Source organism: Apodemus sylvaticus, chromosome 3, assembly GCF_947179515.1.
Source record: "Apodemus sylvaticus chromosome 3, mApoSyl1.1, whole genome shotgun sequence".
Classification (NCBI taxonomy): Eukaryota; Metazoa; Chordata; class Mammalia; order Rodentia; family Muridae; genus Apodemus; species Apodemus sylvaticus.
The window spans coordinates 39,713,814-39,785,902 of NC_067474.1; the positions used below are offsets into that span (position 1 = coordinate 39,713,814).

The 72,089-nt window shown below is 37.5% G+C and overlaps 1 protein-coding gene across 5 annotated transcripts; it reads right to left on the reverse strand.

The window, feature by feature from the left end:
- Positions 1 to 33,781: 33,781 nt before the first annotated feature.
- Manea (mannosidase endo-alpha) lies at positions 33,782 to 57,638 on the reverse strand. 5 transcript variants are annotated; one of them, XM_052176169.1, is made up of 6 exons: positions 57,341 to 57,638; positions 55,056 to 55,287; positions 50,162 to 50,743; positions 46,354 to 46,463; positions 38,902 to 38,978; positions 33,789 to 38,131 (listed from the first exon to the last, which is right to left on the reverse strand). In XM_052176169.1, exons 3-6 carry the CDS (start codon positions 50,703 to 50,705, stop codon positions 37,474 to 37,476), a joined length of 1,389 nt encoding a protein of 462 aa, XP_052032129.1. In that variant the 5' UTR covers positions 50,706 to 50,743; positions 55,056 to 55,287; positions 57,341 to 57,638; the 3' UTR covers positions 33,789 to 37,473. The 5 variants fall into 5 exon arrangements, with proteins under 5 accessions (XP_052032132.1, XP_052032129.1, XP_052032131.1 ...); XM_052176171.1 differs by lacking the exon at positions 55,056 to 55,287 and having other exon boundaries at positions 57,526 to 57,638; XM_052176170.1 differs by lacking the exons at positions 55,056 to 55,287; positions 57,341 to 57,638 and adding an exon at positions 57,170 to 57,318.
- Positions 57,639 to 72,089: the final 14,451 nt, after the last annotated feature.

Genomic DNA, 72,089 nt, shown 5'->3' on the forward strand with positions numbered 1-72,089 from the left:
AGGAAACCAAAAGGTAAATGAACACATTCAACTAACCTTGACCATTGGGGCTTCTCAGAGACTGAACCACCAAACAAGGGGCATAAGTGGGCTGGACCTGTACATAAGTAGTAGGCTCCCTGTACATATGTAGCAGTTGTGTAGCTCAGTCTTCGTATGGGTCCCCAAATATGGAGCAGGGGCTGTCATTAATGCTGCTATCTTTCAGTGGGTCCTGTTCCTCTTACTGGGCTGCCTTGTCTGTCCTCAGTGGCAGAGGATACACCCTGCAGAGACTTGATGTGCCAGGGTGGGTGATACCCAGATGAGCTCTCCACCCTCTCAGAGGAGAAGGGGAGGGGAAAAGGGAGGAGAGACTGGGTATGTGAGTGGGAAGGGGGAATCTGGATGCATGGTCAGCAATCAGGACATAAAGTGAATACATTAATAAATCAAAAAATGATTAATATGAGAAAGTAATTTATTTTATTCATCACAAAAGCCAAATTCAAATTAAATATTTCTGTGCTTAAAGATAAAAAAATAAGTTAAAGAAAAACTTTATTTTGTAAAGATAGAGACCATTACAAAAAAAAACACAGAGAATCAAAATGCATTGTAGTGGAGCCAAAAATCAATAAATATGTCCACAATGCTACTAAGCCTCAGGGACCATTATAGATGAGAAAGCAGAAATACTGTAAAAACTGAAGGAGCAGGGAGTATTATATAAGGTTGTTTCTTCTGGTAATGTCAGAAGCCACGCATAAAGTCTTACCAACATGACTTCCTGAACCTCAGGAAAACACTGTATCTATCTACTAATATGGATAAGGGAAAACAAATTAGACCTCAATAATACACACAAACACAAATACACACATACACACACACATACACACACACACACACACACACACACACACAACTGTAGGCAACCATGGAATGCTGAGATTGTGGAAGAAATAGTCATCCCTAGGAATAAGCACACCAATTGGCTATCTAATACCAAATTGTTAGCCCTGAAAATATAGATATTTGTTACATTATATAGATACCAAAATAAATATCTGAAATTCCAGAAGACAATTTCTAAGGTTCATTTTTTAAAAGTATCAGTCACAATATGGAGTCACAATTAAATATACAAATGAAATAAAAAATAATTCAAGACTTAGAAATTAAAGTTAGAAAATAATGATGAAATAATTAAATCCTCAGCAATTTGAAAGAACAATGCAAAGTATATATCAAAAAATCAGCAAAGAAACCGAGATGATATAAAAGAACCAAAGAGAAATGCTAGAAACAATAGAATAAATTTATTGACTTGTTCATAGAATGTATTAACCAACATACAAAAATAGCTACAGAATAAATCGGTGGTTAAAGTGTCTCGTTAGGTTGTACAACTGCCCTGGTTCAACCAATAGAAACCCACATACATAGAGGGGCAAGGAGAGCACAAACTTTGGAGATTATCCAGTGTGATGAGCCCCTGGAATTGACTCTCAGCATCATGAAAATGGTGCTACAAATCTTGTCAAGGACCAGCTTGATACCACAAAGTAAACCAAGGCAGGCAGTGAAGGGTTATGGTGTCAGCAATATGGGCTAAAAGCTAATGACTTCTGGCAATTTAACTCTTCCTTGATATTCAGGGCCAAAGTGACTACAAGATTTCAAAATAATAAGACACAAGGCAAATGATATGCCTCTTGAAAATACTTTACTAACTTATGGCTAAAAATTACTGCTTTAAACTTATAATGTACTTATGGAACTATTAAGAGTCAACGTTAAAGTCTTGTATAGATAAAGTAGTCCATCAATTATTTTCTGCCCTTCAATCTACCATAAACTGCCCAGTCCCAGTTTATGACCTTTAGTTACCAGATAGTGACTTCATTTCTAACCTAAATGGTATGTTTTCCTTGATTATAAATTGTTCTAAGCCTGCTTTCTTGTTCCAGTGCATTTAGCCCATGACACATGAAGGTTTACAGAACACTATTAACATAAACCAGACTCAGAAAAACAAATACAACTGTTTTCTCTAATGCAGATTCTAGATGTACTTTAAAATGTGCTGTGTGTATTTGTGTATGCTGAATGTCATAGAACAAAAAAGGGTGCTCTGTGGGGCAAATAAGAGTTCTCAAAATGAGTAGAAAAAAAACAGGAGGTTAATGAGGTACATGAAAGTACAAAGACACCTATTCCATAGAAAAGCGGGTCAGCCTCTTGAAAGGAATAATGAATCATGTAAGGGAAAAGCATTGATGAAACCCATTGTTTCAACTCTGGTCTCTCTGCAAAGACCATTGCTATCTATCTCTGGATTTTTTTTAAGAGGGTGCCAGTTCCAGGGCTTGCTGCAGGGGCCCTTTGCAGGGAATTTAACTGGTTTCCTGTTGCTAAGGCTGTGAAACCATCATTCAAATAAACAGGAGGAAACTCTCACATTGTTATCTAATACTGCTAACCAGAAAGATAATGTAGTTTGAAGATTGATCTCCATTTGAAAATTAGAAGTGATTTCTGATATTTATCAATATTATATTTACATGTCCGAGGAGTTACTATTGGTGATAGAGATTTTCAAATATCTATATCAGCCAGCTAGAATCCTTTCACCATTGCAAATTTTAAGCAAACATCTGTTGCTTCAATGTCTACAGTACAGAAGATAATCATCTTGGGCCACCATGAAGCTACAGTAATATAATTATATTTTCTTAATATGTTTTCACTAATGATGTAGATTTTTAGTACTGCAAATTAGTTTGACATTTATATTATAATAGTATATTTGCATATGCTTTACATGTTAATTGTTAATCTTACTCTCTTTGCTATAATTAAAGGTGGCACTTCATTATAAATATTTCATTTCCTAAGTTTCATAGCATGACAAAAAATATTCCCTGAAGTCACATTAAGCTACCTAGTCATTCAAATTTTTGTATTAAAAAGTACATTTGGTTCTTCCACACATATGTCTGCATCATCTAAACATGATTAAGACATTTAGAAAGTTTTACATATCTTGCTTTGTTTTTATTGTGTAGCATCATGTAGAACTTTATTCCAGCTCTACAATTTCTGACTATGGCAATTAGCAAACACAGTAAGAAATAACTTAAAAGAAATTGATTCCAGGTGAGAAAAATTCCTTCAAAATGGCAAGATTTAACTTTGTCAAAAGGACAAGAAATTACTCAAAAGTTGTTAAACAACACTTGGATACCGTGAAACTAGAAGGTTCAAAGACAAAGGGATTTCTAAAAAAATTAAAAGGCATATAGAACAAGTTATATTTTCTTCTCTTTTCTTTTTTTTAAATTTTTTAATTAGGTATATTTTTTTATTTACATTTCAAGTGTTGTCCCCTTTCCTGGTTCCCCCCTCCCTCAAAAAATCCCATAAGCCATTTCCCCTTCCCCAATCAACCCTCCCCCTATATTTTCAAAGGAAGCATTACTAGGTGTATTTTAAAACTTATATTAATTTACAGAATAAAAGAGCCAAGAGATATCAACCAGAAAAGAGATATAAAAATTATACAGGCCAACAGTTCCAATATTTAATAATAGAATATCTAGGGAGACACAAACTATTTTTCAAAAAGCATAAAATTAATGAAATTAAGAAGGAAGTAAACAATTATCTAACTAAGGATATGTAATTTTATTTTGAACTGGATCACAGAACATGATGTCCAATGTGGAAAGAGTAACTAATATCAAGATACGGATCTGTGAAGCTTCAAAATCTGGGACAATCATTTCAATTGAGATCTCTATGCCAAGTCAAAATTTTAGTCAATGGGTAGCATGCATGAATGGGTCAAAGTATAAAGAGCTAATACACTCAATTAGCAGCATTTACAACTGATAAGACTGACAATAGCCATATAAGGATACATAGGGAATATAGAAAGAATCTTCTAGAAGCATTAAAAGGAGTTGACTATAAACCACTGTATAGAACTAGTTAATTCATTGAATAATGTACCTGCCTAATATCTTTCCCCCTCACTGTATCTATGTGTATGAAAGTTGCATGTAAAAATCTAAATGGGACTAAAGAGATAACAAGCAAGTGCTTGCTGTGCAGACATGAGACTTGAGTTCAAATAAACACTATATATGTAAAAAACAGAAATCTGGTGTTTGAAGTCAGAGAGATAGCTGGTGCTGATCTAGCTTAAGGTTTAGTGAGAGACCATGTCAAAAGAGTATAAGGCTTCTGAAGAGTAACAGAACAAAACATCCAAGTCCTTCTGTGGCCCCTGGGTATATATGCAGCTTATACAGAGAGAGAGAGAGAGAGAGAGAGAGAGAGAGAGAGAGAGAGAGAGAGAGAGAGAGAGAGAGAGAGAGAGAGAGAAAGAGAGAGAGAGGAGGGAGGAATGGAGGAAGGGACAGAGGGATGGACGGGGAGAGATGGGGAAGGAGAGAGAGTTAAAATATGAGGGAAGAAATGGAGAGATGCATGAGTGTGGAGAGGGAAGGGAGACAGGGAATGAAGGAGCACAGCAGGGGAAGGGAGGCTTATGTCTACTCTTCAGGTAAATAATGAATAAACTAGACTCAATTTCCAGCAATTAATGGCCCCAAAAGAAAATTGTACTATATTTTCTTGAAACCTGGAGGCCATTTCATGTGTTTAATATGGGAAAATCAATTGAGCCATGTAATGGAAGTAGTAAATTTCAGACGAAAGGGATGTGCTGTGGAATCCAAACAAGACTTTGCAATCAGTATTTACTTAGAGGAATCTTCTCCGTTCATGTGTTTGATTTCATGGCCTCATTTTGTTTCTGGATTGTATGAGCAAATTTTCCATTACAGTGGCTCAAGCATCCTGAAACCACCCATCTTTGTTTGGTGCCTCATACCAATATCATTTACTTTTAAAATGTTATTAGTGCATTCCTCTTCCTTTTTCATTTTTATTTTACACATGTGAGGGTTCTGTATGCATGTATGTCTGTGAACATGGTTGTGCCAAAAGAGGCAGTTGAATCCAAGACCAGAGTTTCAGGTGTTCATCAAATGACTTGTGGGTGCTAGGAGTGAACCAAGTTCTTTGGAAAAATAGCTAGTACTCTCACAGCTGACCTGCCACCCTAGCACCTGATAAAAATTTTAAACAATCTTGTATCAAGAATGTTTCAGAAGGTTTTGCAGGCTCTTTCCTAAGGGAAGAGCTACACCTATATTTAGGAGACACTTTATTTATTCCTTGTTACTCTTTGTTGAGGGAATGCATGAATGTCAAAATTGTGAAACCAGTAGTATTTACACTATATGGGAGGTGACACTGTAGCTACCAGTTGGCAATGGTGAGAACAGACACATTCCAGGTCCTGAAGCACAAGCAGCAAGCATCTAGCTGAGTTCATCAAAGTTTGTTTTGTTTTGTTTTGTTTTGTTTTCAGATTTTACAGAACAGCACTACGCCTGAGTTTTTGCCTCATGGAATGGAGGCACCTTGAGAATAAAACCCAAGTCAAGTTTATTACTTTCCATTCTGCCTACAACAGGGCAGCCAATAATTTTATTTATTTACATAATGCTATTTCCCCATCTTCACCTATGGTCTTATAGGTGTGTCAACATATCCCTTTCTGGCCAGAGGCAGGGAAGCTAGCAGAAGGTGACAAATATTAAAATACTCTAAAGAATATTTGTGGAAAGGAAATTAGTCTGCATTCTCCCTGAAACTGCATTCTTATTTATATGCAGGCAAGTCATAATTCTGTTTTAATCAATGGGCCTCTTATTTTATAGTTTTGAGGGGAGAAATGTGATTTAACCATACAGTCCTAATGACGTCCCTTCGTGCTCCAAGATTTTCTGCTTTACTGCGGTTGAGATGACTGTCACAGATCAGTGAAGGATCCTTCATAAATTGCAAGTGTTAGTTCGAGGAAGGTAACATTTGAGGATCCATGCTGTGTTCCTATGGAAACCACTTGCACTTATAGGAACAACTCTGAGTGCCAGATTTTAATCTAGGAGGCAGGAAGCAAAGAATTGCACTTTCTAAATGAAGATTAGGAAGAAGTTAGTAAAGGACATGCTAAGAGGAAAGAGGAGTGTGTATTTCTACAAGTTTACAACTTCTTTTGAAAGTTTTGTGCATTTTTATCTACAAGAAAACATCGTAGACATATCCATTCTGCTTGATTTTTAAGATGTCCAGGTGTAATGGAAAAGCATTTTAAATGAGTTATCACTTTCATTTTTAGGGGAAATTGAAGAAAGCCAGTTGCAAGCAGAGCCATTTCATGTTCACATTAGGAATTACAACGTTGTGATAGATTGGAATAGATTCATTCTTTTGACAAGGTGACAGCATTCTGGGAATTAAATGGAGCACTGGCTGTGTTTACACTTATGTGCAAACTGCAGGTATGTTAAAGACTCAGAGTAAGTGCACAGGAATCTTCTGTAACATGTTAAATGTTAAAAACCAATGAAAGAATAAAGGAAATGTTTGTAATAGTTGCAAAATCATTTATTCATAAAGTTGAAGGAAGTAGCAGACTCTGCCAGCTAGGAAAAAGCCATGTGATTTTAAAACAATTTTGAATTTTGTTTTCATTTTTTTAACTGTCTGGTAATGACTAAGCTGAACAAAAGGGTTCTTGACTAGGTAATAAATTTTACAAAATTTTCCAATTGTTTTTTCTTTATTGAAAATAGTGGAGTATGAAAGGATCAATTGATGATTTGAGACAGAAACAGAGAGATAGGAAAGAAGGGAGAAAAGGAGGAAGGGGGATGGAGGAAGGTGAGGTTGAAAGGAGAGGGGAGAAAGAGAGTGAGACAGAGAGACACACAGAGAGAGAGAGATCGAGTAGGACAGAGGAGAGTAGACAGAGATAGCATAGCGCCATATGCTGCTGTGATTGATCCCAGCATTATATGATGACTTATTTTAAGCAAATCGTGGCTCTTAGAAATAAGCAGAATAGAAAATAGCCCTGACATTCTATTTTTAAATTGAATAAAATTTTGTGCTACAGCTGCTCTAGCATTGACCCATAACAACTATCTTCCTTATCTGCTTTTCTTCGTGGGGTATCCAGGCGCCACTGTGATACCTGGCATGGTTTGGGCTGGACCTGGAGGAATGAGCTTAACCAGCTGGTAAGTTAAGGAAGATTTCCCCTGGTGTGAACACAGGAGATAGACCTTTCTCCTGATAAGGTTTTTAGTAAAACAGCTCTCTTTAGTGGGGATAAACAAGGCCTATATAAACCTTGGGGAGTGGGTAGAGGTTTTCAGGGTGAGTGTGCATCATTGGCTGGGACTAAAGTATTAAGAATACTTCATTTGTGTAAGGGGCTTGCTGGACATGTCCTCATAAGGACATGTATTTTGCCTACCAGGCATTTTGACTACATCAAGGTTTGTGGAGATGGGGATCTTTTTCTTTTATACTTAATAGTCTGATGTTATTTTGGATTGCTGTTTATTTACTTTACATGGCAGTTTCAGCTCCCAATCTCCTCCAAGTACCCCTTCACACAGAATCTCCTCCCCTTCCCCTTTAGAACAGGAAACACTCTAGGTATCAACCCTCACTACTCCACACCACCCCCAGTACATCAGGTTGCTCCAGGTCTAGGAATCCTCCCCTATTGTGGCCAGAAAAGGCAGTCCATTTTAGGGTAATGGGATCTTCAGGCAGGCAGGCAGGCAACAGATTCAAGGAAAGCCCTGGATCCTTTTGTTGTGGACCTAGCTGCTCATCTGCTACACATATGCAGGGGGCCAAGGTCCAGCTTGTATTCACTTTTTAGTTGGTGATCCTGTCTCTGGGAGCCCCCAAGGATCCAGGTTAATTGAATCTGTAGGTATTCCTGTATTCTTCTGGTCCCACATCTCTTATCTTTTCCATAAGACTCTCTGAGCTCTATCCAATGTTTGGCTGTGGGTCTCTGCATCTCTTTCTATTGGGTACTGGGTCAAGCCTCTCAGAGGACAGTTATGCTAGACTACTGTCTGAAAACGTAACCAAGTATCATTAGTAGTATCAGGGGTTGTTTCTTGCCTGTGGGGTGGTTGGTGATTTGGGACAGTCATTGGTTGGCCATTCCCTCATTTCTGATCTATCCTTGCACATCTTTTAGTCAGGACACATTTTGAGTCCAAGGGTTTGTGGGTGGGTTGCTGTCCTTATCCCTCCACTGAGTCCTGCCTGGCTACAGGAAGTGGCCACTTCAGATCCCTATCCCTTACTGCTAGGAGTCTCAGATAGAGTAGCATAGACATGCCTTGGGCCTCCCACCATCCAAGGTCTCTGGAACTTCCTAGAGACATCCCCCTTCCACTGCCAATTTCCCTTCTCTTAACCTGTTCTACCTACATCTGATTATCCCCTGTTCCTGAGAGTCTAACTTTTCGGGTGAAGAATCCATCTTAGAAAACCTGACCTACGGTTGAGCTCAGGTTAACTAACAGGCTGATACCAAACACCTGTTTCTAGGCTACTCCCCAACAAGACCTGTATCTACCACCAGTTGTCAGGTTACCTTCCCCACCCCAACAAAACTTGTGTCTCGCACTAGTTTCCAGGTTATTCCCCAGCAAATCTGCACCTCCGGGTTGCAAACCTTCTCCTGCCTAACAACCAGCAATTGGGAGGAAAGCAGAAGTTAAGTTTATGGTTTGACTCCTAGCACCAGCCAATTATGTTTAAGGCCACAGTAGCTCCCCATTTTGATGTTTGCCAGGCTAGAAATATTCATCCCTCAATCCTTGTCCAGTGGATGAGTGTTTAGAGTTATTTCCCCACTGAAACTGACCTGTGAGTCAGCGATGAGTTAAAGCAAGCTTGAACTTGTGAATAAAGACCCCAGTGTAATTGCATCAGATTGGCTCCTGATTGATCTTTTTGGGTTCATGACTATTTCCTGGTACTACACTCTCCTCTCCATACCCTCTCTTACCCAGTTCCTTCCTTCCATCCACCTCTGATATTTATTTTGTTTTTGCCCTTCTAAGAAAGATTCAACTATATTTCTTGGACACTCTTTATTATTTGGATATTTGGGTCTAATGACATGGTTATCATATAGATTATGGCTAATATTCAATTATAAGTAACTTCATACCTTACATGCTGTTTTGGGTTTGGGTTACCTAACTCAGGATGATATGCTCTAGATTCATCCATTTGCATGTGAAATTCATGATGTCATTGTTTTTAATGGCTGAGTTGTATTCCATTGTGTACATGAACCACATTTTCTTTATTTGTCATTTGAAGGATATCTAAATAATTATAGTTTCTGGCTATTACTAAAGCTGTTACGAACATAGTTGAGCAAGCATTACTTTGAGATGGTGAAGCATCTTTTGGGTGTATGCCCAGGAGTGGTATAACTTGGTCTTAAGGTACAACTATTCCCAATTTTCTAAGAAATTGCCACATTGATTTCCAGAGTGGTTGTACAAGTTTGTACTCCCCCTAAAAGTGGAGTGTTCTCCATGCTCCACACTTTCACCATCCTGTGAAGTGGAAACATAAGGTTCTTTGAAAGTCAGTTTCAGTTGTGTCAGATGGCATTTTGATGGGGCAAACACATGAAGGAGTGTTTCCTGAAGTGGACACAGGTGAAAGAATGTTTTGCTAAGGCAGACACATGAAGGAAAGTTTCACTGAAGCAGACATGGGTGAAAGGATGCTTTGCTAAAAGAAGTATGTGAAAGGACACATGATGACTCCACCCATGTATTTGTTGACCTTGCAATGGATAGTTGAGCTCTGTTTGTTGTGACTCCATAGAGAAAAACACACCAAAACCAACCAAACAAAAAAAAAATGCTGGTAGTGCTCTGGCAGCTTTTTGCCACTTCCTCAAACTCTGGTTGATTGGCAGAGAGTCTGATACAGACTCACAAGGATTTTTGCTCAGACAAACTCACAGGCTGAAGCAAGACATAGAGTGAGGCAAAATCCAGGGAGGACATGTGATGTTTGGGGGGAGTATAAAGGGACCCTACATACAGTGATAGATGCTTGGCTTACTTGCATAGCTAGCTTGCTCTCCTGTCTTCACTGCTTTTTGCTTCACTGAAAGAGGCATGACAAAGAACTTCTCTTGGAGTCCCTGGTGATCCTGGTCTCTCCTGCTGACTCTTGCTAATTCAGCTGAAACTTGGCTGTCTGGGCTAGGTAATACCACCACTGCTGATTTGTTATTCCTATCCCTACACTACTGAACTGGACTGCTGGTATAGTCATGAAGTGATTCTGAGTGGTTTGAGCTTCCCCTGATGATTCCCGTGATCTGAAACTGCCAATTTCCTATCAGTGCAGATGGGATTTGCTCCAAAGAACAATTTCTAAACAGGCCCAAATCCCCTGTATCCTAATAGCCTTTCTTTTCCACTACCTCTCATGGTGGGCTAGAAGGGAGGTTAGAGCATATAAGAACACATTTTAAAAGATGGGTTGAAAAAAATCTAAGCCTATAATCATGTGTTCTCCCTTGAGTTTTTTTCTTAGCCAAGCTGATGAATGCAAGGTAGAATCTCAGAGTCACTTTGATTTTCACTTCCCTGATAGCAAATGATATTAAATATTTCTTTAGGTGCTTCTTGGCCATTTGAGATTCCTCTGTTGAGAATTCTCTGTTAATCTCTGTACTCCATTTTTAATTGGGTTATTTGGTTTGCTGGTATGTACTTCTTGAGTTCTTTATATATTTTGGATATTAGCCTTTGATCAGATGTAGGGTTCTGCTCTATTTCCAATATGCAGGCTGCCATTTTGTCCTAATGACAGTGTCCTTTGAAATACAGAAGCTTTTAAGTTTCATGAGGTCCAATTTATTAATTGTTCACCTCAGTGCCTGAACCATTGGTATTCTGTTCAGGAAGTTGTCTCCTGTTCCAATGAGTTCAAGGATATTAACCACTTTCTGTTCTTTTAATTTTAGTGTGTCTAGGTTTATGTTGAGGTTTTTGATCCATTTGGACTTGAGTTTTGTGAAAAGTATGAGTCTATTTGCATTGCTCTACATGTAGACACTCAGACCAGCATAATTTGTTAAAGATGCTCTCCCTTTTCCATTGTATGTTTTTGGCATCTTTATAAAAATCAAGTATCCATAGTATGTGGGCTTAATTTTGAATCTTCAGTTCAATTCCATTAAACAACCTGTCTGTTTCTATTCCAAAAATATGCAGTTTCTATTACTATTGTTATTTTGTATAGCTTGAAATCAGGGATAGTGATAATTCCAGAAATCCTTTAATTGTTCAGGATTGTTTTAGCTATGCTGTTTTGTTTTTTTTTTTTTTTTCATATGAAGTTGCGAACTATTCTTCCAAGATTTGTACAGAATTGATTTCTTTGAGTTAATTTTGTATACTGCTTCTTTGCTGAAGGTGTTTATTAGCTTCTATGACTAGAAGTACCCTGGTAGAATTTGGGGGTCACTCATGTATCATATCGTTTGCAAATATTTTGACTCTTTCCTTTTCAATTTGTATCCTCTTGATCTCCTTTAGTTTTCTTAGTGCTTTAGCTAGAACTGGGTGCTGGTTCAATTGGAGGTCAGCATGCAGAAGAATGCAAATCAATACATTCTTCTTGTACTAAGCTCAACTCCAAGTGGATGAAGGACCTCCACATAAAGCCAGACACACTGAAACTAATAGAAAAGAAACTGGGGAAGACCCTTGAGGACATGGGCAAAGGCAGAAAGTTTCTGAACAGATGCTCTATGATCAAGAATTGACAAATGGGACCTCATAAAATTACAAAGTTTCTATAAGGCAAAGGACACTGTCAAAAGGACAAAACAACAACCAGCAAATTGGGAAAAGATCTTCACCAACCCTACATCCAACAGAAGGCTAATATCCAATATATACAAAGAATTCAAGAAGTTAGACCCCCAGAAAACCAAATAGTTCTATTAAAAAATGGGGTACAGAGCTAAACAAAGAACTTCGGTTGGCTGAGAAGCATCTTAAGAAATGTTCAACATAATTAATCATTAGGGAGATACAAATCAAAACAACCCTGAGATTTCACCTCACACCAGTCAGAATGGCTAAGATTAAAAATTCAGGAGACAGCAGGTGTTGGCAAGGATATGGAGAAAGAGGAACACTCCTCCACTGCTGGTGGGATTGCAAGCTGGTACAACCACTCTGGAAATCAGTCTGGTGGTTCCTCAGAAAACTGAGCACAACATTTCCGGAGGACCCTGCTATACCACTCCTGGGTCATATACCCAGAGGATTCCCCAGTATGTAATAAGGATACATGCTCCACTATGTTCATAGCAGCCCTATTTATAATAGCCAGAAGCTGGAAAGAACCCAGATGCTCCTCAATGGAAGAATGAATACAAAAAAAATGTGGTATATCTACACAATGGAGTACTATTCAGCCATTAGAAACAATGAATTTATGAAATTCTCAGACAAATGGATGGAGCTGGAGAACATCATCCTAAGTGAGATAACCCAATCTCTAAAGAACACTCATGGCATGCACTCACTGATAAGCGGATATTAGCCTAGAAGCTTGGAATACCCAAGAGACAATCCAGATATCAAATGATGTCCAAGAAGAAGGAAGGAGTGGCCCCTGATTCTGGAAAGGTTCAGTGCAACAGTGTAGGGGAATACCAGAACATGGAAGTGGGATGGGGTGGATGGGAGAACAGGGGAATGGAAGAGGACTTATGGGACTTTCGGGGAGGGGGGGGATCCAGAAAAGGAGAAATCATTTGAAATGTAAATAAAGAATATATTGAATAAAAAAAAGTAATATCAAGAAAAGATATGGAGAGAGTGGATAGCCTTTCCTTGGCCCAGATTTTAATGGAACTGCTTTAAGTTTCTCTCCATTTAACTAGATGTTAGCTACTCACTTAGTGTATATTGCTTTTGTTTTGTCCAAGTATGCACCCTGCATTTCTAATTTCTCTAAGACTTTTAACATGAATGGTTGTTGGATTTTTTCAATGCTTTTCAGCCTCAAATGAATTGAGTATATTGGCTTTATTTTTCCTTCAGTTGTTTTTATATGGTGTATTACCTTGATGGATTTTGCATATTGAACTACACTTCATCCCTGAGATGAAACCTAATTGATCATGGTTGATGATGTCTTTGATATGTTCTTGGATTTTAGTTTGCAAGTATTGTATTGAGTATTTTATAAGGAAAATTCTCTCTTAGGATCTTCATTCCTGTTGATTAGTGTTCATAATGCTGCAAAGTGTTATACCCAATACATAAGGATAAAAGTAATCATTAGTTTTACCCAGCCGTGAACCCTGTGAGGTACAATAATAGCTACCCTGCCAAGACAGTCCCATCAGTGTAAAACTGGCATTTAATGGGGGTAACAAATAACTTTCTGATTGGACTTAATGTATTCTTCAAAAAATGAAGCCTATATCTGCCACTGTCACAGGGCCCATAGCCTGTAGCAAAGCAGGCCATCAGCTAGGGACAACCTACTACTTGTAATTTCCTAAATGGATATAGTAATAATTTTATTTCTAAGGATGTATCCTAATACCTGTAGCCGCCAGCAGCTACATGTAAACCGGGTTACCTGTTGAGAGAATTTTGGGGTCATAGGGAAGAGCGGCGAAAAGAACGTACGGCCAAGTCAATGTTCACTGATCAAAGCCGTAAACTTTAATGGCGCCGGACCTTTTAACAGTTTGGGAAAACCCTCCCCCCAGACTCCAGGCTGAGTTCCGGTGGAAGTTGTCTAGCTTCTCTTGGAGGTCTTCGTCTTGACTGCTCCGGCAGCTGGGTGGGTCACCTGTTTAATTCAGGAATCCCTATACCTGGAAGAACAATGAACTTAACCTTTACTACGAGCGCTCCACCCTAGGTGGAGCAGGATCCTGGCTAACTGGGAGAAGTTAACCTTGACCAAAGTCAAACTCTGACCAAGTGCAAGACTGCCCCAATATGGCTCTGTACATGTCCTCCCTTTTTTTATTAATTTGAACACGAGGAGGTAGAAAACAAGTGGATAAATATCCTTCATAAGAAGGCGGGCCTTAACCAGGAGGGGAAGCATTGACCGTAATTCCTCTTAAATATTGTATAACGTCTTTTTCAGAGGAGGGGTAATAGGCTCCCTTATTATTTTAAGGACAGCCTCTCGACGTTAACCCCTATGCAATTAGGTGTACTTCCTGGGGACTCAGAAGCAGAAATTCACCTCCCCATGCAGTGCTTTGCCTCGCACGTCTCGCTGGTACCCATGTTTGTTCATAAACAAACACACATAGATCTGAGTTCTATGTGGCTCCCTCTTTGGAGATCCACTTGTGTAAGTTTTGAAGCCAGGAGGGTCTGCAAGTGTCTTTAACAGACATGTAATCTCTCCATCCAGGTGAGCCTGGGTGGAGACAGCCAGTCTGCTTAACAGACAAGGTCAAGAGTTAAAGGTGGAATAGGATTAACTTGTCCCAGAAGTATCCAATTCAGTTGTAAATTAACAACTTTAAGGATCCAAAGCTTGGCCTCTGAGGTGGGAGAGGTAGCCTTGTGAATCAAGAAATATGCTGTTACTTCTCAGGAAAAGTGGAGACTATATGTTAAATTAACACAGCTGGCTGAAGATTGTTAGCCATCTTCAAAATTGGAATCTTCAATATTGGAATTATTTCTAGACCAGTCTATGGTTGAGTCAGCTGAGCACAATAAGGAGAAGAGTCATTTTAACTCTTCTTAATTAATTTTTCCTAAGCTAGCATAACAGTCTCCATGTTCTGTCCCACAAAGTCTAAAAGCTTGAAGCTAGGCAATTTATCTAACCTGGGACATTTGACAATTGAGGTAAGTCAAGAACATATACCCAATATAGCTCTTATGTTACCATGGTCTGGGCATTCAGCAAGCACACAGTCAGCATATCTTCTGCAGCATTCTGTGGAAAAAACAGAGGACATGCCTTCTCCCCCAATATTAAATCAGGATCATGGCATATGTTAGTAAGTGAATTCCTTCATTTCACCTAGACATCAATATGCCTAATTACAAGATGTCATATACATTTAGCAAGGAGTTTCTTGGCATCCAATTTTAAAATTTTAAAATTTTCTTAAAAACATGTAAGCATAATTTAAATTATATGCACAGGGACACAATTTCCCCTCTCTTCTTTCTTCCAAGAAGATATTGTTTTATTAATTTAAGTTGGAACACAAAGTATAAACCATAACATAGGCAATAACTATGTAATTATATAAAATATAGTTGCTTTTTCTGTTAGAGCAGTTGCAACTAGACAGCCTAAAAATGAATCATTAGTCACATGTACATATTTTTTTTAATCTTTTAAATTAGAAGTATGAATATCATTTATCTGTAATAACTAAGTCCTCTAGGATTAACACCATTACGTGGTAGAGGTAGAAATTGAGGACATCAAGAACAAATCTTTACAATTTGATGTGCACAAAATATAAAATTATTTCAAATACCTAAAGGACAGTCATTTAGAGAACATATCCTTTGTTCTTAGAAATTTGAATCACATTTGTATAAACTGTAGAAATTAAGAATTAGCAGTATTAAAAATGGACCAATTTTAAGCAATTATAAACCATGAGCTATGTATATCTACTATTATTAAAAGCTTGACCTTTAACATCTTAAAAATAGCTGCTATAGCACCCAATTCAGGTATCTGTGTTGAAGCAGGGAGAAACTTAAAGGAATAAACATGTGATCTGATAGTACAAATTATCTTTTGGATAACAATTATTAATTTTGCCTAAAAATGCTTGCCATGTAATAGATCAACCATTAATAATAAATTTGATTGTTGCTTGAAGCAAGGAACAAACGTTTCCTACCTTGAAAACAGAGGTTTAAGACCTTCTGTGGCAAGCTTAAAATGAGGTAAATAAGATAAAGCCAATTAATATATCCTAACAACTTTTGAAAGCCATTTACCTAAAAATTCTAAAAGTCTAAAGGAGCAAGGGCCTGTAACAAACATTCTATGAACATTATACACTGAAAATTTTTAAGATCTTAACTTCTAGTATTGAAACAGAGACAAAACACTTTTTTTTCTTTTTTTTTTTATTTGCCCTAGGATCCACCTTTAGTCCTTGGCAAGGACTAGACCTGAGCCTTTTAACTAAGACCAGACCCAAACCTGCTAGGACGTTTTCAGGATTAAACAAAAGAAACCTGTAATTTCATGGTCAAAGGAACCTACTTGATATCAAATACATTTCTACAGAGATATCCTTTTTAATCTTGGAGGGTTAAATTTTGCTCCTACCATTGTAGCCTATAAACTTGTGGAAAAGTGGCAATGGGCCTCTAAAACCCATAGCTGTATCACTCTCAAAATTATCTTAATTACAAAATGTTAACAATTACGAGCCTGCAAACTGAAAACTGCAGCCAATGACACACTGATTTTTATTGTAACTCAATGTTTTCTTGCAATATTAGAGCACAATTGTAATTTTGGAAGCAAATCTCAATTTTAAACAATCTATTTTCTTTAAAATTAATGGCAAACACATATTTACAGCACAAGGTTTGTATGCCAGTTCTTATGTTCAAGTGTATAACAGTGTAACTTATTAAAGAGACAATATTTTAAATCTTAATCTTCATTAAGTCTAATCTCCAGGCCAAGATTCACATGAAACACCATGCCAATTTAGGAGCGTCCCAAAGGCCTGTATTTCCTGGATTGCGTCATGCCACGTGGTGTTCAAAATGGCGACTACCCTAAACTACCAGCCTTAATCGTCATGCCACGTGTTCAAAATGGCGACTACCCTAAACTACCAGCCTTAACCTAACTTTTGTTAATAACATTATACCTTTTAAATCATGTGCAGTGACTTAAGCCAATACTCTATAGTCAAGACATGCAAAATATACCTTTAAATCCAATTATAAACAAGAACAAGGCATGAGTGGCGTTAGGCCACGTGTAGTTAGTTAAGATAGCTCTAACACTGAATCACCAGTTTTAAACTAACCTTTTCTTAATAACACTATACCTTTTACATAATAACCAATTAATTTATAACTCTTTAGTCAAGAAATGTAAAGCCTTATATCATTAAAACCAATTAGAAACATGTATAAAGCGACTACATGAATTTCACCAGCCAAACCAAAGTCTTCCCAAATCTCGAGGTTTCTGGGCTTTAAGAGCGGCTTTTTCCCCAGCCACGCTTGCCTCTTGAGTGAGCTGCGCTGTCGCGGCGTGGCTTTGAATCAATCCCCACACAAACTGTGGCTAGCTCAAGAGGTTACCAGCAGATGTAATCTTTACCAATTTTTCCTTTTTAACATGAAACAGTCATTCACACAAAGACACAGAGAGGACATAAACATACACATAGACAGACGGTTGGTGCACCGGGACAAACACGGAAAGATACACAGAAAGTTAAGCGTGCTTGTTAAGCAATTGCATCCATTTTCCTCTTTAAACAGCTCTTAGAAGCTGTGGACATATGCCTATTTTTAAAAACCCCTTTCTTTTCGCCGAAATCAGCTCTTACGAGCTTTGGGCAAATGCCTACCAAATTCCTTCCCCATATTTCCCTATCTTATCAACCCAAGCAGTCCTGCGCTGGGTCCACGCAGTATGCTTGAAAAACTGTATCCATTCCTGCACTCACAACAATAGACACGAATTCACTAGCGCTAGTTTTGACTTCTATGTTGCTTACCGTGCGGATACCATTAATTTTCAACTTTTCCGCGAAGCTTCGCTGGATAGGGCTACCTCAAGAAATTCTCTCGTGCCAGGTCTTCCCACGTTCAGGCGCCACTATGTAGCCGCCAGCAGCTACATGTAAACCGGGTTACCTGTTGAGAGAATTTTGGGGTCATAGGGAAGAGCGGCGAAAAGAACGTACGGCCAAGTCAATGTTCACTGATCAAAGCCGTAAACTTTAATGGCGCCGGACCTTTTAACAGTTTGGGAAAACCCTCCCCCCAGACTCCAGGCTGAGTTCCGGTGGAAGTTGTCTAGCTTCTCTTGGAGGTCTTCGTCTTGACTGCTCCGGCAGCTGGGTGGGTCACCTGTTTAATTCAGGAATCCCTATACCTGGAAGAACAATGAACTTAACCTTTACTACGAGCGCTCCACCCTAGGTGGAGCAGGATCCTGGCTAACTGGGAGAAGTTAACCTTGACCAAAGTCAAACTCTGACCAAGTGCAAGACTGCCCCAATATGGCTCTGTACAAATACCCATGAATTAATACATCTACAAACCGCTATTCAATGAGATTTTACTTGTAGGGACTCACAAAGACACACCTGAACTAATCAAAGTGTAGAAAATAAGAGACAGAAGAATGCTTAGTTCTAAATGCACACATCCCCTTCTGCCAAAGCTGGGGAATCATTGCAGAAGAGGAGTTATAAAAGAGTAACAACCACCAGCAGTAAAAGACTATGAAGATAGAATGTCTTCCAGTTAGAAAAAGCAGGACAGTAGACCCATCACAGTTGTTACAGCTTACACAAGTACACATTCAAACCATCCAACATCCCAGAGTGGAGAGGGATCTGAACAAAGTCGCACCACTTAGAGAAGCTATTGGCAATTGATAGCTGCTGAGAGAGAAAGAGAATCCATTTTCTTTAAGAATGAAGATGTCATCGGTTAACTAAGCTCTGGTGAAGGCCATATAGAAAATACAAGCTAAATCAGATGAGACTGAAAAGAAAACAAAAAGAGGATACAATGTTGGGTAGGGAAGGGCAGATTCATGTGGGAGGGGGAGATTAATATGATCAAAATTGCATGAAACTTACAAAGAACATGTAAAGGTGTGTGTGTGTGTGTGTGTGTGTGTGTGAGAGAGAGAGAGAGAGAGAGAGAGAGAGAGAGAGAGAGAGAGAGAGAGTGTGTTTTATTTAAAAATAGCACTGTGCCCTCTTAGATCCTTGCTGTTTAAGAGATGGATGCATCTGATAGGATTGAAAATCAATGACAGATTTTCTTGTTGACTTATGATGGCAATATTACACATGCTTTACACAAATGGAAATTATTGTTGGGAACCAGAGAGCTGGGCTCAATGCCTCGAGCTGAGCTGTTTGCACAGGTTTCTTGAGAGCGAAACATCCCGTGGCTTAGCTTGATTCCTGCCTTCCCGCCCGGTGTGGTATGGACTTCCCAGGTGCCTGACCTATGACTATAATTGTTTTTTCCTGTTCCCTTCCCTGGCCTCTAGTATATATATATTTCTGGTCTCTCAGTAAAGCTTTGGCATTCTCCTTGCAGAATGACCTGTGTCTGTGTTTTTTGTTAATCCCCCAGGCCTACGCCTGATACTCGGTACCGTGGCAGTACAGGCGCTGTCAAATGGAGACACCGAGATCTGGAAAGGGAGGAGCACCTGACAGGATCGTTCCAAGGAAAGCTGGCCGGCAAAAGGAAGAGGAACGTATTGGGGAATATATGTTGGAAGAAACAAAGTAAAAGTGAGTACAGGATGGCACCATGGGGATAACAAGTTCTACCTTAAAATTGGTGGATCATCTGGTGGTTCTGCTTCGGTAACAGGTATTGGGTTCAAGATTAAAACAGCTAGGGTGTGACAGCAAATTGGGATGGTGAATTTTATTAGGCAAATTGTCAGCAGTCAAAAACTGCATCAGGAAAGAGAAATGGGGCATAAAATAAAATAAAAAGTAAAACACAAAAAAACAGATTTTAGAAACATGGAAGAGAAAGAGAGAGAAGGAAAATGGATTCAAAACTCTCTTAGGGACAAGGGGAAACATGGAGACGTCCTGTTTCCTCTATGGACCCTACTGGAGATATTATTAGTACTGGTTACAAGTGCTCTTTCCTCTTTATGTATTGTCTTTGGTGCACCAATTTGTCCACATGTGTCTGTCCTTGTTTTGTTGTTTGAATGATTGTCCTATGTTTCATGTTGAAAAGAAAAAATGGTAAAAACTTTATTTCATGTTGAAAAGAAAAATTGGTGAAAACTTTATCTACTAGAGGTCCATCTCTTGATCCAGTCTCAGTTTACACAGCAGAGGCTGATTTAAGCTGCCCTGCATTTAGCTAGGAGTCAAGCACAGCTAGAGAAAAGCTGCTTTTAAAGGGGCCAGCAGCTCCTCAAGTTCTAGGGCAAGTGGGCTGATGGTTATTTCTCCTATTGAGTACAAAGTGCTTTTTCTCTTGAAATTGCAGCTACAAAAAAAAAGTTTGGTTTAAATTTATAAGATTAGTATAGTTGCTTCATTTTTGTTTCTGATTGGTCTTAAAGGTATAAGTATGTTTTGCATGTCTTGACTATAGAGTATTGGCTTATAAGTTATTGGGCATGATTAAAAATTACATTGGTAACAAAAAGTTAGTTTAAAACTGGTAACTTGGGGTTGGAGTTATATTAAACAACAACACATGGAATGACCCAACCCAGGAAAAACAGGCCTCTAAGATACTTCTAAATTAGCATAATATTATGTAATTCTTATCCTAGAAATTAGACTTATGAGGGATAAGATTTAAAACAATGTCTTTTTAATAAGTTGTACTGTCATGCATTCAAACATAAGAACTTGCAGACAAACTTTATGATTTCAAGAATGATAAACGTTAAAAACAGCTGTGGCCTGTATAGGCCTGTTGCCACTTTTTCACAAACTTTGTTGTAGAACAAACAGTGGTAGAAGCAATATTCCAAGTTAAAACAGACTTGCAAAGGACATTTCAGAAAGAGGGGCCAGAGAGCATTCCTGTGACTGCCTTCATTCTGTGGAGACTAGTCAGGGATGCTCTCTGAATACCAATGCTAAGGTTAAGGATCAGATGTTCGAGATTAAAAGAACTTTCAGAGTAGCACAAGATGATGCCTCAAAGGAGTCTTTGAACTCATCCGAATCAGAGAGTGAGACAGAATTATCTGAGGAGGAGGAGATTTTAGAAAAAGAGATAGAGGAATTGAAATTAAAATTAAAGAAATGTAAAGAGCAAAGAGTGTCCGCTTCCCGACCACCTAGTAAAAATCCTTTCTTTAAAGAAGAGGGGCCTTATGCTCCTCCAGTATATGAACCTTATCCAGCCCTTGATTGAACAGAGTAATATTACCTTACATCTTATATTAGAGAATAGTTTATGCTAGATAGAACATTTCTTGACTCCTGTTCTGTGCTTTGCAATGACTCCTTGAATACTAAACCATGTGTTTTAGTCCTATCTTCTGTAGTTAGAAAAGTCTCATGAACAGAAAGAAGAAGAAATTGAACTGTTCTAGCAGATTGTGTGTACTGACAAACTACTGAGAGTATGAAGATGCTGTATGAAGAGTTCCTGGAATTGTGTTTATGCCTCTAAATAATGAAGGGAGATTCCTTGTCACCTTGTATTACCATTAAAGAGACTTTGGCATTATTGCCACCCCTGATTAAAAAAGGTCTGGGTCTATGGCACTGGGGTTTTTGGCTTATGGAGCTGCTGCATTGGAATTGTTCCTTCTAAACCATGTGTGCAAACAACAAAACCAGTCCAGAGCAGTAACTGAACAAGTGCTTAGGCACAGGATAATACATCTGCTCAAATTTGGCTCAGCCTGTAACGAGAAGAGTTAAGTCTATGATGGACAACTCCTTTGCAGTCCACAGCAACCTAAGACAGGGGCTCTGGGACTGGCAGAGATTCCCAGAAACAGGTAATGGGAGTTGGACGGAAGGTGTCCTAAGACAGACACTATTCATTCTTAAAAAAATAAAGAAGGGGGAGTTGTTGGGAACCAGAGAGCTTGGCTCAACGCCTCCAGCTGAGCTGTTTGCACAGGTTTCTTGAGAGCGAAACATCCCGTGGCTTGGCTTGATTCCTGCCTTCCTGCCCGGTGTGATACAGACTTCCCAGGTGCCTGACTTATGACTATAATTGTTTTCTTCCTGTTCCCTTCCCCGGCCTCTAGTATATATATTGCTGGTCTCTCAGTAAAGCTTTGGCATTCTCCTTGCAGAATGATCCATGTCTGTGTTTTTTGTTAATCCACCAGGCCTACGCCCAATACTCGGTACCGTGGCAGCGTGGGCGCTGTCAAATTATCGCATAGGAAAAATGTAGATGGTAGTGAGATTAATTCGAGAGAGTGACATTAATTCCAGGAACAAAGCCTTTAAGGATATATGGAAGAGATTCAGATGACAATGCTTAAAGTATTCTTAAGGATACAGGAAGTTTATTTCATTTTGAAACATAGTTAAGAAAAACAGTGAAAGTTTAGAATACTTATTAATGGAACTCTGTACTAATTCCCTTTTAGTGACCTCTGTTCTTTCAATGAATTCAAGAAATCATTAAATTTTGAGGATTAAGAAGGACATAAGTTCTATATTAACAATAACCATATCATCACAAATTCTGTGTTCTAAAACAATGCATATTAGACCTCAAACTTTATAGGTCAGTAGTTCATGCAGACTTATCTTCTAGAATTTTGAAATCAACAGGTCAGCAAAAATATACTCTCAAGACTTAACTCAGCAACATTAACTTACCAACCTATGTGATGTGGCAAGATCCTGGCATTGGATAGAAATAGACTAAGGGCCCTAGCCTCTGTTGCCTTTTACAAAGAGTCTTTTCTTCCTGTTGGGTTGAAGTATCTAATTTTTACATGGTAATTTTGTTTTATCTTACTATATTTTGTCATAGCTGATTGTTATCTCTTAAAAGCTGTTCTTAAATGAGAGACTAAAAGGGAGTCGAACCAGATGGGAGTGGAAGTAGGGAGAAACTGGAAGAAATAAAGGGACAGAAAACTAAAACAAGGATAAATTGTATGAGAAAATAATCTATTTTTAATAAAAAGAAATTATAAAAAGAAAAATCTATACATCAACTGATATTAAGTTTATTAGATTTCAGAAGTAAAAATATTCTAAAATTCTCTCAAAATTGTCACCTTTACAGGACAACTCATACTTCAACATTTGCAGCTTGTCCTTATAAAATTTTTGTAAAATTTTCTTTATTATTTAAAACCAAGCTGCAAACAAAAGTATCTGTAAAAGTAATTACTCACTATGATTTCCTTGTTTAAGTTGAATTTTGGACAACAAAAGGAAAAGTTCTGGACTTCTAATACCAGTATCTCAGCACAACAGAGATTTATTTGCCTCAGAGGGATGGGGGGGGGACAGGAAATAAGAGGCAAACAGATAAAGAATGAGTGAGAAAGAGAAAGGAACAAGGGAAAGGGAGGACCCCTATGATTTCCAGAGCACAAAGGAACTGTGTCAAGAGAGAGAAGCTTGCTGAGACGGACACAGATACTTACATCTGACAATTGGACTGAAGTCATGGACCCCATGTTTGAATTAGGAAAGGGCTGAAAGAAGCTGAAGAGGAGGGTGACTGCATAGGAAGAACAGCAATCTCATCTAACTGGGACCCTTGAGATCTCTCAGACCCTGGACCACCAACCAGGCAGCATACAGGAACTGGTCTGAGACCCTCAACACATATACAGGTCTGGCCTCAGTGGGAAAAGAGAAGACTTGCCTAATCCTTGAGAGATTTGAGGCCCCAGGGAGAGAGGACACCTGGCAGGATGAGGTGGAGGGGTGGGGTGGTGAGGTGGGGTTTGGGGCTATCCTCTTGAAGATGGGAAAGGAAGAATGGGATGAGGAAATGTGGGAGAGTCGACTGGGAGTGTGGAACAACTGGACTGTAAAAAAAATGAAAGTAACAAACAAAAAACAAATACATGTAAAAGAGGAAACCTTGTATTAGAATAAGGTATTTGAGTTTAATTTGGCATGAGCCCAATTAGCTGAGGCAACGAAAGCTTCTGACTGCTGGGTTCAATCTTTGCTAGCCTGTGACGTCATATAGGCGACAATTAGAACAGTGTTAACTATAAGCCTGTTGCCAAGGCAACAGCTGCCATATACCCAGAATTCAATGGCACACCTTTACCTGTAATTTACGTCATCACCCATATATAATTGGGTAGTGTTTCTCCCCCTCTCCCTTTCTTTTCCTTCCTTCTTCCCACCTGCTACCCCTTTCCCCATCTTAAATAAAGTTCCACGTGGAACTGTTTGACCTGGTGTATCTCATTGCAGCCCACACCTCTACTGCATCCCTGCAGTCCATACGGCGGTTAGACAGTTGACCTGTGCTGCGGCATAGGCAGATGACCTGCTTGGAAAAAAAAAACAACATTTTGGCGAGTCATCCAGGAGATTCTGCCTGCAAACTTGATAGTCAGCCTAAGGAGGAAGATGTGGTCAAATAAGCACATAGACCTTGTTGGCTAGCTCTAGGAATGTAATCTTATCTGTTTGAGGAAGAAGGAATTGCAGAAAAGGGTGAGCCTGCCAGAGCCATGTACACTTTTTTGCATGATTTTTCTGTATTTCAGAAATACTTGGTTCCCATATGAATTTGTACATGCTTTTGAACATGTAGCAATGGCTACAGTATTTGGGAGTTAGAAGTCTGCAGAGTATAGAATGCTGGTAAATTAGATATTTCTTCCTCTTCTAAACTATGGCCTACTTCTGTTTTATCCTTTGATCTTCAGAATATTCTTCATTTTAATGGGACTCGAGTGAGAAGGCTTCGGGCCTCAATTACCTCCATTTGTAATAAACCTCAGTCTGTAATGAAAATTTGCATACTAGTATAATGAGATCACAGAACACAATGGCAAGCAGTTCACAAATTACAAATCAAGTGAATGAGTTTCCTTGGAAAAGCATAATGGATAAAGATGACAAGCCTGGAATTCTTAGGGGGTTGACTTGACCTGGATCTTAACTCCTTTCTCTCTGTTACAACACTGGAAGTCATATTATCATCTATTCCATACATGTATTCCATGATGTAGACTTGAGACACTGTCTGGCACTGAGATTTCCTTAGGTCAGGTTCCTTTGCTTGTCCATATATCCTCCCAGAGACTTCAAAGTATGGTTCTCCTGTAGTTCTTATTGTTTTAGATAGCATTGACCCCTCCCTCAAACATCTTCCTTATCTATTTGGATAATTATAACACCATATTCAATTTTATTAATCATACCTGTATGAGTTCCAGGACACCAAACCAACTCCTATTCGCATCATCAAAAGTAAAGGCTTGTAATTAAATAGAAATTCCCAAAGACACACATATTCTGGGCAGAATTTGAGGGTTCAAAATATGCTATCAAAGTTTCAATTCTTCCCCTCTTGTTTTTGTCTTCTGTAGTTTGGTTTCTATGTAGTCAAAAGTGGCTGGAAAATGTTTTAAGGAAGGCTTGATTTTCAGGCTGAATCAGGACATCCTTTCTAGAAGAAAGGAAGTAATGGCAATTTACCAGACAAATGTACACCAAACCGAAGACACAAGCTTAAGAAATCTAACCATCTCACAGAATTTGGAAATATGGATCCTCAAAAATTAAGATGTGTGTGTGTGTGTGTGTGCGCACGCGCGCATATTAGGAAACACTTGGTTAACAATACAACTAGATACCGTTGGGAGAAAATATTGTACTTTAAATTTAAAGCACTTTGGCAATAAACACATTGTGTTCATTTTATTTGTTAAAGGAAAGTAAAGGCACCAAGTGGTTTGGGGCTGACTGTGAAAGGAGTTTGGATCTATTGATTATTGCCTGGAAAAGCTGATGAATAGTCAGTGATTAATGAGCTATTGTAGGAGCTTAGAAGATATTACAGCAATTGAAATCTGCAAAAAGGTTAAATTAGTAACTCAGTCTCTAAGAGTGAATTAAGGCACTGGGCAGTGGTGGCACACACCTTTAATCCCAGCACTTAGGAGGCAGAGAGGCAGATGGGTTTCTGAGTTTGAAGCCAGTCTGGTCTACAGAGTTAGTTCCAGGACAGCCAGGGCTCAGGGCTACACAGAGAAACCCTATCTTGAAAAAACAAAACAAAACAAAACAAAACAAACCAAACAAAAAGAGTAGATTAAGGGAACAGGCAAAACACAACCCAATAAGGCAAAGACTCCTCTGTGATTGCCCTCTGTGGTTGCCCTGTGGTTCCCAGGTTGGTCCAAAATTTCCCTCATAAAACCACAGGGCAGCTATCGCTGCTCACTTCTTCATAAGGCTGGGGTCTGTAGCTAGTCTTCTAAATTGTGCCTCTTATTTGGGATTAGGAAGATTTCCTTCTCCTGCTCTGACCTTGAGAGTTCAGAGCACCTAGTGTGGGTCAGCACTAAGATAAAAAAGTGTTGAGTGTGTTCTGGAGTTTTGTGTTTCTCTAGGGCCGTTGACTGGTTTTTCTTACCTCCCAATTTAGGGATCATCTCAGTTTTATCTTGTTGTTGGGCCAGCCCTCTACCTCCTCTAGTTTGGAGCCAAAAGCCCTGTATGTATGAGGAGCAAAATAGTTGTGAGGGTACAGAGGCAGCCATGACAGGACTTCTGCTATGCCTCTGGGCTGTTCAAAGCACCCTGGACCTCTAGGGACTAAGGGAGCCTCTTTACAAGTATTTTAACCTGTTTATGTTTTATTAATGAACTAGCTAACCTTTGAGAGTTGCCACACCCAGTTGATATCCCCTCAGCCTTTGGGCTGCTGCCTCCTACTAAAAGCAGAGCTTCCGGGTTGGTCTCCACCCTGTGTCATCAGGATCCCAGTCTCTATACTCACGGGTATTTTTCTTCATAAATTTATAAAATTATTCATATGAATCTTTGTTATGTCGATTGGTTTGTATTACCTATTTTGATTACAGAATAAAACATTTAACAAATAATAATTTTTAAAAAAGGTAATGCATCTCTGTTGTTGAGGGCAACAGAGATGGAGGCCTGATTGTGATGGGGGTGCTCTTTTTCTTTTCCAGGGAGAGGCTTTGAGAGTTCTGTAAAGAGTCTACTGGGATCATTATACCTAATCTGTCCCAACTTGGCCATGTGTAAGAATGGATAGAAAAAATGTGGTATATTTACACAATGGAGTACTATTCAGCCATTAGAAACAATGAATTCATGAAATTCTTAGACAAATGGATGGAGCTGGAGAACACCATACTAAGTGAGGTAACCCAGTCTCAAAAGATCAATCATGGTATGCACTTACTGATAAGTGGATATTAGCCTAGAAACTTTGAATACCCAAGACATAATCCACAAATTAAATGATGTCCAAAAAGAATGGAGGAGTGGCCCCTTGTTCTGGAAAGACTCAGAGCAAGAATATAGGGGAATTCCAGAACAAGGAAGCAGGAAGGGGTAGATGGAGGAACAGGGGGAGGGAAGAGGGCTTTTGGGACTTGCAGGAAGTGGGGACCCAGAAAAGGGAAAATCATTTGAAATGTAAATAAAAAATATATCAATAAAAAAAAAAGAATGTCCAACATGGTACAAGACATGAAGGCATGAAGAGACCATGGAAACCAGCTGGGGCTTGACAATTTGAGAGACTAGTAGAGTGCATCGCTGAAGGCATAGACTCAATTGCAGTAGAATCAGCCCCAGATTGAAGGGGTAATGAAGAGAAATTGAGGCCTGGCATTGTGTGGCAGGGTTGGGGTGCCTGAAGAAAGCTTAGGAGAGGCCATTGGTAAAACTTCCACCCAGTTGCAGTAGTGATCTCAGCAATTTGGAGATGTTAGTACCATAGGATGACTATCAAATACAGAAGGTGTTGTGGAGAGAAGCTGGCCTGGGCATATGGAATAATCTATGTATCTTGTGAATGACAGAGCCAGAGAAATGAGATGCCCATGCCCTTCCAAGGTGAATCCCAGACACTGGAGTCTTGAGTTATTTTCACTACTGGACTTTGGTTTTTCTTGCATTTGGTATGACTGGGCCCTAGTTATTCCCTCTTGGAACAAGAGAGTATCTAATTTATTTGAATTTTCAGCTCATAGTTGACTTTGAATTTCAAACAAGCCTTGGCCTTTTAGAGAAATTTGCAATTTTAGAGAGAATTTGGATATTTTAAAGAGCCCGGATATTTTAGAGAGGCTTTTGACTTGTAAAGAGATTTTAAATATTTTAAAAAATCAAGCTTTTAATGTATTTGAGGTTTTTCCTTTAAATCTGTAGGACTTATAAAAGTTAGGATGTTTTATATTGTGATATAAATATGAACATCATATTCAGGAGCCGAGAAAGGAAGGTTATAATTTTAGAGTGATGTATTTGTGTGTCAAGTTGACAAGTCATCAGTGTACTTATTAGTTTCATGTCAATGTGGCTCAAGCTACACTCAATTGAGAAGAACTTCAGTTGAGAAAATACCCCTACAAACTGTCCACTATGCAAGCCCTTAGGCCATTTTCTTAATTAATGATTAATGAGGGTGGGTACAGCCTGCTGGTGATACCTTTGGGAAGATAGTACTGGATAGTTTAAGAAAACAGGTTTAGTTACCCATGGTGTGCAAACCAATATTCAGTAATCCTGTTTTTCACAGCCTCCAGATTCCTGTCTTGAATAGTCTGCCCTGACATCCATGGATAAAGGATAGCTAGAGGAACCTAATGTAGACCCTTCTCTCCCCATGGTGCTTTGGTCAATGTTTTATCACAGCAATAGAAACATTAACTAAGGCAAATTCAGTGACCAAAATAGAGCCTAGAAAATTGAGAAAAAGATGTGGAAAAGTAAAGATTTACCATGATAAATTCATTAAGACTAGCAAGCCAACATTAGTCACTAAGATTGTATTCAGATACCAATGTTTTACCTTTTATTGTCTTTTTGTTGTTTGTAGCCAAAACTCAAACCATTTTACATTTGCTTACCCTGAGTCCTGAATAAGAAGAAAAACTATGGCTTAAAGTTAGTCTAACACAATTTCTCAATCTCTCTTTCTTAGGTGATCTGACATTTTGGGACACTTTTTATTAGATAGATTCTGGAAAACTCAAATTTAAATTTTGTTTTTAGTGTAACCTGACTGAAGTTTTCACTTAATTTTGTTTTGTGTTTGGGGAAGGGTTATTACTGAAAGAGATCTTTAAAAAAGAAGAAGAAGAAAGAAAAAAAAAAACAAAGAGAAAGAAAACTTGTATAGTCTGTCAGAAGTTGAAGAAAACAAGTCATGTGTGCTGGTAAGAAATAATCATCAGAGAAAGAGTAAAATAATGATCTTCTGTGAGAGGGCAAAATGCTTTTGAGCCAACAAGAAGAAATAGGATTTATAACGCAGGGGAGTTCTTGCTTTTGGATGAATATAGACTGTTCATTCACAGAGAAAGAAGGCTGGAAAAACACATGAATACAGAGCATGGAAGAATTCATAAGAATTGGTTTGAGTGTTGTTTGTTTTTATGTGTTAATGACAAATTATTTCAGTTTAAGAAGCTTTAAACTATATATATATATATATATATATATATATATATATATATATATATATATATATATATATATATATTCAGAGTTTCCATGTATTCCAGTATTTCAGGTCTGGCCTAACTGAATCTTCTGAGACTCTTACATGCCAATACCTCTAATGTCAACAAGGACTAAGGATTTCTGAGAAGTGCATGTGTTACATATGAAATCTCCCCAAAATTCGTATGTTGAAGACATTAATTCCCAATATAGCAATATTCATAGGTAAATATTTTGGGAAAGGGCTGAATTGCATAGGAAGGGGTCTGAATACATTAACAAAGTAGATCATGCTTAGTGAAGGGAGTAGTCACTGAGGAAATATACTAGAAAGGTGAATTCTGTTCCTAGCCTCCTATTTATAATCTGATCAGTTCTGCTATGCCACATCACTCAGTTGTGCTGTCCTGCCTTACAAGAGGTGGATCCAGTGGCTCTAAAAACGATAAACCAAATTTAAAAATTCTTTTGCACTTTCCCAATTGTTTTTCTCAGTTATTTTTCAGCTAATTGTGGCTGAAGCATTTCTCTTCCAAGCCTATATTTGTACTGACAGAATCTTTCTCCTTAATACTGTAGTAGTATGGTAGCTTGCTCCTTCAAAGCCAGAAAGGGAAATTTATTTTCAATCGTTAACCCCTACAGTGATTTTAGATGGCTCAACTCCTGAGATTATTCACCTTTTGTTTAAATTTTTCAATGACATAGTAAAGAAACAAAAACTCAATTCAACTGTACTTTTTGTTAAATATATGTGTATAGGTGTATATATATATAAAATCCAGCATGTGATAGGACTGCACAAAAGCCTGGCTTGGAATTTGCAATCTCCAGTTACTTCACTGTTCTCAGTTAAGTAGGCAGTAAGAGGCAGTAAGATCATCAGTTGAATGGGAGCATGGAGGACAAAGGCAGTTCAGGTGTCAGCAAATGGGAAAGGGGTCAAAAATATCTAATAAAGCATACATACTTGACATTACATAAGCTCTTAAAATCTGCATGGTATTCTGAGTGATATTTATGCATCTGCCATAGTCTTAGTCAGGGTTTCATTGCTGTGAAGAGACACTAAGACCGAGGCAACTTTTTAAAGGACAACATTTAATTGGGGCTGGTTTACAGTTTCAGAGGTTTAGTCCCTTGTCATCATGCAGGAAGCATGGCAGCATCCAGGTAGACATGTTACTGGAGAAGGAACTAAGAGTTCTGTATCTTCATCTGTAGGCAGGCAGAAGGAGACTGTCTCCCACAGGGTGTGGAGCTTGAGCCCTAGGGTCGTTCAAAGCCTATGCCTACACTGACAACTTGTTCTAGTAAGGCCACACCTCATAGTAGCACACCCCATGGCCCAAGCATATTCAAACCATCACAGCCATCAACCTCAAGAAAAGACTTTACTATTGAAAATGTTGATTTTTAAAATAATAATGATTACTAGAGAAGTGAAGCTAATATTCCAAACAAGGTTGACTGAAATGTGTATTGACTTCTAACAGTTTCTAGATGACTAAGCAGTTAAAAGTACTGGCAACTGTTCTCAAAGACCCAGGTCCCATTCCTAGCACCTACAAGGCACAAGTATGAACTATATGTAACCTTAACTCCATAGAATCAGTTTCTCTTTTCTTATCTTCTGATTTACACATGGCACATGGCTAGAAATGCAGGGGAAACACCTGTACAAATAAAACAAACATAATAGTCCTTTTAAAAAAAATTAGGTATATTCTTTATTTACATTTCAAATGTTGTCCCTTTTCCTGGTTCCCCCTCCCCCGAAAATCCCATAAGCCATCTCCACTTCCCCAATCAACCTGCCCACGCTTCCCTGTCCTGGTATTCCTCTATAGTACAGCATCAAGTCTTTCTAGGACCAATGGCCTCTTATCCCTTTGGTGTCTAACAAGACCATCCTCTGGTGCCAATGTGTCTGGAGCCATAGGTAATTCCATGTGTGCTTTTTGATGGTTTTGTCCCTGGGAGCTCTGGGAGTACTGAGTGACTCATACTGTTGTTCCTCCTGTGGCACTGCAAACCCCTTCAGCTCTTTGGGTCCTCTCTCTAGCTCCCCCATTGGGGACCCTGTTCTCAGTTCAATGGCGGGCTGAGAGTGTACCCCTCTGTATTTGTCATGCACTAAGAGAGCCTCCCAGGTGACAGCTATATCCGGCTCTGGTCAGCCAGCACATGTGAGTGTCAATAATAGTGTCTGGGTTTTTTTAATTGTATATAGGATGCATCCCTGGGTGGGTTAGTCTCTGGATGGTCTTTCCTTCAGACTCTGCTCAAACTTTTGTCTTTGTATCTCTTTCTGTGGACATTTTTTCCCTTTCTACAAAGGATCCAAGGATCCATACTTTGTTCTTCCTCCTTCTAGGGCATCATTTGATATGTGAATTCTGTCTTGAATATTCCAAGCTTCTAGGCTAATATCCACTTATCAGTGAGTGCATACCATGAGTGTTCTTTTGTGATTGGCTTACCTCACTCAGGATGATATTCTCCAGATCCATCCTTTTAAAAAAGAATTCTGGTACATGTTATTTTAGTAGCTTTGCTAAAGTTAGTAAAAGTTTGAGTAGAGAAGGCACAGGACGAGCCGGGCAGTGGTGGCGCATGCCTGTAATCCCAGCACTCTAGGAGGCAGAGGCAGGTGGATTTCTGAGTTCGAGGCCAGTCTGGTCTACAGAGTGAGTTCCAGGACAGCCAGGGCAACACAGAGAAACCCTGTCTTGGAAAAACCAAATCCAAAAAAAACCAAAAAAAAAAACAAAAAAAAAAAAAAACCAGGAGGTCACAGTGTATGACTGATTAAAAGTATCTTAAATGAGCAACTTTAAGAATTTATATCACTGTTATACTAAATTAACACAATTTAAGGGTTATTGTTAAGTATGTAATGACATTTGTGCTTTTTATTCGTTTGTTGGTTTCATTTATAGTACTTTGCTTTTTTGGCATTGACTTTGTATAAAAGGCTCATTAAGAAAATTTACAGAATGGAACTGCTCGGTTTTTGTTTTTGTTTTGTTTTTTACTATTTTAGTCAACAGACACACAAAAATGTCTATACAGTTTATAATTTGGCTAGAACATTAAATCATGGAACACATACAAAATACACTTATAATTACAAATACTCATACAGAATCCTTTTATGACATGTTTTTGTATATGTAAAATAATTTATGACACTTTCTTCAATTAAACACAAGTTTAACATATAACTTGTTCTATCTCATGCACTGAGGATATCATTAATTGTAGCCACAGTTTCAAGATGCATTCCATTAAAATTAGTGTTGGGTCCCTATGTATTTAGAAATCCAACACCACTGGGTGTGGTAGCTCATCTTTAATCCAAGCACTCCTGAGGCAGAGGCAGGTATAATCTTTTTCCACTTTGCAAACAACTATGGTTCATCCACATTTTCATGTATCTTTTTGACTTAATACTCATTTGTTAGTCTTATATAGCCAAGTCCAGCACCAAGCTTTATACAAATTGAGTTGCTAATTTGTTTTAAGTTTTTTTTTTATGTATATTAGGTAAGCACCGGGACAAGATATAATAAATGCTACGCTCTTCCTGAGGTCTGGACTTACTCCTCTTCTATTGTTATGGCTAAACTGTAAATTGCTACTTTAAATTTAATTTGGGTATTGGTATTATGTAGAGATGAAATTTCTTTAAAAAAAAATTAAGGATTGCACAGTCACCCAAAGACTGCACTAATGGCACATACCTTCTTGGTAACCAACAGATCTCTAACCAAATTTAAGATTTGCTCAAAGAGAGGGAGACCTAGCCAAAAAATCAGAGTTAGTGTGTCATTGTCATTGAAGAATATACAATTATACACTTATGATCTTTGCTTAGAATTTTCACTTAATTCACTTCAAAAGCAGCGGGCTTTGTTACAGAAAATATAGCATTAATTGAATTATATGTGGTATTATCTTCCCTTGGCAATCCTTGCTTTGAACTCAGGAGTGTTTATTTCAAAGACTTTTCTAAGGTGTATTTACCTCTACAGTGAACTTATAACTAATTTTATGTAATCTGTGGAACTTGAAGTTTGTAATATAAATGTAGGATATACACTAGAAATATGCCAGATTTTAATTTAAGTAAATTTTAGAATCATAATTTGCTTTTGACTATTTTTATATCATAAGATAGTAAGTATGTAACAACAACATTTTTAGTTGTATTGAAAAATGTCACTCCCTTCATTGTTGGAATAGAAAGCAGTAGAGCTTAACTTACTGATCTAAGATGATTCTCTATAAATTTGTACCTGCATTCTTAAGAACAAAAAAAAAATAGATTAAGCCCAAGCATAACATTTAGCTTTTAAGTAGTTATATAACAAAATGTTTTTAAACTTAATTTGAAGTATGTTTCTCTTTCAAAGGAATGATCTAAAACATAAAGGCCTATTCCTAAGTCATTTTTAGTACTGAACTGGTAAAGATTTATATAAATACATTTTTGCTATATTGAAGTAAAATGTTTCTTTTTCTGAATAATGATATTCAAGCACTCGATTGTTAATTAAAATTCTCTAACATCTCTATATTTATTAAATCTATGAGGGTAATCCTATCTAGAACCACAATTCAGAAAAAACAAAAATATGTAAAAATGGGAAGTCAACCTTCCAAGTAGGGGGCATGAGATGATCTTATGGACAGAGATGACTTTTTTCCTCCCAACTCTACTCAGAACTGCAGGATGCATGAATTTATTAAAACTTCCACATATGATATTTATATACAAAACCATCACAATTTCTATAAGGCAGTAATGAGTTATCTGAAAAGAAATTAAGAAAGCAAGTTGGTTTACTCTAGCTACGATATTTTGACTGTTTCTGCAGCTGTTATGGAGCTGGGATGACATCATTCTTAAACTGAGTAAATGTCACCAGTTTAGAAAGTCCATGGCTGAGTGCAGTTATTCTCTTGAGCCTTGTTACTTCGCTACTTCAGATTAATTTTCACCAGAAGTAATGTATAATCATACTGAAGCAAAAATTGTAGCAAAAAACAGCTCCAGTTTTAAACAAAAATCATGTGGATATGAAGCAACATTAAAGATGTTTACCTTGTTGTACTCCATCTTATGCTGACTCCTACCTTTCCTATATTACTAAAAAGCGAAATAAAACTGATCACAACAATGAATACATCCCCAATTATGAACATTATTCATTTATGCTTTTATTAGACAAAATTAACATCATATAACAAAATAAACCATTTTCCATTTTACACAGATAAATAAGCAAGTTAATATACAACTCAACCATTAATAAGAGCAGTCTTTTACAATTATGTCTACAAAAGAAGAAATAAGGATCTAGTTCTTCTCTACATTCTAAACAATTAGATGGGTTAATCTATAAAAACAAAAGCCTTATTTAAAAAACTGATTGTAATTCATGCATTATATATATTGTACCTCTTTAAGTTTACTGAATTCTAACATTCAGATTTGTAAAAATAAGAATGGGGTCATTTGATAGACTGACATGTGATCATTACAATTCCAGCTGTATTTCCAGTCAGGCAGCAGAGATAGCCACAAAGGACACCTGGAGAAGGAAGCTCTGAAGGCATTCTTCTAATAATCACTACCAATATTGTAAATATGGCTGAATATTCTTAGGTCCCTTTAAAAAGTGGAACAGGATTTGAATATACTCCACAAAGATCTTTGGGTACAATTTAAACCCTCTCAGCTTATTTATAATACCTAGAAAACTGTAAATGGTGGTTATACTATATGGCTTATGGGATGGAAACACACTAAACATACTTGATATATACAAATGGAGATTTGTTCCCGAGTATTTTGATCCTTAGTTGGCTGGATAATTGGTTGTGGAAACCAGAGAGGTGACTATAGTTATTTATACAATTATCAACTAGTAATTCTTCCAAAAAGATATTTCAGTCATTTGTTAGACAGAAATTCTTAAACTTAGACAGATGCTATCTTTATTGTTAAAGTTCTGACTGACTACTAACTAATGGGGTAGAGATGTACTGGGAACATCAGGAGCTACAGTGAGCTGCCGCTGTGAAAGTTGAAATTTTACTGACAGTTGCTCGACCTTATTTGCATAGACTTTTTCTTTATCTCAGAATTGTTTTATAACATTCCGTTTTTGTCATGCTAGACTCAAATATAAAATGTAACATAGGGATGAAGAAAACAACATATGCTATAAAACTATGTAGTAAAAATTCAGCTTTAATGTAGTAGTAAAGCAAAGAAAAAATCTATAGGTTATATCCCTCCATATTCACATGGCAAATAGTAATATTAAAATATTACTATATTAAATTTTTATAATGTATTTGGAAAAATCAGACTACTATTCTCATAAATTTTTATGGCCTAATAATTTTCTGATAAATAGGAAATTTTAATTTAATAAGGTTAGTATATCTCCTGAAAAAAGTTTTATCCTAAAAAAATTATTTTAAAAGTTTTAAAAAAATACTCTGTATGTAAGTATCTGAGAACATTCCAGAGTAAGGAGGAGTCTGAATATGATCTGAGGTGGGTTGAATGTCAGAGCAACCTTCCTGCCAACCCTTGCTTCCCACCATGTTTGAGACAGATGTCTTATTTGCTGCTGTGTACAGCAGGCTACTGACTCACGAACTCTGGGCTCTGTCCTGTCTACATTTCTTCCAGCCCACTGTCAGAACTGTGGAATAGAACGTGTGCTATTGAGCTCATGTTTCTGTGCGTTCTAGGCGTTCTGATTCAGGTCCTCACGCTTGCACAGCAAGAACTTTCCTCACATATCAGTCATCCGTATCCTAAAACTGTTTCCTCTCTGCTGTGCAGTTAAAGATAAATTCCAGAACTTGTTTCTGAATGTCTTTATGCTATGAAGACTGGCATGCATTATTTGTTAGCTTTACTCAACTAATTCTCTCTGTAGAACTAAGAAATAACAGTTGTGTAAAATTGTGTAGACTAGCTGTTTTTTCTATTTTAGTTCAAAATATTTAATTCAATTTCTCGTATCTTCACTTTTATAAAAATTTATTTTTAGAATAGAACTTATCAATTTGTAACTAAATGACAGCTATGGATCACTAACAGTTTCCTTTTAAAGCAACAGCCACTGTCAAAAGTATAAGACATTCAAATGAAGGCATAGCTGAAAAATATTATGTTACTTTAAAAATATTTGTTTATCTCTAGTTTTGAAGTGATAAGTAAATGTTCTGTATTAGAGTAAAATTAAATTAAAATATTAAGAGGAAAACACTTTTTGAGTATTAACATTATCCTTTTCAGCCAGTTCAGTAGTCACTGGTGAACATTTAAGCACTGAGAAACAATGGCTTTCCTCATAGATAAAAGCAGTCGTTAACATTTATCAAACTACCTATTGTTTCTATTCTTTAATTCAGCAGGACAAGCCAGCAGCATTAAACACGCAAAAGCACTCAGCACCACAGGCGCCCAAGCCTTCAAGTGATGGCACTGATGGATGCTCTCTACAAAGCTAGTCATTAAGAGACCATGGCTAACAGAAAGAGAAAAATGTAATAAAATAACTTGTTACTTAAGCAAGATTGTGCTCACATGAAACTTGGGAAGTAGGTTTAATCACTAGGGGAAGCCAGCCAGAATCTGAATATTAACAAACTTCACTGAGGTTCTAGAACTGATGCACATTTGCTTACTGTTCTTTAGGACTTAACTTCTGTTGCCAGATGTACCTAACATATACCTACTTCTATGTTTTTGGACCCAGAATATAAGTATGACTTACCTGAATGCTAGCTGCTTTTTGTGATGGTAATACAATTATTTTTTCTACTCTGAAACAAAAACCTAAAATGCCATCCCATGAAAATTTCAATTGTAGATAGAAAATCAGAAAAGTACATCATCAGGAATGTTACTGATACAACCTTTCTTGTCAGATGTTTTCTCTGTAAGGTATTATCCACTGTAGGAAAATTAATTTTTCAAAAAGTAAAAATAAAATAACGGATAAAGGTTACAGTAGCAAGCACACACTAATTTTTGACAGTTTTCTCCCATAACTCAAAACACGGCACAGTGACTTAAGCTAGGAGACATGATAAACTGTGATACATTATGAAGCAGGTAGCTGTTGATCCGATGCATACGTCATTCTCTCCTTGCTGTATTTTTCAGACCACTTTCGAGTTAGTTCTAGATAAAGACTTGGCTTATGAGGCCTGTAATCCAGGTACACTGTGTTAGCAGTTCTTTTCGGGACAGCCTTTTCAATTTGAGTTCCTTCATGCCACTCATTGAAAGAGGTGATGGAAATTAAACTGGGGTGGATTTGGAGTGCAGCACTCAGACCAACTTCATAATACTTTCCGTTGACTCTGTTCCGGGTGTTCTGAGTGTTCCATGGGCGGATGCTGGTGTCTATGTATCCTGGGCCTACACTTGGGATAAATAGCAAGTTGTTCTTTTCACAAAACAACTTCAGGTTATTCCAGTTCTGTTGAGATGAGCCATATGTAAAGCCATTTGTGGCAAAATATGTGTACATTCCATCAAAACCACTTTGAAGAATATCATATTTATGTTTTTCTTCTACTAGAAGTGCAATAAACAATCCATCATAAGGAGAACTGCGAACACTCTGAGATCCTGAGGGTGTTAACAGATTGGCCCATGTTTTAGGCTTTGTGATATAAGAATCATAGACATAAAACATGGGTAGAGAATGCCCAGTCCTGGTCTTGTACCTATAAAAGGCCGGATGGTTTCCATATCTACAATAAAGGTACATTGGAAAGTGAGATGAACACTCATAGAATATGTCACAATAAAAGTATCCACTAAAATGAAACTGATCTGTGAGGTTTGAGCATATTGTTACCAATCTTCAGTGAGTGTTTTATAAGTATAATAATGCAAACATATTTTTAATTTTATATATTAGGATACACTGAGTATATTACCAGACAGGAGGTTAATTATCTCAATTATCACAAAGCTAACAAATGGTGACTAAAGCCATAGAAAAAGTATCATGATCTGCAGGAACAAAGAAACTGATTTATCTGTGACAGGTGTCCATTTGTTGATGAGATGATTCTTTATAAGACGATAACATACCTCAGAGAATCTTGTCAGTAAACTACTTCACCAGAATGAAACTAATTATAAAATTCTTTAGTCACTGCATATGTAAATGAAGACATATATGCAAACATTGCTGTATAAACTTAGTTCACATCTCATCTGAACCTTCTTTTAAAAGACAAAATGTATATTCATAAGATTTTAAAAACAGAAACATAAAATGAGTATAAATGGAAATCATAAGAAGCCTGTAAAGCATATGAAATAGTGAAAGTACCAACCTTTATTCAGCAAAGAGTAAACTGTCAGAACCTTGTGAGTGTTCTTCAGTTCACTTGAGGTAAAATTATCAAAAATGACAGCTTATAGACCAGCTCTAAGATATAATTTAAATGTACTCATAACAGTAATTATCACCAGATCATACAGTATAACTATGAACATTGAAGACACTCACTTGTCTATAATATACTTGACATTTTGATGCATGCTTTGGTCATCTCGATTGCTATATGGCTCTATATGAAAAGTGACCTAAAAAGGAAAAAAGTCAATTATACATAAGTGAAGCACGGCATACGCATGAGCGCACTTAGCCTTCATTACTGCCCTGGGTGGTCACTGACTCCATTTTTTTAAATAAAAAAGTAAGTTGGCATAGGTCTAGCAAGTTGCAATAGCCCTGAGTTTGTTTGCTACAATGTGGGGTATCTGACTGAAAGCTTTTCTAGAATGGAATATTTTATGAAATAGATTGCAAAAGACTATACTCTTTGTAAGACATAAGAATATACTCTATATTCTGTCATAGTTTTTTTAAATTAAGAATAGGCCAAAAATGTCAAGGTTTCAAAATAATATGAATTATTTTCTTTGATATTTGACTATCACATTTACACTTAAAGAGAAACAATTGTATATTCTATTAAATCATAGTTTAATGTCATTAAAAAGGCATCCTATGAATATGCATTTATTCTTTCATTATTCAAAGAATTAATTGTCATAAAAACACTTAGACAATAATATCTGAAAGTATCACAGAGTTCATCGATTTTCATAATGCGATGGCTAAGGCCCATAAGTCACTATTGTAGTAGTAGAAAGCAGAAACTAAAGCATTTTTTCAAATAGATACAGATTTAAAATTTCTACCTAAAAATATCAGTTGTACATAATCAACTTTATAGAATTACATTAACTAATAAACAACTTTGTTACATTATCTCTAACTAGTAAGATATATGGTATAAGGGATAAAGCACTTCAAATGATAATCATAAAAATTATTCTTTTATTCACTGATTTATCCAGAGCAAGTACATTTTATTGCCAATGTAATGAAATTATTGTTTGAATTTTATAAGTGTCACAATGCCTGACAGACAAAAGCCATGTTACTGTAAATAAATCTTGCTTTTTTCCAATTGTGCAATTAAAGCAAATGTAGTTTTCATTAACTCATTTTCATAGATTAATTTTAAAGTCAGGTTATTTAGTGAATCAATCATTCTCTTCTTAGAACACAATGAAGGAAGGGTCTGTCAGTAACAAACTCAGGTCAAGTCATCCTGGCAATTTGCTTTTGAAGCTGCAGACCATAAAAGATCACCTTCTTCCACTAAGTGCTGATCAAGACACTTCAGTAATTCAGTTATACATTTATAACTTCTGTTTTTCTCTTTTCAGAAAAATATACTAACATTAAAATAAAATCTAAAATGACAGAATTTGACATATAAAATTAAATGCTTATATTACTTTTAGAGAATGTGAATCACAGAAGAACTTGATTGCACAGTACTGATTTTGGCACTGTATGAATAATATATGCAAGCATACATTAATCCAAATTAAACTCTATACCACTACTTAGATCTCATTTAGTTAAAATTTGTTAAATTCTCACTATTAATTTATACTCCTTATTCAAGAGACATGACTGCTTATAAACAATTAGTATCAAACAAATGATTTATAGAAAGGTTAAAAAAGACTGTTAATTTAAAATAAAACACTAAATTTATTGCAATACAAGATAATCAACAACTGAAGTATTTATTTTCCTTATACTCCTGGGGAAACTAATTGATCCCTCCAACTAAATTTATTGTGATAGGGTCTTTGGTTCCTTTGAGATCTAATGTTATGATGCTGTATAACAAATATTCACATAATTTTTAACTTTAAATTTTATTTCTTCGATGCAAATGAAGTCTATGTATGCATTACTATGTTGACTTTGCTCTAGGCTGGGAATCACGTTTAAGTACATTCTATGGTTTTTGTTACTAGGGTTGTAGGGAAAGTGGGGTGTCTTCTCATATTACAATATCAAACAAACAAAATAGAAACACTAGCATGAAAGCATGTGACATTTCCATTTTCCCATGATTCATGAGCCAAAGCAGGCCAGAAGAAAAACTAATATCAACTGGACAAGAAACATACTCCCAATTTGAGAAGTGACAATCTTCCAATTGCCTCCACTATGTCTCCTAATAGCAGCTGTTTCACAGGTTTTTTTTTTTTCCTTAGGATGCTACACCAAGAAGACAGTGGGCAGAAAGGATCCAGGTTTGACGTTTGTAACTGTGACATACCTACCCTAATGGAATGACAGTTCCAATTATTACAGTGTATGCTCCAGTAAAGAATACAAATTAATATACTAAAAAAATCATCTTTAGAAAAAACAAGTCACCACTTAGATTTTACTGACTTATATTTGGTAGAAACATCAACAGTAATGCAAAACGAGTCACTAATTCTTCAAACGTTCTTATTTATAATAAAAAAACACTCATCTAAAATGACTTTTAGTTTAACTAATCAAAATTGCAGTTAAAAAGCATTTAGTAACTAATGCTATTAACACATTATGTAATCAAAACTAATAGCTTAAACATAAGGCAAAGCCAAGCCCAGAAACTCTTATTTCTAATCAAGTAATAACAAACATGAAAGACAACTTTTTTTAACCTTCCAAATAGAGAACTGTAAGATAAACCCAACTCCAAAAACCAGAAACAATCCATACAGGATAACCAAGCTATTTTCAAAATAAGTTTGGTATGTTGAAGAGCTACTGAAAGTAAATAATTAGTATTAAGCATTGGGGAAATCTGAATATCAGCTAAAAATTATCAAATTTAATCCCTTCCTGATTATTAAATATGAAATCTGACATATGGAGAGATCAAGTAGGTAGTTGATATATACAGAGACAATTACTGAGGTCTTCATCACATTCTTCTTCGATACAAGAGCTTTCAATAAAAATAAAACCAGATTATTTTCATGTAACATGAGGTTTTAACAGCTTTACCTTCACAAGCCTCATTAAAGCTAAAATGTCGCATTTCATTACCTCTCCCCACAGAAGTGGGGCACAAGCTGGACAGACTGGGGTGCCTGGACTTACTGCATAAAATAAATCAACAACTTAATCAGCCTCAGTTGTAGTTCTAAAACTTGAAGACTATCTGCAGACTCCAAATGCCAATGGAACTCACAGAATGGCTGAGAAGGATGTGATGGGGCAGCTCCTGTCAGTTCATTGAGAGATACTATCTCAAGGCATTCTTTACGGCTACAGAAATATATGTTGGACTTCACTATAAACTACAAAAAGAAAAAAAAATCCTTTGAGTTTGTTTATGTAGTGGATTGCTTTGATGGCTTTCCACATTCTTTCATGCTTAAAGTCTTGGAGAGAACAGGAATTCAAGGCCCATACCTAAACATAGTAAAAGCAATATACAGCAAACCGGTAGCCAGCATCAAACTAAATGGAGAGAAACTTGAAGCAATCCCACTGAAATCAGGGACTAGACAGGGCTGCCCCCTTTCTCCTTATCTTTTCAATATTGTACTTGAGGTAGTAGCTCGGGCAATTCAACAACATAAGGAAGTCAAAGGGATACAAATTGGAAAGAAAGAAGTCAAACTATCATTATTTGCAGATGACATGATAGTCTACCTAAGTGACCCAAAAAACTCCACTAGAGAACTCCTACAGCTGATAAACAACTTCAGCAAACTGGCAGGTTATAAAATCAACTCAAGCAAATCAGTGGCCTTCCTATACTCAAAGGATAAGCAGGCTGAGAAAGAAATTAGGGAAATGACCCCCTTCACAATAGCCACAAACAGTATAAAGTACCTTGGGGTGACTCTTACCAAACATGTGAAAGATCTATAGAACAAGAACTTCAAGACTATGAAGAAGGAAATGGAAGAAGACCTCAAAAAATGGAAAAATCTCCCATGCTCATGGATTGGCAGGATTAATATAGTTAAAATGGCCATTTTGCCAAAAGCAATATACAGATTCAACGCAATACCCATCAAAAAGTTATTCACAGAGTTAGAAAAAGCAATTCTCAAATTCATCTGGAATAACAAAAAACCCAGGATAGCTAAAACTATTCTCAACAACAAAAGAAATTCTGGGGAATCAGTATTCCTGACTTCAAGGAATACTACAGAGCAATAGTGTTAAAAACTGCATGGTATTGGTACAGTGACAAGCAGATGGATCAATGGAACAGGATTGAAGATCCAAAAATGAACCCACACACCTATGGCCACTTGATCTTCGACAAGGGAGCTGAAAATAGCCAATGGAAAAAAGATAGCCTTTTCAACAAATGGTACTGGTTCAACTTGAAGTCAGCATGCAGAGGAATGTGAATTGATCCATCCTTGTCTCCTTGTACTAAGCTCAACTCCAAATGTATCAAGGGCCTCCACATGAAGCCAGACACTATGAAGCTAATAGAAAAGAAACTGGGGAAGACCCTTGAGGACATCGGTACAGGGGGAAAGTTCCTGAACAGAACACAAACAGCTCATGCTCTAAGATCAAAAATTGACAAATGGGACCTCATAAAATTACAACATTTCTGTAAGGCAAAGGACACCATCAAAAGGATATATCAGCAACCAACAAATTGGGAAAAGATCTTCAACAACCCTACATCAGATAGAGGGCTAATATCCAATATGTACAAAGAACTCAAGAAGTTAGACCCCAGAAAACCAAATAACCCTATTAAAAAATGGAGTACAGAGTTAAACAAAGAATTTTCACTTGAAGAACTTCGGACGGCTGAGAAGCATCTTTAAAAATGCTCAACTTCATTAGTCATTAGGGAAATGCAAATCAAAACAACCCTGAGATTTCACCTTACACCTATCAGAATGGCTAAGATTAAAAATTCAGGAGACAGCAGGTGTTGGCGAGAATGTGGAGAAAGAGGAATACTCCTCCACTGCTGGTGGGGTTGCAAATTGGTACAACCACTCTGGAAATCAGTCTGGCAGTTCCTCAAAAAACTGGGCACATCACTTCCAGAGGATCCTGCTATACCACTCCTGGGCATATACCCAGAGAATTCCCCAGCATGTAATAAGGATATGTGCTCCACTATGTTCATAGCAGCCCTATTTATAATACCCAGAAGCTGGAAAGAACCCAAGTATCCCTCAATGGAAGAATGGATGCAAAAAAATGTGGTATATCTACACAATGGAGTACTATTCAGCCATTAGAAACAATGAATTCATGAAATTCTTAGACAAATGGATGGAGCTGGAGAACATCATACTAAGTGAGGTAACTCAGTCTCAAAAGATCAATCATGGTATGCAGTCACTAATAAGTATATATTAGCCTAGAAAATTGAAATACCCGAAACATAATCCACACATCAAATGAAGTACAAGAAGAACGGAGGCGTGGCTCCTGGTTCTGGAAAAACTCAGTGTAGCAGTATAGGACAAAATCAGCACAGGGAAGTGGGAAGGGGTAGATGGGAGAACGGGGGGAGGGAAGGGAGCTTATGTGACTTTTGGGGAGTGGGGGGCCAGAAAAGGGGAAATCATTTGAAATGTAAATAAAAAATATATCGAATAAAAAAAATCAAAAAAAAAAAAAGAAAACCTTCAGTTTTATCAGAAAATAAGGAAAGGAAAAAAAAAAGAGAAAAAATCCTTTCTTGACCTTACTCTGGAACTATAAAAGACAGAAAAGGTAAACTTCTAGAAGCAAAAGCAGAAGAGAGAGAGAGAGAGAGAGAGAGAGAGAGAGAGAGGAAGAGAGAGAGAGAGAGAGAGAAAGAAAGAAAGAAAGAAAGAAAGAAAGAAGAAAGAAAGAAAGAAAGAAAAAAAGAAAGAAAGAAAGAAAGAAAGAAAGAAAGAAAGAAAGAAAGAAAGAAAGAAAGAAAGAAAGAAAGAAAGAACAAAAAAAACGCAGACCAACAAACTGTATGAAGCAGATACTGGGAAACTACCCACTGCCTCTAACCTAAAATATCACATAATATGTTGGTACAAGGGGAAACTGTAATCAAATACGTTGCTGGGAAGCATAGAAAACAGTACCTACCCATGTCTCCAAAGTCCAACCCCAAGAGAGGAGACCCAGAGAATTCTAGAACCCCTCATGGGAGTTCATCTGAACTAAAACTCTGTGAAACAAGGAAAGTCAGAATAAGACCACTGGCACAGGCAGTCTGACCTTCTGTAGGACTAAAGTGGTATCTGTAAAGATGGACAGGAATGGGATGGTTCAGCCATTATGCAGGTTCTCACTGGGTAACCCCTGCATAATCAGGTTGTAACTGTACACAAAGGGAATCTGCTCTCTCACCAGCAAATTTAAATGCAAAAGACTTCTTGGACAGAAGAGGGCTTTCCTTGATGTTCTCTAATCAAGGAAGAAATTTTAACTGGAGTTTATTTTTTTAAATCTTCATTCTTACATAGATATTTGTTATTTTTCATATTGCTTTAACATATTTAACACCTATTAACATCAATGCAAACGATAAAGGAGATATAACAAACACCCACAATGACCTAATACCAAATATACAAATACTGACAAAGAAACAAGCACGTATGGAACACATCATTCCTTCTAGATAGCTTTAATAGTTCTGGAAATTGTTATGCATGCTAGTGCTTGAGGTAAGAAGCCACTGATCTTACCTATGAACCCTGTGAGATATAAAAATAACCAGCCTGAAAAAATCATACCCACTGGTACAATTGACGATATGTCAGCACCCATGAGATCTGTGCAAGCTCAAACTGAATACAACTGAGGCATGGAGAGGGGAGCAGGACGTCACATCCTACACATAACTGAGCTTCTGGGAGAGGGGCCATCAGTTTTCACTGAAGAGTATGACCCTAGAGCAAGCAAACTCTAGTTGAAGGCCAAACATCCAAGAACATCAAGAAGCAGACTTGACAGAACTATTAAATGGGAGGGGGGGACCGTAGTTCAGTGTGTGGGAAAAGGGGGTGGATCTGATAGATGGTAGGGTGAACATTAACAAAATGCACTATATAAAATTTAAAAAATTGGGCAGAAATTTTATAACCATTTTATAAAGATGTAAAGGTATACTCTTAAACATAATAGTTTTTTGTATTTAGGGGATACTCAGATATTAATTTTATTAACTTCTATATTCTGTTCACAAAGAAATCTGTCAACCCCTTCTTTTCCTATTAAAACACATAGTACAGGGCAGAAAAATTAGTGCATGTCTTTAATCATGGCACCTGAGGGGCAGAAGGCAGGATTACCGTGAGCTCCAAATCAACCTGGTCTACAAGTTTCCATCAATCAGGAGCTACACAGAGAGTTCCTGTTTAAAAAGAAAACAAAATCTAATACATGAGTATAAAACATGGTTAGAAAAACAGTAAGGAGCATCTCATAATTGGATACATTGTGAAATTTAAATGATTAAAACAAAACTTTAAGACGCGGTATTATTTTAAAACATTCCTATAGATATCAAATTTTAATTAAAAGGAGCACATAGAACATTATTACTATCATGAAGATAAGAGGATTAGCAATGATGCAGTTTTAAAATAAATTATATACCTTCATATTATATTTATGAGCTTTATCCAAAATAGTTGGTACCAAGTGATCAGTAGCTTCTCCGTTCTCATCACTTGAATCCGGTGGGTACCAAGACAGGGCCAGTACTCCTAAAAGAAAAGCATAACAAAGAACAGAAGCAGCAAGGCATTACCAATAGTGATGCAGGCATCGAAAGCTGGCAACAGGAGTTCTAAGGACATTCAAAAGAATGATGTGGTTATTTGGTTACTGCATCTAATATTTATGAACTATTTTAAGCAATTGCTATCTTCTGAAATTAACATACTACATATTTTAGAATGAGAGCTCTCAGCAAGAAAACAGGCCTTCCCTATATATTATCTCCTACAGTCCCAACCATCCTCCCCAGTTCTCCACATTCACACCTTTCATTCCTATGCAGTATTTACTATATTTGATAAGCAGTATAATCATATTATTATTACTAATGACCACAACTTTTATTAGTGTTGTGAAGTTTGGTGTATTTTGTAAAAACAAAAGTTTATAAGCTAACCAGACTGACAGAATTACTATAAACATTAGTCTTTCTGCCTTGTCCCCTCCATTTACCCCCAGCAATAACTGATTTTTCACTCTCTATAATTCTGTAATTCTGCCTTTGCCAGAATGTCATATAGCTTGAATCACAAGGTACATAGCTCTCTATAACTGGACTCATTTGTGTAACTACTTGTATTTTAGGTCTTTCTTTTCTTTTTTTTTTTTTATGACTCGGTAACTCATAGATTTTTTACTGCTGCATATCCATAGTCTGGATGCTTATCCACTTTCCTATTAAAGGATACGCTAGTAGCTTTTTAATTTTAGGCAATTATGGATATAAGTGCTATAAACATCCATATGCTGTTTTTATACATAAATATCCTTTGCAAGATTTTATAAAAGAAAAATAATTGGAGTGTTTCCCTATAGTATCTACCTATTTCTATGCTAAGAAATTACAATATAGGTATTAGAAACAACAGTCTATAGATTAAACAAACAAATACTTTAAAGATTTGAATATAAAAAATGGTGTAGTAGGGCAACAGCACGAATATTTCAATGAGTTAATACATTTTTTAATATAGGAGAAGAAAAAATAATGTTGTATAAAGGAAAGCTTATGCAAATTAAGAAATCAAGATAAGAAATGGCTCAAAATCAAGTCAGCCAAAATCCAGTATTGCCACTCACTAGCTGAGGAGCTAGTGAAATGTTAAGAGTTAGTTTTCTACAAGGATATGGTCCCTAAGTGGTTGCCCACATTCCAGTAGCTAGTTCTAGCATGAATATATGACCAACACTAACTGGACTCAGTGAGTTAGTTTAAAAACAGTGTTGAAAACAAAAAGTGGTGGTGGTTGGCAGGAAAGGGGAGTAATTAGAAGGGAGGGAATGTGGAATACATTTAATACACATTAAATGCACAGGTGAAATTCTTAGCCAGGAAAGAGAAAGAAACTGCTGAAGAGCTAGAGTCTAACACTTAAATGTTGCCACAGTGAGTCTGTACAGAAGGATTGTAGAGAACCAAGGCAACCCTTCCAGTAGAGCTGATGGAGAAAAGGCTCTCTTTGCTCTTTATACAAGCAATACCAAAAGGATGTAACACAGAATAAAGAACTGCTGGTGGTGAAGGAACCAGGGAAGCTATGGCTATTGAATAAATGAGCTGCACCTAGATAAGGATGTTGGTGAAGAGACGCTGAGAGAAAAGTGATCAACATTCAAGCAGCCCACTAGCGCAACTTGTACAATACAATTCTCAAGCATATAGCCTAGAAGAGACATTTTCTCCTCAGAAAAATCAGTGAATATAAAAAAAAATCAGTGCATCATACATAAAGGAAACAGTACATGTCAAAAGCCACAAAGCATGTGAATGCTAAAATAATGCATTCTTCATAGTTCAAACCAAGTTATAATAATTATTCAAAATTTTCTAACAGCAACAGATGTAATAGCAGACCAACATCAAGTACAGACAAAATGTCATGAAGACAAAGACCTGCTCCATAGAGGGATGTTGTAGTAGAAGGTTGATTAAGCTGGTGATAAACGTGACCCTGGAAGTCAGCTTCCTTGAGAAGCCTGGAAGGAGTGAAGGGAGGGGGGAGCAGCAGTCTGAACTCTGGGCTCTCAATGCTCACGTGTCTTTGCTGCCCTTTATGCAGATATTTAAGTGAGCCAACATCAGCATTCTCAACAGCAATGACAAAGAAATGTCACTTAAGAACCTACCTTCTTCCTGAGCTCAAACAGCATGTTTCAAAGAATAATGAATAAAATGCAAGCAAGCACAATAGAAAGAACACAGGAAAGAAAGCTTCAGGCTATATTAGTGGAACTCAAAAAGACAACAGCCATGGCTCTGTGAAATCTTCTGACACTGGCCCTAGAGATTCTAAACCATTTCTCAGGCACCAGATTATGTATTGTCATTGTAGGATTTTATAATTATCTGAAGCCATGTTTCTGGAAATCTCACACACAGGAAGAGATGAATGAGGGGCACTGATGAGAAGAGAGTGACTGATCACCTTTCACCAGTTATTTTAAAGGTACAGTGCCATGCTCCAGCAAATCAAACAATAAGAACAAAGACTGTATGAACTAGGCCAAAAGAGACTACAGGAAGAAATAATTCAGATATTCAATGTCAGATAAGGCATATAAATCATGAGGAAAGGAGCAAAGAAAGGACAAACAGAAAGGCAAATGGAGCCACATTACATTAAATAAAAATGAAATTGAAAAAGGATTTGAAATGGGGGATGGGGAGCTAAAGTCACAAAGTCTAGTTGTACACTACAGAAAAGCAAAAGTGCAGTGGAAATGCCCAGTGCATGGTTGCAGAAGCACACGCCCTCAATCATACAATAACATGCAAACTCTGTAAAAATGACTAAAAGTGATCTTCTTAACAACACAGGTGAATCACAAAATACTGTGCTATGCAAAATAAGACAAGCAAGCAGAATAGCTAACTCATTTTTAGCTGTCATGAAGTACAATGGCAAGCACACCCCAGGGACAGAAATCGGATCCAGTTGCTGGAGTGGGGACAGGGTCGGCAGTAAATAAGGCAATGATGATGATGACAAACTGAGGGCAGGGCACAAGGTCGGCTGCACTGAGCTCATGACCTTTCACCCTCAGCCGTCCGAGTGCTAGAAGGGCAGGCATGTTCCACCACGCATGGGCAAGGATGAACCCTTTTGGATTATAGATACCTTATTTCATGTGTGTACTGATATTTTAAAAGATAATTCTTTATATTTTATGTAAGTCATTGATAATAAAATTGTGATTTCAATTGAAAATGTGTATATCCAAAAATATGTCAAAATTTATCAATTAAACAAAATATGTTAAAAGCAATTAAAAAGTAGTTATCTCAATTTTAAAAACACCTATAACATAGGTTTGATAGTGTAGGGCCGTACCCTCGGCTACTTGAAGGGCTAAAACAGAAAGACCAGGCTTCAGTCCGTAAAGACCATGACTCACAATACAGGACGAAAGAGGCTATTGGTCAGGTGTAGAGGGGTTGCCTGGTACATGTGAATTCAGCAGTTCAATTCCCAGTACTCCAAAAAAAAAAAAAAATCAACAAAAACAAATCAAGAACAGTAACAAACACCTGAATGACAACAAAAACATGAATAAGACACACATGCAGTTTAATCAAACAGTATTAGCTAAGACTGTAATTAATATAAGAATGATACCCATTAATGATTTAATTGTCCATACAGATTATTTATACATATATAAATAAAATAAAATAATTACCAACCAATTGAGGCTGAGCGCATTTGTTTCATGTGAGTTTCTATGACAGAAGGGTCTCGAGAGCTGTAACTTCCCAACTCAGGATAAAAACTGGAGCCAATGTCATCTGGAGGATTATGTTGCCCTTGTGGATAGTTCTTGGCTATTCTAGGGTCCCAATGTTCCAGGAATGGATGATTCCAGTGTATATATTTACCATCAAATTGTGGATTTCCATACCAGCTGTAATAAAATGCATGTAAAAAATAATTCAGAGGAGGCAGCTCCTCCGGGTTCACCTCGGAGGCTTTGGCTGGCAGTGCAGGCATGCCAGAGTCTTTTAAATCCTTGGTATTTGTTTCCATGCTGATTCTATCACTCTTTTCGAAGTCAGCTTTCTTTCCCAAGTGGGCATTTAGTGGATGAAGTTCTGGAAGGAGGTCAAGTCCAAAAGGAGGTCCAAAGGATGCTGCATTTGGCCACAGCATCTTTAAGCCCATCATCAGAGAAAAAATAAATAGAATAAAAAGTGACAAAATGATGCAGGTCCTTCTTCGAAATTTTGCCATGATGACATATTTTAAACTCCAAACTAGTAAATGTTTTGCTGTAATTCATTGAGAAAACAATCATTAGTAATTGATATCACCAATATTTTCTAAGGTATTTAAAATAACTAAAATACAGTCATTATAATTAAAAAATACAATGTGTTATAAGGATTAAATACTGTCAAATAAAAGAATATGCACACAGAGATATTCACAGAAACACATACACACACAGAGCAAACACATATACAAGAAGTACTGACTGGGAAATAGCATATATATATATATATATATATATATATATATATATATATATGCTATAATACTCAGATAAAACTATAGAAATCTGTTTAATAAAATGAAATATATTTTTACCATGTGAATACTGTATATATAGAATATACAAAGTGAATAATTAGTATACATGGATAATTTTTAAATAGCAGTTAATGAAATAAAACTTTTAAGTTATTTAAATAAAAACATTAAAGTCCAGTGACAAAATTTTAAAAAGTGATCCTTAAGATAAAAAAATAAATATTACAAGGGAATAATTTATACATTTTAAATTTTATTTGTGAATGGAATAGAATCAGAAAAAAACATCTCGAGGACAGCAGCAAGGGGAAAAAAGTTAGATATTCTGTCAACAAAGATTTATCAGTGAATGACTGTGTCCCCCAAACCCCATGAGTCAGAAGCATAGCCCCTAATTCAACACTCTTAAGAGGCAGACTCAGTTGGAGATGATGTCTCCATGCATCAGCATGAATAGTTTTTCAAACTTTTATCAAAAGTTTCAAACTTGACATTACTGTTTTAGGTTCCTGATGGCACTTTCAGGCAGATTTGGTTTTCGTAAATCTCCTCCTTTCTTGTCTCCCAGCCCCTGTTCAATCCCCTCGCATCCCTGACAGCGCAGCTTCCTTTCCACTGTCAGGTTTCCTGAGTCCTACTATCCTTATCTCCTTCTTCAACACCTTTTCTATTCCTGAATTTTCCTCTGAAGTTCCATAACCCATATCCCTTTTCACTCTTTAGAAAATACATACATATATACATACAAACAAGCACACCGTAAAGATATGCATATGACAGAGAATGTATGATTTCTGAATTGATTTACATCATTTAATACTTTGCAAATACTTTAATTTCCCTGCACATTTCCTCATTTTATTCCTTAAAGGTGTCACAAAATTCAACTGTATACATACACCACATCATGAATGAATTAATGGTGCTGTGGGTTTGCTCTCCTGAGCTCTACCCATTCAGAGGATACAGCTTCTAGACACCACCAGACAGGATCCCTCCCCAGAAAGCTGACACGACATACATGTATACATACATACACATATAAACTCATCTACTTTACAGAGTGTATATAGTCAATTGGGAGTTATATAGCAATGATTCAAGTACCCACACATACCTACTAACAAAAAAATGTATATCTGTGGCAATGATGTACAGATCTTTTTGTCATTACCTCTAAACACAGAATACTGACTATCTGACAACACAGGTAACTATTATCATCTAGAGATGATTAAAATTCATTGGAGAAAACATGTAAGTTGTATTCAATTTCTCATATAACCTTAAACATCTATAAATTTTGGTTTCCAGGAAATTCGTAAAACCAATTTATTCAACCAGCTTAGAGACGGCTATGCACATATACAATAACACAATGTAATTATATTGTACATATGATTAAAACTGCAAGAAAAATATATAAATTGAAATGTTTCCAGTATTTTGGCAACTTCTTTTAATGGTGAAAAATTCTTGTTTTGTTTTTTTGTTTGTTTTGTGTGGTTTGTTTGTTTGTTTTAAACTCCAAATTTTATTCCCCTCCAGGTCCACCCTCCAATTGTTCCACATCCCATATGTCCTCCTCACCACCACCCCTGTTTACACAAGGATGTCCCTATCCCCCACCCCACCAGACCTCTCAACACCCTGGGGCCTCCAGCCTCTGGAGGATTAGGTGACAAAACCCAGACACAGCAGTCCTCTGCTGTGTATGTGTTGGGGGCCTGCTATCAGCTGGTGTATGCTGCCTGGTTGGTGTTCCAGTATCTGAGCGATCTCGGAGGTCCAGGTTAATTGAGATTGCTGGTCCTCCTACAAGGCCACCCTCCTCCTCAGCTTCTTCCAACTTTCCCCTAATTCAACCACGGGGGCCAGCAGTTTCTATCCATTGGTTGGGTGCAGATATCTGCATCTGACTCTTGGACCTTTGGAAGAGCAGTCAGTGTTCTTAACTGCTGAGCCATCTCCCCAGCCCGGAAAAATTATTTTAAAGGAAGAAAAAAAGAAAAACAATGCCACTAGCAAGTATAGAGCACATATGAGATCTGAACATTACCTCTGCTTATTTCAGGAAGCATCAATTCTATATAGTCCTTCAAGCTCAGCACTGCATAACACCAGGAAGTGAATGCTCTGCAGTGGGGATGTGACAGGCTTATTCACTGGACAGCAGTGCTGGAAGAACACAACCACTCTGGTTTGCTGCTATAACTTGCTCTCCTGAATTTTCCAAACTATGAATGTAACAACATATTCTTCCTTCCATTTGATTAAAGAAGATAATTTTGATGAGGCATGAAGCAGGAAAAAATTATTTTGGGATATGATCTTGACTATTTTAATCAAAAACAAAATGGAAATATGCTTAAAGCATATACTGTCATATTTTAAGTGAGAAAACATAGGAATCTCTTCTCTGTCTTCTAAATTTAATATATGACTCTTACAAAGAACCTTGTGGTTTGGGTTGAGTACTTTATAAGTAAGCATTGGTATTGAATGCTGAATAAATACACATAGAATAAGAGAACGAATAAATACGGGAGAGGTATAGATTTAAATGTAACTACAGGATTAATTTTAAAAATGCTAACTCAGTATGCTGGTGAAATGGACTGGTCAGGGTATACAACAGAACATCAGTTAAGGCTGGAATTTGAGAAACATGCTAATGATACACTTGTGTGAGGCTGGATAGCTCACCAAGACTCTTTATTAATGTGAACATTTTTGTTTTTAGATAAACTTGCTGTGTGGACAATGCAAGGTAAGGTTGGCGATAGAAAACAACAAAAGAGCTCTTGCTTTTCTCTCTTGCCTCTTGTCCTCTTGCTATCTCTCTCCCCATCCCCTTCCCCTCACACACTCCACGTGGTCATGGCCTGCCTCTCTACTTCTCTTTTCCTCCTCCCCCTCCCCCTCCCCCTCCCCTTCTTCTTCTTCGTCCTTCTCCTCCTTGTCCTTCTCCTCCTCCTCCTCTACTACCTCCTCCTCTTCTTCTCCCTCCATCCCTCTTTCTCTCCCCTCCCAATGCCCTGAATAAACTCTATTCTATACTAAAAATACGAAAAAAGAAAAAGGAAAATATTATTCAAAATTTAAAGTAAATGAGAAAAGAAACATAAAAATACTAAAGTGCTGTGGTGTGTGTGTGTGTGTATGTGTGTGTATATATACTTCTAAATATTGTTTATATCCATTGATTTATATTGCTATAAGAGAAGCTTCCTATTGTAGTTGATACTAGTTAAAGAGACTCATTACTCTTCAAGTTGCTGCGAATAAATGACTGAGAGCACTTAGCTGTAGACGGCACGTCTCCACACCACCCTGCCCCTACCACACTGGAATATGGACCACTGCTGAAGAAGAATAGTGAGAACTTCAGAGCTGGCGGATGGAGAAGAGTGCTGTGAAATGCTGTCCTCTGGACATGACCTGGCTGGTGTGCATGTGAACTCAAAGCAACTATGACAAACTGCACAAGAACAAGAGAATTAAAAATTCCAACATGGAGCAGTGTTCCCAAGGCTGAAAATCTAGCTGAGTACTACCACTAGTTGATGACTGCTTGGAGATAGGCAGAGTCGCATTATCCGTGGGGGTGTGGCCATAGGCCTCAGGATGCTCATACCACAGGGGATGACCCCACAGCCATGAGTTCTCAGCAGTAAATAGAAGTCAATTAATTAATTTTAGAGGACACAAAGTTGGGATATGTGATGGCCAAATTCTGGACAATGTTGGAGTGGGGAGTAGTGGGCGGGTAAGATCGAGATATAAATACACATGAAAGTTTCAAATAAGTAAAAATTATTAAACATTTTTGAGCTCTACAGGTATAATAAGAAGTCCACATTTCTATACTTCTTTTATCTGCTACAGTTATTTCACTCATATGGTTCTTGTCAGGATAAAGTCTTATTTCACAACTGACAATGTATTACTAAGTAGTTATGAGCCATGAGCAATTATTCATTAGGAAAATATGGGTAGCAAGAAAATAATCCAGAACTAGCAAGTGGGGGAATGGATATGGTGACACACCTTAATCCCAGAATCTGTGAAACAGAGGTTGGTAGTCTCCAGGAGTTTCCAGGACACCCTAGAATTTCCAAGTCAGACAGGGATACCTATTGTGGCTCTGCCTATCAAATAATTGACTGATAGATGAAATACAACCAACCCAGCATATGGGACTGAGCATGTAGTTTAGTATTTAGAACATAGGTGTAGCAGGAACAATTTCTTGGGTTCTAGGTTTGACCCTCAGACCTTCCTGCAGAAAACAAACAAATACAACATATAGCTTATTCTCTAAAATAACATTCAAGGTTCAAGTCAAAGCAACAATCTGCATTCTCCTCCTGATGTCTCTCCTAAGGACTCCTGAGAAGAAAACTATTGAAGCAACACTGTTGTCCTTTAATGTTGGCATTTCTCACACCACACACTGCACCAACTTATCTGTGTACAAGTTTCTGAATATAATTATACTAGGGCATATATAATTATTGGTCTAAGGTATATAAATAAAACCTAGTATATTTATATTTATACTCTACTAGATCCCAAAAAATATTAACACCACTCATCATTATTCGGCTTACTTAAGTTTTGGCCCCCCTTTTTCTGACACTGGCATGTATTTGGGAAATATATCTAGAACAGATTCTACTATACATACCCAGACCAAATTTGTGTGAAGTGGGAAATAAACAACACTGTAAAAGAAAATTCATGAACAGCCAATAATTTTGAAGTTCATCAAAACAATTTACCATCTTAAAATTTGTGACAACACAATGCTCCTAAAGCCTAAAACAAGCAGTACTCTTGCAGGAAACAGGCAGAGGAACTACTCACTTAGCTTTAAGTAAGAAAGAGGTTTCCTAAGTTCGTTGTGAGAAAAACAACTATCAAACTTCCCCAAGTCAACTGCAGGTGTGTAGATTCTCAGAGCAAGAAGCTCAAGGTACTGACTACTGACCGTGCAGCCCCACTCAAAGGGAAGTTTGCACTACCCCAAGTTTGAAAACTAGTTCTTCTGAACCCATTTTGTTTGTTGATTTTAATCTTCTAAAATGAGAGTTCATGTGAAAGTCAAATGATTTTGAATAATTAGTATTACATACTCAAACAGCTAAGACCTAAACGACCCAGAAGCAGAACGCTGTGGATTATTTTAAATGCATTTGCTCATATTATATAACAAAGAAAAAGTCAGATTCCGTTTTAAAATTATAATTAAGTTATAAAGATTCCTCCTGCTTTTCCTTTGCATTGATGCTATTTTCTTCTAATTTTATGCTGGAGGGAGTACCTAGAATTAGATAAAGCTAATGCTAAGAACACACATCTGAAGCTTTCAGAATCTTACTCAGGTCAGTTTCACTGCAAGCGCGGGGCACCATCTGTACAGACGTTCAGTCCTGCATAATCTCATTTTCCATTTTTATCCTCATAACCGTCTATGAAACAGAACTTCATGTTACAGGTGATGAAACTGAGCAGAGAACTTTTTCCAAGCTTTGGGGCCAGTAAACAGCTGGGTACCCTAAGGCTGAGCACTTTGCAAAGGCAAAATACTGAACTAGACCTTAGTTAGGATCCTGGCTCTGGCCTGCCCTGTGCGGCCTCAAGAAAAGGCATACTACAGTGACTCTTTTCACTGTGGAAGTTGACCTAACAATGGTTCCCTTCGCCTTCCACTGTGGCTCACACTTCACGGGAAGGCAGCCAGCTCACTGTGTTTATTTTCTGATCACATACTCATTACTTATTATAGGAGTAAGAGCAGCAGCTTTGTAAGGTGAAATAGTTTCATCAAAGCCTATAGTAATTTTGCATTATTTTTGTTTGTTTCAAGCTGCAGCCCACACATTGCCAGGTGAACAGACCAACTAGTCTCATCTGTATTTCTAAGCTCATTCAGACTCACAAGCGCGCTCACGAGAGCCTCTTTGTAATTCATTTTTAGGACTTCTCCCACTCCATTATCCGTAAGTCCATGACAACAACAAAACGAAAGTTTTAAGCGCCTGTACTCGCCAACTAGTTCCTCCGCAGACAGCAAAGAAACCGGCCCCCTAGAGGGGCAGTGGACGACGCAGAGCCCAGCCTGTTAAAAGAGATCAGAACAAAGACCTCGGAGGACGCACGGGTCCTGGCGGCCTTTGGCCTTAAGCTGGGCTAAGAGACGGCCGGGGGACCGCCAGGGGCCTCCACTCGCAGGTTCAGGGCTCAGGACCGAGTCGGGATGAACCCGAGTCAGGGCAAACTCGGGCAGCCAGGCCGGCCAGGGAGGGCTCGGACGCGGTGCGGACACTAACCTAGCGGCGGGGACCGGCGCGGAACCGGGCTGCTGGGCGGAGTGGGACTGGATTCCTGGAGGCCCGGGGCGCGGGGTCAAAGGGCGCCGCAGGCAGGCGGCCCACGATTGGCTGACGGGCAAGCGCGCAGGCCTTGGCTGTGGCGTCTCTGAGGGCCTCAGCTCTCGGACCTCGCAATTGCTCACCCGGGTCTGGGACGCTGCATCCGCCAGGAACCCACCCGCTAAGAGAAAGAATGGCGAGTTCCGCCAGGACTGACAGCTCTCGCGGCCACCCCAAGTCCCTCCTCCTAAAGAACGGCGCGGGGCGTGGCTTCCAGGGGTTGAGGTTCGGAACCGGATGGGCTTCTGGGCGGGGCTTTGAGGGGCGGGGCTTTGGGGGCGGGGCTAACAAGTTCCCTAGTTTGTCCTAGAGTCTACAGCAGAGTCTTGGTGGAGGAAGCTAGAAGAGTTAAGTCACACAGTATCCCTTTATTTCTCCAAGGAAAGGTGAAAGCTCTTCTACATTTTTGCCTTTCAGGATAAGACACGAATCTCTGATAGAAGTCAGATGTGGGTTTTTTTTTTTCACTTAAAATCCACTCAAAGATTACTTGGATTTGTAATTCATTGGTTATTTCCAATGTTTTAAAGTTGAAGATGCCTTGTAGTTTATAAAATAGATATTTATTTGCAAGCCAGAAGTAGACAAAGATATATTAAACTTACAAGTATGCTAGGAATCTATTGTATAATTTTACAATTACAGTAGAAAGAGAATAAGTTATATGCAAAAAAAAAAAATAGCAGCGGAGCTGCATCTGGGGTTTCCATTTTATATCAGCCTCACATACCAAGAGGATTCCGTGTTTTGTTTTTGTTACATGGTAACAAGGCAATCTTGACTCAACGGGTAGAGCTTCCAGATGTGATGTTGTGAACAGTATTGTAAAGGCTTCCCTTTAAAAAAAAATACTGGATTATAAAAGAAATTTGAAATATGCATGAAAATAATGAAGGAAAACCCTAGTGCTGGCTGCAAAAGCTTAAGCCAAAAAGTCTTGTTTCATTATCACCTTTAAGCAGTATATTATGTTTTTCAATATCTTGCTCTTTTGAAAATAGGTTTTTGAAAATACGTAGTTTCCTAAGAATCATAGCTTCCTGAATTTGCATATCAAATAAGTGAAATATTTTCTGATTTTTTCGAGCAAACATGTTTGCTACACATTTATGATTTGAAATTCCTAAACATACAAATGTATTTTGTATCAACTAGTTTTTTCCATTGTTGTAAAACCTGTTTTTTACTGTTTGCCCAAAAATGTCATCAAATCAAATTTTCTTTAACTTATGTGTTCCCTTTCCATCCTGGAAAAATATCTACCTGTTTACATCCCTCTGGTTATTAGACTAAGTGGAAAAAATGCCAGTTTTCAATTTAAATTCATTTTATTTTGGATTTTTTTATTAATTTCTGTGTGAAGAAATAAATGTATCTTATGGGTTACAAATACCTTCACTTATTTTGTGCATTGTCTTCACTTCTGTGGTATCTTGATAGTCAAAATCCTTAAAGTTTAGGATATTGCTTGTTGCATTTAAGAATATTACAATTGTGTAACTTTGCATCAGACATCAAACCTTTACAAGAGACACGAAAGTTCGTGGTATAACTTTAATAGTGTCGCAGTAACATCGAGAACAAGAATGTTGTTAGTAGCTCTAGTCATCATGATATTGAAGAGCCCACCTTACGGTATCATTTTTAAAATGGTCATGAACTAATCTCTCTTGCTTCCAAAATAATCTTAGCTTTAGTTATGAGAAAACTTATATGTAGAAATGAATGAACAATATTGACAATAAGTTAGAGCACCTATGCACTAGACTGTATGTATACATAAAATTTGTAATATGTTTCTTATTGTTATTTTAATTATGTTAGCTAAAACTGGGTCTTTATACAATTTTACAAATTTTAAAATAAACTAGCCAACATCCATTAAAAGACTCTTTGGATATTGATTGTACTTCGATAAAATTTTACCATTAAATTTATAGAATTTTACAGTTTAGAGACATATCCTCTGTGAACACGTTATGTTTATAGATTTATTTTTGAGACTGGTTGTTCCCTAATGAGTCTTAGTTCATATTACTTAAGTTTTTGAAGGTTTTTATTACATAGATTCCTCATTTTTCTTGCTAAATTTAAACATAACTTTCTTTAAATTACATATTGTATAGTCTGATGCTATATGTAAGGTTGATGGTAAAATGCATAAGCTTAATTCTGAGCACTGAAAACAAAATTCCAGCAGATTACTATTAGTATTAGTCCAAAGGAGCATTGATTTTTTTTATGTATTTCATATGCATAAAATGTGCTAACATTTTGGTGTATTTGCTTTACTTTCTGTTACATAGCAATCTATGCAAATAATTATTTAATTTAAAAATGTGATTTTTCTATTTAAATTATCTCTTCATCTTTAAAACACATTCACCCAACCTTCAGTATCATGTGCTATGTCCCTAGTGACAGCACTGTTACACTATTCATAGTTTAATTCAATACCATTTAAATTTTATCGTGAATTATCAGATGTGGTATGGGTTTTTCATTATATAATTGATTGCTTCTAAGCAATTACCATACTAAATATCCCATTTCCAGTTTTTTTATCATGAATATTTGCTTAGTTGATCAAATTAATTTTTACCATCTATTGAGATAGTCATAATTTCCTGTTCTTATACATTTATGACTAATAGATTTTCCTGATGTTGAATCCAAGGGAAGGACTTTGCTCTATAAATATTTATATGTATGCCCACTTGCTTTTAAAGTATCTGTTTTTTAACTACCAGAGCAATCAATTAAAGTAGATTCACATTGCATCACTCTGTGGTTGTCAGATTGGTGCAATACTGTTTTAAAAGGAGTTAGAATTGTGAGTAAAGTCCTATCCTGCAATTCTGAGCACTCCTCTCCTCCCCTGATATGCTAGGAAGGTTGAGGTGGTTAGAGCCAATATGGTCAGTAGTCTTTTTTATTCCATATAGCTTTTCAACATATTTTATGTAGATGATGTATTTACTTTCCTTTCTGAATTGCTAGTTTGTTTTTATTACTGTATATGAAGTAACCTTATATGCCAAATTTTAACATATTTCAAAAATGCAGTGATCATAGTTACTGCAAAGTCTAATTTTCTGTTTCACATAATTTCAATCACTACATAATTAGGTGGGTATATTTCTAAATATTAATTATATCAGTCTCTAAAATAAACAAATAACTAGTAACTATTAAATTACTAAAAGTTCTTTCATAGAAAGTTTATGTGCATGTGTTCATGTAAATACATCCAGAATATCTGAGAGGATACAGTCATTTAAGTTTATGTACATGTGTTCATGTAAACATGTACATAATATCTGTTAGGATGTGTTCATTTTGACCTAGTCTGACTCTTGCTCATTTGTTCTTTTTTTTCCTTCCTCTCATTTTGATTTTGTCATCGCATATTTTGTTACTTAAAACTACAGGACTATAAGAATTTGTCATACATTTAGTAGGTGAATTACTTGAAGAAAATAGCTGTATGTGCCTTAAGTGTAATATACCGAGAGTGATCAGTCATTGAGATTGCCAATAAGTCATAGATAGTCAGTGTTCTAAAGAGTGGAGAATGAAGAGAAACAATCTGTACCTTTCCTCATAAAGTCTTTTCATGAACTAGCCTAACACAGTAACCCATGAGCAGTCTTTGGTGTTTTCTACTGTCATTTTATTTCCATGACCATTCCAAATGCCATGAAGTATTTGAGGTTTCTCTCATCCCATTACGGAAACGCCAGCAATCCTTTTCATATGAGCACCATCAATGAACAGTCTTCTTATTTCCTACACCTGACCAAATGCTTGCATTTTCAGCCACCATTTTCTCATCCCTATTTCAATGAGTCTTACTCTGTCTCCTGAATATCACAAGCCTCTCATCCACTGTGTCTTCTCAAATCTGGCCATAAAGTATACTTTTAATAGCTTTAAACATCATTGTTTCTCTCATCTGGAAAACAAACTCACAGATCAATGGAAGTCTGAAACCTGAAGTGCAGTGTGCAGGTGAAGACTAGTGTTTTAGGCAGTGATAATTGCTAGGAACCAAAAGGGCTACACACAAGAATACAGTTTGGCTTCTCTTTTATGGCCTACCATTAGACATTGCTCTTATTAACTTAACTCTATCTGCATATTCTGCCTTCCGCAGCATTCTATTTTACTGATGACTCTATCTAACCTATTAACTACATCTTTAGTTTTCCCAAAGTAAAAACTACTTAGGACATTCTTGCTAATTAGTATCAACAAAACAAAACAAAACAGTAAATCCCCAAGGAAAAGCCTTTTTTTTTTTTTAATCACAGTGTGCTTTTTAATGCCATGTCTAGTTTTGTTAGGTCCCTGTGTGCCCTGCTACATATTTTTGAGTCGGTCAACCCCAGTTTCATTTACAATTTTGGCATCAATTATCTTTTTATGTTCTATGCTCTTTATGTTCTATTTTGCTGCATAAATGTTTATAGTGTTATATGATAGAATTTTGCACATACAACTCTAAGAAGTCCCTGAGTAGAGTTGCACACTTTCTCCTGAGTGACAATGGAGCTATTCTAGTCTTTTGTTAAATGTACTAGGAAATCTGGAGGATGACCACTGTTCTGGCCACCTGGAATCTAGCTTAACTCAAATAAATCTACTCACAATTGCTAATGGGATCAAAGAAGATGTTGGACTTTGAACACCATTGCTGAATGGTGAAATAACCTCTCAGATTTTATAGTGGGGATTCGGTTTAGAGCCTCACCTGTGCTGCACAAGGCAACAACCCCCACGCTCCCCCTCCCTGTTAAAGCAGAACCTTTGTCCTTTAGGACTGCTTAGGAAGGGAGAAAAGAGAGGGAACGTGGCATTAGTGAAGGACTGAGCCTGAGTATAAAAATGCTTATCTTTTTTGCCATAACTTTTTCACCAAAGTGTTCGGCTTTTCTAAGAATAGAGTCAGACCTAATGATTAAATTCATTATTGGTAACTCAGAACTATAAAGGCCAGTTGTCTCTAGTAAACATTCTAGACTCCTGCATTTTTTCAGGTCAGGGTAATTGCGAGGGATGGAGGTTGCTGCATCACCCTTTTGTCCACATTGATGAATGACACGGAGCTCCTGGCTAGATAATAGGTGCTGGTGGGAGTGCGAGACCGATGACTAAGCAGAGGCAATTTATCCATGGAGATCGGTCTTCTCAGGGACAATGACTGCTGAGTAGGTGCCTGCCTACAGTAGAAAGCTGAGTCAGCAGGAGATCACATGCTCTGAGGAGGGAGTTAATGCGAACATCCACGCAGAGCCTCTCCGCATTGAAGGAATGTATATGAACCTGCAAAAGTGTCTTGCCACATCCAACCAAGTTGCAGATGTTATACCACTTAAAATGTAGACTTCGTCCTCTTAAGGCAACATCACCAGAGCTTCTTTCTTTCTAAGGAATCGTGGATTTCAGAGCCAAATGGCCTTACTGTATCTTCTGTTATGAAAGACAATAAATTCATAAAGACAGAAAATTAAAATAAGCTCCATTTTACTTCCCTTTACTTCCCTTTTCAATAAATAAAATAAATTAATAAAATAAGCTTCATTATTTCTCAAAATAGATGAGCTCTCTTGTGCTCTGTCCCTATACCAGAGACTCACAGCCGCCTCAAGATTATTTTCTGGGTCTATTCTTTCTATGAAGTACTTTATAATTCTTTTCATTAAAATAGAAAGAGAATGCACATTTATTTGCTGGAACTTCTTTGTTAAAGAATATTGTCAAAATTCACTTGCACCTGTATTGTGTACCTTTAAAAAGGATCTATGATGCTAAGCTCCATGAACAAATGTATAGAAACTGATTCATGGCTGGGTCTCCAAAACCCAGCCCCTAGTAAGTGTTTATGGTAAGGTGAAAAATGACTCCCGAATATACACAGCTCATAATCACCTGAGCCCATAAATGTTTACTTTTCAAAAGGAACATTGTCCACATGATTGTTAATCTTCAAATGCTTAGAGTAAGCTCCTAACAAAGAGACCTTTTTTATGTGCATGAGTGTCTTGTCTCCCTGTATGTCTGTGCATGGCTGGTACCTGCAGAAACCAGAAGAAAGCACTAGCTATACTGGAACTGGAGATACAGATGATTGTTAGCAATAAATCACCAAACTATCTCTCTCCAGCCCCAACCAATGGATAATTTAAAGAGGAAATAAGGTAACCACTCCAGTGAAACACTATGACCCTGCTTTGAGAATTGGGAACAGGACAAGGAATGTGAAAAATGCATTCTCTCCTGTTGTGGTAAATGTGCAACCCCAATAAGCCCATTCAAAGACACAACTCAGTTATAATATTTATAAGCTGCATGCCTAGATTGGGCAGATATACCAATACACTACTCTATTCCCCAGCCATTAGATTTCTTGCTACTTGAGGCTCCTCCAGGCCAAGTGGTTCTGTTCCTTCTTCCTTGCACCTGCTCTTCCTCAGGCTTCCTCTCTCTTCTCCATTTCCTTCCACCCCCTCCTCGTCTCCCCTCTCTAAAACATCTGGCCCCTCCTTTCCCTTTACTGCCCAACCATAGGCTATAGCGTTTATTTGACCAGTTAAAATGAGGAGAAATTTCACAGGTGGGGTGGCACCTCTTGACGAAAAATTAGCTTCAAAATGCAAACAGCACCAGGGCAATCCAAAACCCATTCCTGGCTGTAACAGGGTTGTAAGTATTATAGGCTACAAGCAAGCTTCCTAGATGCTGAGGCTCCCACACCTCTTCTCAACCAAGCTTCCTGTCCATGTGTCCATCTGTTTGTCATTTATAAGTCCCTCATATTTTTAGTCAGGCTGAATCCCTGGGAGTGATGTAAGTGGCAAATGGTGCCCAAACAACAACCGAGATCTTTGGCACTATCTATGGGGTGTTCTCATTGGTCAGACAAGGGAATGTTCTTGAGAGTACCATGATTATACAAGTAAAAGAACCAATACAGGAAAAGGAAGAAATACAGGGAAAGGCAGAGAAAGAAGGAAGCAAGAAGGCACTAATAAAGGGATAAAGGGAACAAAGTTTAAAGGATTAAGTGTAAAACGTGGGACAAATGAAATCCTGAGATAGGTAGGAATGTGTTGGTACTTTGGGAGAGACTGGGAAGAAACCTCGGAACTGCTGTGAAGGCTTTTCAGCTTCATAGATTTCTGGATGGTGTTCAGGAAGTATTCCTGTGATTTTCAGGGAAGTTGGTATGAATTTGACTACTTGAAAAACAAGCAATAGGAGAAAAAAAATTAGCAATGCAATATTCGCTTTCAGTTTAACTGCTTTCACGTTACATTTGGCAAAAACTGAGCAGTCCACAGATGGCCAAGTCATGGTGGAGGTCTGGATTGAGTGACTGTGTAGGCTATGTGCCAGCTCCTCCAGTTGGCCTTTTCAGAGGCCTCTCCCAGGAAGTAGACTCTCCAGAGCCTAAGCATGAGAACATGAAGGTTGTGGTGATCTGTGCAGGCAGGAGGGCCATACTGTTGTCTGTACTTTCTCCTCACCACTATGGCTGCAATGCAGCTGCAACTGCATGCCAATAGCAAGCAGTTCTGCAGTTTCTTCTTCAGAGGGCCCAGGTCACTCAATCCCAGATTATTCACACATTTGTCTTTCTATTCCTTACCTTGCTGCCTACCCTACCTAGCCAGGTCTGACCCTGGGATTGTGCTGATGTGGCTTTGGGGAAAGTGGACTATGTCTTCATTGCTGATGAAAGAGAAACTGATCACAGCCATTGTGGAAATCACATTGGAAGTTTCTCAAAACCTAGAAATATATTTACCACATGATCCAGCTCTAGAACTCTTGGGCACACAGCAAAAATTCTCTAAATTACTTGCTCATTGATGTTTGTTGCTGTGCATTTCACAGTAGTGGGAAATGGAAACAGCCTTGATGCTGATCAACTGGTGAATTGATCATTAAAATGTGGTACATTCATGTTATGTATTTTTTCAGCTATGAAGAAAAAATTAAATTGCAAAATATTGGATAAATGGATAGAACTAAGAACAACCAATCTGAGTGAAGTAATTCAGACCAAGAAAGACAGTCACATGTTTTCTATAATTTGTGGATATATATATAATTAATATATATTATATATATATATATATTAATAATTACCATGTAGTTCAGGAAACTAGTATTAACTAATGAGGAGATTGGAAGTTTACAAGCAAGGCAGAAGAACGCAGTCATAAAAAGAGGGGAATGGAATAATAGGGCAGGAGATTTGAATGGAGTGAGAGTTTAGAGGGAATGCTAAAAACTACTATTGAAGAAACTTCTTAAATATGTATACATACAAACTTTTAAAAAGATTGTAATGGAGTTGCCCTATATCAGAGCAGCAATAATACCATAAGACACTAATAAAACTATTAAATAGTTAACTCTTTTTCAGTTGTCGATTAGTGAGATCCCACAGAGACCCAAGTGCTATAGATTTTTTTTACTTGCTTCTGGTTACACCTCAGAACTTGGCAAGCAAGAGCTTGTTTCTGGAGATAGCACACACTTTCCTCATAAAACATTGAAAACAAATCAAGCTAGTACTAACCTGGAACTGTTATCCTTATTGACTATCTTTCACAGTAATAGAGCTATGCACGCCACTGAGGATAAATTGTACTTGTTAAGTAGCACTTAATAGGCAGTAATAGAACTATGCACACAGCTGAGTTATGCCTTAAATTTGCCTCTCTTAAGTATACCTAGTGGACCCTATGAATTATGATGATGGCCAAACTGACAATTCCACTGCTGTACTTGTGGCATGACTTCTGTGGTAGTAACCAATCACTTTCTAATGGAATTCAAGATCTGCTCCACAAGACAGAGCCCATACCTTGCATCAAGGCCAGGTCAGGGACTTGTAGCCAGATAGCTCATCAATTCTAGGAGACAAATTACTATTGTGACTATGCTAATGGGACAAAGTACTAAACTAACACCAAATCCTAATGACTAATTATCGTGCCATGAATTAATGTGTCTCTTAATCCTCATCAGAGAAGCTTCGTTTATATGTAAATAGGAGGTAGTTAACACAGAGACCCACATCTGTTCAAGAGGCAGAGAATAATGGACTGCAGAGTGCTCATTGCTAAATGGCACATTTGTAATATGTTCTCCTCCAAAGGCTCGGGGATCATGGCTGGAGAACAAACAGAATGATATTAAGCACCAGCATGGGTAGATTACCACAGAACAGTGATTTTTTCAGAAACAAGAGAGGAAGTTGATCAAATAAACTTAGTGTTTGTAATGGAAAAAAAAAAAACGAATGCAAGCACAAACAAGACAATATCTCAGCAAAAGCTGGGGAAGTGTTTTTGAAGTCACACCCCTAGCTGAGGGCCTATTGGTAATGAATAGTTGCCAGGATGGGGAGGGGATTTTAATTAAGGGTGTGGACCCTTGTAGGTAGAATTGGAATGAGCTCTAATGAATGAATGTGTACATAAAAAAGTATTTGGTCAGCACAAATTTGATAGCATGGGTTTAAAACCAAGTCCAAAGTTGGGTAGGTAGGGAATGTCATGAATTTGGAAAGAGTTGGGGCAGGAAAGTGAATATGATCAAAATATATATGAACATCTCAAGCAAATATTAAAAGTGTTTTAAGTGGAGACACAAACAGGAGTGGAATGACAAGCAGATATAAAAGGAATTGAAGTGAGTAGATTAAAACATAGTGAGATTCTCAAGGAATTAATAAAATATTTATCAATCTTTTGCTTTAGAAAGTGATGTAAAAATATATTCTGAGTTTTAGAAGCTGGAGAAGAAGGAAATAGATTGGAATTTGAGCTATTGAACAGAGCGTTCTAGGAGACACTCCAGTTTCAACCCAGTAAAGCAGACCAGGTTTCTGGCCCGCAAAATTAGAATAAGTAACGTATATGATATGAATCTTTTATTTTTACAGTATCACCCAGAGCTCCCACCCAGGACTCCCAGGGACTAAACCATCAACTAAGGGGTACACATGGTTCCAGCCAAAAATGTGGCAGAGGAATGCCTTGTTGGTCATCAGTGGGAGGAGTGGTCCTTGGGCAGGTAAAGGCTCAATAGAGGTCCCAACAAAGGGAAATCAAGGGGGGAAGAGGTGGGTGTGAGTTGGGAGGAGGGGCATATACATGGAGGCAGGGGGTGGGAGGAGGGGTTGAGGGTCTTTGGGGAGAGGGGGAAATTGGGAAAGGTTTTACCATTGGCAGTGGGCAAAACCAGAACAGGGAAGCAGGAAGGGTTGGGTGGGAAAACAGGGGGAGGGAAGGGGGCTGATGGGACTTTCAGGGAATGGGGGGTCTAGAAAAGGGTAAATCATTTGAAATGTAAATAAAAAATATATCGAATAAAAAAAAGAAAAAAAATACCTTGAAATAATAATAAAAAGCGGCAGTAGTAGCCCACTAAATACTTTATTCACTATAGTATGCCGAGGTTCACCTAAAAGTATCTAAGAAAGAAGACCATCGTACTGCATATTTGTTCCATTACAAACTTAAAAGGAGCTTTAAAATTTATTCATTCATTTTGTGTTTGTGAGTGTTTTTCCCACAAGTATATATGTGTGCCATGTGTGCATATTAGGTCCTCAGAGGTCAGAGGAGAACATCAGATTCCTCGGAAACTGGAATCACAGACTAGGAATTACATGGATTCTGGGAACTGAACCTAGGTCCTTTGTAAGGAGCAAGTGTTGGTATTCAGGAAACCATCTTCCTAACTCCTTAAAAGCTGCTATTGGTGAAGAAAAATATATCTCTCAACATGTTAATAATGATTGCCTTCATATAACCAGGGATTCTGTTGGTATCTATTTTCATTTTCATTTGGTTGTTTTATTTGCTTTTTGTTGGTAAACATTGTTACCCTGAGCAACAAAAGCACAGCTAAATTTCATTCCCTAAAGGAGGCTGAAGAGTTCTCTTTTCTCTTAGGATTTCCCTTCAGGCAAAATTAAGATTCAAGGCTTCATGACAGAAAATAATTTCAGGAAGAACCAATATAAAGAGTTGGAATTTTGAAGACATTTTAAATACAGACCTTAGTAAAAAGTCCAATACAGCATAACCCAAGGAAAGAATGATAAATACCCATGAGTAGATATGAGATTATTTTATTGGTTATTTTATTTATTTACATTTCAAATGTTATCCCACTTCTTGATTTCCCCTCCACAATCCTCCTCTCATCTTCCCACTTCCCCTGCTTCTACGATGGTGCTCCCCCAACCACTCACCCACTCCTGCCTCCCTGCCCTGGCATTCCCCTACACTGGGATATAGAGCCTTCACAGGACCAAGGGCTTCCCCTCCTATTGATGCCAGATAAGTCTAAACTCTGCTACATATGCAGGTGAAGCTATGGGTCCCTCGATGTGTACTCTTTGGATTTTGGTTTAGTCCTTCAGAGTTCTGGAGAGATGAGATTTTTAAGGTAGTCTCAAGAAAATGTATTTATAAATAATATATAATGGGGTTTTGTGACTTTTAAATTACATCTCTGATGGATAGGAAGAATCCTTTTTTTAAAAAAAATAGAAGAAAAGATGTAACTTAGAACAAAGTTATATTGAGAAACTTTGTTCTGTGTATGAGGTTATATGGTATATTTATGGGAGGTGTTGTTTAAATCTGGGAATGAGAAAGAAGTGCTAGAAACTCAAGTGTATACGTTATTTTGGTCCTGAGTAAGTATAAGATTTCTTTTGTAAAAACATACATTGTCTCCATAGGCAATTTAGGATTTATTAGCACTATAAAAATATTTTGATTTTCTTAGTAGAAAAATAGGATATATCTTGAGAGTAGTCATTTGCCTCTCAGAATGCTTTTTGCCCATATCATCCAAATTCCCTATCTTTCTTTCCTACCTTATGATAAATTAAGATAATTTCATGATGATTGGTTTCTTTTGGTTATTTTTTTTTTAATTTTGGGGATCCTACTGTTAGACTTTATTAGATTAGAATACATTTCCGTAGTCTAGGAGCTTTCCATTCTCTCCAACCTATAAAGGTTAAACTGTTACTATTAATTATCTATATGGCAATGTTTTGTTCATTTAATTATATTCATACATGTCTCTAAATTAAAAGAGTTACTGTAGGACACGTACACCTACACCACACCACACCACAAGGGCACATATTCCACTATGTTCATAGTGGCTTTATTTGTGATAGTCAGAAGCTGGAAACAATCCAGATGTTCCATGACAGAAGAATGGATATAGAAAATGTGATTCATTTACACAGTGGAATTCTACTCAGCTATTAAGAGTGAGGGCATCATGAATTTTTCAGGCAAATGGATGGAACTAGAAAACATCATCCTGATTGAGTTACCTCAGACCCAAAATGACACATAAGGTATGTACTCACTGATAAGTGGATATTAGCCTTCCCCCTCCCCCAAAGTGCTGAATACCCAAGATACTACCCACAGAATTCACAAAGGTCAGCAAGCTGAAGGGCCCAACTGAGGATGCCTCAGTCCCACTTGGGAGAGAGAAGAAAGCAACCACAAGGGGAGGGGCAGGTAAGGGACATGGGAGGGAAAAGGGATGGGGGACAGGGAGGGGGAACATGATATGGTATTGGGTGGGAGAAAAGGACTGCAATCCCTGAGGAGCAGCTGAAAGAATGGAAACATGCAACCTCAGGGAGTAGGAGGTTGGGGGGACCCTCCAGAGACCTGGGAGGTACAAGATTCTCATGATTCAAAGGGTGGGACCTTAGATAAAATGCCCTACATTGGGGATAGGGAACTTGTAGAGCCCACCTCCAGCAGAAAGACGTGCCATAAGGGAGGGATGGGGCTGCGATCTCACAGTCAAAAATGGACCCAGAATAATTCCTGACTAAAAGAACTGCAGGGACAAAAAAGAAGATCTGGCAGGAAAGAAGGTCTATTGACAGGCCCAAATTGGGATCCAGCTCAATGGGAAGCAAGGCTCCCTGGCCTGACACTATTACAGACAGGAGCCTAGCATGGCTGCCCTCCAAGAGGCCCAACAAGCAGCTCAAAGAGTCAGTTGCAGATAATTAAACCCAACCAATGGACAGAAGTCTGGGACCCCTGAAGTTGAATTATGGAAAAACTGGAAGAAGCTAAGAGGAGGGTGAGCCCATAGGAAGACAAGCAGTATCAACTAAACCTGGATGCCTGAGATCTCTGACACTGAGCCACCAACCAGGCAGCATACACCAGCTGATATGAGGCCCCTGACACATAAATAGCAGAGGTTAGCCTAGTTTGGCCTCAGTTGAGAGAATATCAACCTAACTCTTGAAAGACTTGAGGCCCTAGAGAATGGGGAGGTCTCCTGGGATGGAGGTGGGGAGGTGGAGACACTTTCTTGAAGAAAGGAGAGGACATATATGCTGGGGAACAGTCAGACCAGAGAGAGAGATAAAAACTGGACTATAAAAAAAAGATTTAAAAATAATAATAATAATACATCTAGCTAAGCATGGGTCTGTAAGTTAATCAGCAAAGTATTCCTCCATGTTTTTTTGCTTCAAGTTCCTGTTTAAGTTTTCAATGATGATCTGGAATTTGAATATGTAAGCCAAATAAATCTTTTCCATCACTATGCCATTTAACGGGCCAGAGTCTGTTACCACAGCAGTAGAGATACACCTTTTTTTCCCCATAAAACATATGCATCATAAAATTGAGGATTACATAGGATAATTGATAATATAAAAGTTTTTTTGGAAAAAATCAGATAAAATGATAGGCATACAAATACATTTAGAATATAAATGAAAAAGGAAGTAGAGACATTTTCTGATAAAACTGAAGATTTTCATAAATCATATGTATCATAAAATTGAGGATTACATAGTTTTATTGATAACATGGAAGATTTGTTTGGAAGACCCTCAGATACAATGGTAGGCAAGCAAATGCATTTAGAATATCATTAAAAAAAAAAGGAAGTGTAGATATTTTCTGATTATACTGAAGTTATTCATCTAAACTATGTGTGATAAATTTGAGGATTACATAGGATAATTGATAATATAAAGATACTCCTTTAACAATAATTGATTGCAGAAAGTGGAATGTTGTTACCCATGTGTCATTTTATGCATTTCCTTTCTTTTCTTTGTTTCTTTTTGTTTGGAAGGGGGATGACTATGGAGTGTTTTCGAATTCTGATCAGATCCATTAAGCCCTGATCCATTAAGTGCTCAGGGCTAAATGGCCATTTTTTAGGACCTTAAAAGATACAAATTCTGGGGTAAATGGACACAATAGAAGCTTGAACTGTGGAATTTTAGAAGAAAACAAAGACTTCATTGACATTTAGGACTGTGGCCATTTTTTGTTATTTTGGATTAGTAATCTATGCTTATCAAGTAAGGCTGAAGAATTAATAAGATTAATAAGAGTACTGGACACTGGTTCCAAATTGGCACTGACTTGGAGGAACCACAAAAAGCATACATTCCAATTACAGTACAAGCTTATACATTTTAGGTGATTGATGTTGATGATGGTGATTGCTAAAGTCTGACTTACATTGGGGCCAGTGGATCTCCGAACTCATGTTTATTCCTCTAGCCTTTGAATAGATGTGCTTAGTTATTAGTGAATTC

Bases quoted from the DNA above. Each gene is read 5' to 3' on its own strand.
- Manea (XM_052176171.1), bottom strand. From the start codon at position 50,705: ATGGCAAAATTTCGAAGAAGGACCTGCATCATTTTGTCACTTTTTATT. The intron at 46,464-50,161 runs GTTGGTAATTAT...CTTTTCTTTTAG, and splicing joins AATGCGCTCAGCCTCAATTG to GAGTACTGGCCCTGTCTTGG. The intron at 38,132-38,901 runs GTGAGTGTCTTC...CCTTTATTGTAG, and splicing joins GTCAAGTATATTATAGACAA to ATATGGAAACCATCCGGCCT.